Consider the following 72089-nt stretch of genomic DNA (forward strand, 5'->3'; position numbering starts at 1 on the left):
TCGCTGTCACTGATTATTTTTCCCTTGCTTTGTGATTGCAAGCGCTGATCACAGCTCAGATAGTTGTAAAATATAAACCTGCTATCATAGCTTGCATGTAATTAGTTCTAAATGTGTGGCCTATTTACAGTAGCAAGAAGTACATTGCGTACCACAAACACTTAAAATGCTAGCTATTGCCATGCTTTTATGACAGTCATTAACTGAGCCACAGCAGCAAATATTTAATGTGACAGTTGCATTAGCATACCACTCTGCTGATAAGGAAGCACACGCTGCCATTTGCAATGTGCTGTGCCGTGGTGAGCTGTACATCCTGACAGGTGACTCTCTAGAAGCCTTGAGCAAATATGGAGCTCCCACATCTTCTATTGTTCAGGGAAACAAGGAAGCCTTTTCATTCTGTCATAGATGGGCCATCCCCTGCTTCTAGAAGGCACATCTCTGACCTAGGCACACTTGACACATGCCCCTGACTTTCTATAGGAAAGTCATTTTTTTATAGGCTATCTTCAGGGCACTGGAATTTCTAAATAACAGATACCTCCTTTTTTTCCTCTCATGCCTTGCTTCACAAGGAGGCACCACAAGCAGGGTGATGATCTTGTGGGAGTCAAAACAACTGTATATAAGATTAAAATGATTCTCCATTCCTCAGTTGTATAGAAATGCAGCTATATGGATCCTCAGACTCACTTCTCTCTTTTTTCCTTTTTTTTCCTTTTTTTTTTCTTTTTTTCGGAGCTGGGGACGGAACCCAGGGCCTTGCGCTTGCTAGGCAAGTGCTCTACTGCTGAGCTAAATCCCCAACCCCAGACTCACTTCTCCTAATCCAAATGTGGAAAGTTAATGCCTGTATGAGATTCTTTTGCTTAACTATAAAAACGTATATGACAGAAACGAATTATGAGAGAAAATACTTATTTTGGCTCATGGCTTCCCCCATGGTGGTGAGGGAGGCAAGACAGCGCTAATGGCATAGCAGCAGAAGCATGTGCCACAGGCCTGTCATGATGTGGAAGACCAGCAAACAGAGAACAGGACAAGAACCAGGGACTAAATACGACTTTCTAAAACGCCCCCTCAGTAGTATACTTCTGACAACCATTTCTAAATATTCTATTTAAAAGTCTTCACATCTCTCGAAATAACAGTACCTTCTGGGAAACAAGCATTCAAACACGAGTGTGTGAGAGACATTTCAGATTCAAACCAGCATCTTCCCCTAGACCCTAAAGGCTCATGGCCATCTTATAATGCAAAATGCATCTAGTCCAATTTCAAGAGTCCCCAGAGTGTTAACTGTTTCAACATTATTCAAAGGTTCAAAGTCAAAAGTCTCTTCTGACACTCAAGACAAACTCTTACTTGTGAGCTCCTGAAAAATAAAAACCAAGTAGCACACTTCCAAATTACAGAGACACCAGTAAACAGTTCCACTTCAAAAGAGAGGAGTGGGAGGGCATCAGGGAAGACTGGAGCCAAACAGGGCTAAGGCCCATCAGGGTAAACATTAAATATTATAGCTCCTTGTCTGGCATCTAAGGTACTTCTCTCATTATTTAAGTACCACTGTGTTTGGGCAACCTATCACCCTACTGGGTGGCTTCTCACTTGGGGCAAGTTGGCACAAAGCCTACAATATTTCTCATGTTGCTGTCATCTCCAACCTCCTGAGGGCCTCACTTGCAACTTGGGATTCATTATCACAACTCATGCATAGCCCATTTGAGGGCTTTCTGCAGAGGCTATGATCCTGCTATACTTTATCTGGCCTCTCAGACTTTCCTTTAAAAAATATAAATGTAAGCACGCCTCTATGACCTCCAGATCTCTTGCATTCTTTATCCTTGCAAAACCAGTACAGCATAGATGGTTCCAAGTTCTCCCACAGGCTTGAGTAGTAGAAAGGCACCCTTGGACAGGGCAGAGTTCCAAGTATCTGGGGTGGAGATGAGTTTAGGGAAACACCGGGTGGCTTTATTCCCCAGTGATATGCCCTAGAGACTCAATTAAGGCTCTCTCTTTTTTTAAAGGAAAGTCTTTCAAATGAGTAAAACCCTAGAGCCTTTGACCACTGGGATTTCACCCTTGGGCACCTTTGATATTGCCCCATTTACTAAGTGTATGGCTTCTTTTTAAAACTGTGCTAATATCTTGAACAATTATGGTAACTCTGTCTGTACATTGCCTTGTCTGCAACTTAACACACTCTCTTTCTCGCCAAACTGCAACTTCTTCACATGTCTCTTCTTTACTCTTTCTCTTCTAGTTCTCACTGTAAACCTGCCTAAGAGGAGCTAGCATTAGCCTTGCCACAGTCTACTTTAAATTTCTTCTGCTCAATTATCTGGTCCGTTATATTTTTTTATTCAGCCTCACTCAAATTTTAAAAACACAAGCAAAATATAGCCAGAGTCTTAACCAGACTGGAACAGGATGAGTCACTACTCTGCTTCCCATGGAGTCCCACTTGAAACTGGATACAGACCTCCTTAATACTTGCCCTTCTATTGGCTTTCTGGTCTTCTGAATCCCCACCACAGTCACCCAGTAAAATTCTCGTATAGCATCCTAATGCTCTTCTAGCCAATATTCCATATTCTTCCAAATTTTTCTGCCAACCCATTCCATAGGTTTCAGGTTTATTAAGAAGTAATCACACTTCTCTGCTATCAATTTCTATATTAATTATTTTTTGCATCACTCTGACACCTGTAAAACAACTTTTGAAAAGATATATTTATTTTGGCTCAGAGATCTAGAAGATTTCCATCCATCATGGTAAGGAAGGCACAGTGGTATTTATGGCGATAGAAGTTTGTGACAGAGGCTCCTCACATCACGGCAAACCGGGAAGCAAAGCATGGGACTGATACCAAAGAACCCCCCTCCCCACTGAACTACATCAGCCAACTAGGACCCACCTCTTAAAAGCTTCATGGTCCCAAAGTAGTGTCACCTAATAGAGACCAAGTATTCAAAACACGAGTCTATGGGGAACATTTTAGATTCAAATCCTAACTATGCCCGGTTTTTCAAATGTTTATTTTGAAAGATAAATCTATGTTGGTTTCCAATATCTTTGTTTTGTTCTGACTTATTCAAGAAAGCTATTTTTCCTAGATTTACTATATTACAATGACTCTATTTAAATGTTTCTGTGTGACTGTGGTAGCCTAGATTACTATTGTTGGTGCCACTTCTTCATGATTCCCAGACAATGATGAACAATGTTTAGTAGTCGTTGCCAGTACCAGGCATCAAGGTGGCATGCATTAGATATAGGCATTTATTGTATTTAGAATCACCAATGATAGCCCAAGGCACACAACTTATCCCTAAACTGAATCAAGTCTAGACTAACAGCAACAGTTTCCAGATTGTTTATCCTTCTTGTCCTGTATCACAATACTTTCTTTAAGTATTTTACATCCTTGACAGTATACAATAGGAATTGAAATTCAAAGACCTACATGGATTGAGCACCAATACTATTGAGTAAAGCAGGACAAATACCATGTAATAGGGAGTGGTGGGGTCTGTGGAAAATGAAAAGCAAACTGTTGATCTGATATAAGCAGTCCTGTGCAGTCGTCATATCAACCAAGCTCAGAGCAGTAAGTCCTCCAGTTGAGACTCAGAAAGGCTAGAATCCCTGAGAAATAGCCCCCATTTTAAACATCAGAGACCAATGCACTTAGTGCTATTTGCATTCTGACTAAACAAAGTGTCTGTGGACAAACTGTGTCCTTGGGCCAGCAGTTTCTAAAGTGGAAGTCATAGCATTTAAGAAACAGAAACCTGACTGGTGTTCATGAAAGAGTATGTCAACGCCTCTGAGTACTGTGAATTAGTCATCACCTTCTGCAGATTCTTGCTGCCTGTATAGTCGCTGCTGATAATTCCTAGTTCCAGTCCACTAAGATTTGAGTCTGGGATTAAATTCTAAAAATTGGAATCTGGTTTTATAAGTTTTTGTTTAAAGATTCATTTAGTTTTTCATGTGACTGATTGTCTGCATGACGTATCTGTTTGATCATCACTTGTGTGCTTAGTTCCTGCTGAGGCCAGAGCCCATGTCTGATCCTATAGAAATGAGGTTATAATGGTCACTAGCTGCCTTTTGGTGCTAGGAATCAAACCTTGATCCTCTACGAGAGAGAAAGCACTCTTTAGAAGAGCCACTTGGCTCTATTTGACAGAACACATAATGGTGGACACTATAGCTAAAATTATTGAACATTGCTTTAAATGTGTTATGTGTGACTGACTGGGAATGGTAACAGTAGTCATGGTCAAAGCCTTTATATGATACCAGACATTGACTACATGGTTTATACATGTCACTTACATGATCCTCAGAACAAAGATACCCATCCTCCCCACACCAAAGTGAGGAAGTCAAGGCACAAAAGAATGAAGAGTCTCACCAGGACTCGGCACTCAAAAAGCCAATGGAGCCTGGATTCAAACCTAGTCAGGTAGGCTCTCAGGAGCAGTTCTCACTACTGTGCCATGCTGTCCCTCACCAAGAGGACCTAATGATCAACCCCCAACAGAATACTAACAGCTAAGACCCTGGTGCCTACATTCTGGTCTAAAATTTCTAATATGTATATAGATGGATTAAAACCTAAATATGCATTAGACAACTAGTTCACTGTCAAGTGATGATACGATGAGGAAGTGAACTGACAGTTACTTTGCTGTATAAATGGCTCACTGTATTATACATCATTATACCATGACCAAAACATGTCCCAGTGGACTGTCTTCCCATTCTGTGCCTGAGGAACAAAGGCTTCCCAGTGGAGATGTGTCTGAACACTAAACAAAACCACAAAGGAAACCCTGAATTACTTGACTGGGAGCACACCAGTTGTATTTGGAATGACCATGTCAGTCTGTGGCATTAAACTCACTGGTGTTCGTCGGGGAAGGATTGGGATGAGAGCTCAGAAGAATATATCAGAATCACCAGGGACGTAGCTGAAGTATACTTGATCCCACTTTTCTTGGGAGGCAGTCATCACAGAAGGAAGAATGATAAGATTCTTCTCTCCTCTCCCTACATGGGCAACATTCACAGACAGCACACGTTGAGTAAAGATACCTGTGTTTCTGTACGGCTGACCTTTGAGAGTTCGAATCCAAGAGTGTCTCCATTTTTATCATCTGTAAGAGTGCAGATGAGCACAGCAATTTGGCCTCCTAGAACCTCTCATCTATCTCAGTGACATCCTAACCCTAACCCCGATGTAGTTCCACCCTCTCCCCAACACACATACTCAAAATGCTCATCCTTCCAAGGTATTTACACATTTCAAATATTTGTAGTCCATTAAAAAGATATCAAGCACATGGAGGAATACATGTCCACATTTGGAAAGCATAAATTTGAGGCACTGGGGACTGCAGGCTCTCTTTATACATTTTTTTTTAAAGATGAGAAATGTTTCCTTTGATAGTGAACAGAACTCTAACCCTAGCAAGCTGCACATTCCTTTTAGGGTATCCCTCCCTGAGAGGTTTCCCAGTTCTCGGGGAAGTTTTGGATCGAGTCCTGTGTCTTCTCATCTCCCTACACTGACTTTCAGAAGGCGGCACCGGTTCTCTCTGTTGTATGAAATGGCCAGAACATCTTCTAATCCCGGGAGGAACATGCACTCCTGTAGCTCTCCTGTGTTTTCTCATCTTTTCCCCTAAAGAGGCTCATAGAAACACATACTTCAAGGTGTAAGTACACTAAAAATAAAAAGAAATACCATCTAGTCCGCTGTAACCCAGACTCAGGCATTCTCTTTAGGAACCCCATGTGCGTGGGGAAGCTGAGAAACCATTTACCCCACAAAGTTCCAGCAATACACTATTCTGTCCTCCAGATGGCGATGTCTCCCACCCATCTACTGTGCCCCTCCTCTCCTCATTCCTGCCCTGCAATGCCCTGTCCCACCTGCAGGGAAGGAGCTAAACTCTCTTTCACAGGGGAGGGGAAGGACACATCACTGAACGATCGGGGAGGTTTTGTAGGGTCTATGTGCCTGTTAACTCGTGAAGTTAGTTTTTGATCAAATGAGATGCTCCTTCTCTGTGCCCTATGTGAACACCATCAACCCCCAAAGGAGGAGTAGAGATATCTCATTCCCACCCATCTCCTTTGCCACACTTAGTTTCTGTGCACCACCTTGACCTGAATATGGGAGAGGGGGGAACCACAACTGTTTCTGTCATTTCTACCAACACCACAACCACTATCACCAGAATCCTTCCCCCGGTGTCGCTAGAAGCAATGGCACCTTTTGATCCTACCATCAACGTTTCCCCATTCATCCTTCAGAACAACATTCTCTCCTTCTAACGGTCCGCACTTATTCCAAAGTGTGAAGTCCTCCACTCTAGTTCCTTTTCTTCACCTCTAAAACATTTGTTCCAAGAGTACTTTTAAAAGCAAGCAGCAAGCCCACGTCTTCTAGCTGAGAGAAGACTCTGACCTTGCCCATGTGCCTTTGTAGTGATATCCCTGTCTTCAGAGTTTTCCTTTCAGCTTTGCTTGTAAGTCCGTAAGCTCTGCCTGACAACACAGGAAAGGTCATGAAAACAGTAAATCTCGTCATACCAAAAATCTCAAACAATCTTTGACTTGCATCAGCTTACTATTGTTGATATAGATTTTGTGCCATAAAACATACAGACTTCTTATCTTACAGGTGCACAGATCTGCCATGAGTATCTCTGGGTTAAGGTCAAGATGCCAATGAGTAGGTGGTTTTGAGTCCTCTATCAGCTGAAATGCATTTCTCTACCTTGAATTTGTGGTAGAGTCCCAGGTGTCCTGAAAACTCCGATTCAGTCATCAGCTCCTCTGTGACCTTGGCTTGGAGTCTCCTGGTCAGGGCTAAAGCCCTGTCCTCTGGGCTCTCAACCCCAAACACAGAAGGTAAGGGCCTGACAGGAAAGGTAGGGGAAAGACTCAGTCTGTCACAACTAAATCCCTAACACCTCGCAGGATATTCAACCCACAGAAGCTTTTATTAACTGTCTTTTGAGTAAATGAGTAAAGGCTCCAAACTTTAAAGGATGAGGTACTACCTAACAAATGCAGTTTCACGGTCTGTCAGACCTTTGATAGAAAGGTACAATTAGTAGAGCTCCTGGCAGCTCACAGACCCTATATGCTATAGTCAGTGAAGAACATAGACTCTGTGGCCACACAGATACGCTATTTCCTATGTCTTAGTTCACTTCCTGTTGTTCAAACTAAATTACCCAGACTGGATAATTTGCAAGGAAATAGATGTTTGGCTCCTGGGCAGATGCTCACAGCCAACTATTGGACTGAGAACGGGGTCCTCAATGGAAGAGTTAGAGAAAGGACTGAAGGAGCTGAAAAGGTTTGCAACCCTATATCAAGAACATCAATATCAACCAACCGGACCCCCCCCACCCCCAGAGCTCCCATGAAACCACCATCCCAAGAGTACACAGGGATGGATCTATGGCTCCAGCTGCGTATGTAGCAGAGAAAGGCCTTGTCAGGCATCAATGGGAGGAGAGGCCCTTGGTCCTGTCAAGGCTCAATGCCCTATTGTAGGGTAATTTCAGGGCAGGGAGGTGGGAGGGAGTAGGTAGGTGGAGGAGCACCCTCATAGAAGCAGAGGGAGGGGTGATGATATAGCAGGTTTCTGGAGGGGAAACCAGGAAAGGGGATACTATTGGAGATGTAAATTTAAAAAATATCCATTGATGTTGAGAGATATTAGGGACCAATGATTGTTGTTTTCTGTTATTTTTGTTGTTAGAGGTGGAATTATATTTGTGTGGCTCAGCTATACCACTCCTGGGTATATACCTAAAAGATGCTCCAGCATAAAACAAGGACACATGCTCCACTATGTTTATAGCAGCCTTATTTATAATAGCCAGAAGCTGGAAAGAACTCAGATGTCCTTCAACAGAGGAATGGATACAGAAAATGTGTATATTTACACAATGGAGTACTACTCAGCTATTAAGAACAATGACTTCATGAAATTCATATGCAAATGGATAGAACTAGAAAATATCATCCTGAGGGAGGTAACCCAATCACAAAAAAGACCCACACATGGTATGCACTCACTGATAAGTGGATATTAGCCTAAAAGCCCAGATTACCCAAGATATAATCCACAGACCACATGAAACTCAAGAAGAAGGGTGACCAAAGTGCGGATGCTTCAGTTCTTCTTAGAAGGGGGAACAAAAATATTCACAGGAGGAAACAGAGAGACAAAGTTTGGAGCAGAGACTAAAGGAAAGGCCATCCAGAGACTGCCCCACCTGGGGATCCAGCCCATGTACATACAGCCATCAAACCCAGACAATATTGCTGATGCCAAGAAGTGCATGCTGACAGAAGCCTGATATAGCTGTCTCCTGAGAGGCTCAGGCAGAGCCTGACAAATACAGAGGTGAATGCTCAGCCAACCATTGAACTGAGAAAGGAATCCCCATTGGAGGAGTTAGAGAAAGGATTCAAGAAGCTGAAGGGGTTTGCAATCCCATAAGAATAACAATAGCAATCAACCAGAGCTCCCAGGGGCTAAACCACTACCCAAAGATTATACATGGTCTGACCCATGGCTCCAGCTGCATTTGTAGCAGAGGATGGCCTTGTTGGGCACCAATGGGAGAAGCCCTTGGTCCTGCTAGGACTTGACCCCACCCCCCTGGTGTAGGGGAATATTGGGGGTAGGCCAGAAGGGGTGGGTGTATTAGTAGGGGAACACCCTCATACAAAAAGGGGGAGGGGAAATAGGATATGGGGTCTATAAATGGGAAACTGGGAAAGGGGATAACATTTGAAATGTGAATAAAAATATCCAATTAAAAAAAAGGAAAAGAAAAAAATAGTCAAAAAGAAATTTAGACATTAAAAGCCCATGTGTTTGTCCCAGCATCTGTCTAGCCTCCAAGGAAGGCCTTGTGCTACATTCTGACACAAGAGAGAGAGAAAAGCCTGCTGACTCAGGTCTCTTTCTCTTTTCTATAAAAGTTAATTTTATAATTAACTTTTTTATGGAGAACTTAAAAAACAAAACAAAACAAACAAACAAACAAAAAACTCAAGACCATCCCACAGTGAAATTAGCCAGACCCAGAGTCTATATGCCTCAATGAGCTTTACCATGGATTTTATACATTCATTGCCTCTTCCTATAAAGTCAATTCTATGTTGGGGGGTTCCACTCTCATGACTTCATCTAATCCCAATTACAATTTACAAAAACCCCATCTCCAAAAACCATTTCTGTATGAATTTGTGCATTTATTTCCCAACACGTAACTTTCTGGAAGACAACACAAACTGTCCTGAGCTATTAGCTTGACTTTTGGCAAGATACTGTACCCCACCAGCTTTGGCTTCATCGGGAGGGCAATAATATGAAGACCAACTCCATCGGATGCTTTCAAGAAGTACATGCAAAGTGGACGGCCCAACGATAAGTGAAGGTAAGAGTTTGTAATCGAGAGGAAACCAGGAGAGGATCAACACTCTTGCAAACCACAAACGGGACTCTGGAGACAGCCCAATCAGTGAAGTGCTTGTTCCAAAGGCATCAGGACCTGATCTGACCCTAGCGTTCATGCAAAAACCTAGGTATGAAGATCATATGCAATTCCAACACTGGAGAGAGGAGACAAATGGATCTCCAGGGCTCCCTGGTTAGCCAGCCTCGCCTACCCAGTGAGCTCCAAGCTCTTCTTTCCAATACCATCTAACTATAATTAATAGGAACTCAGGCTATGAAACCAATTCTATCAGATTCGGGATTTTATTTGCAAAGCACTTGAAGTAACCGGGTTATAAAAGTTATATGGATGCATTTTTATGCTACTATTACTCTCTGGAATTAGTTTCCAACCATATAGAAAAACATGTGAACGTGAATGTGCTTTTCCCTGCCTGTTGATTGCTTTAGCTGAACCTGGAGCTGGGCAGCTCGCTTCACAGCCTCCATAAGTCCCATTTTGTGGTTTCAGCTTGTCAAGAGGTCACTCACTGATGACTTAGACACGCTGGCCTGAAGGTATTTATGTGATCTTCCGAGTCGGCAGAAAACCTGCCCTTAGAATGAAGCAAATATATCCCTGCTCTTGATGGCTTCAAGCTCGGCAATGGGGGGCTGACCTGACAGCTGCTTCTCCTGAGGGAAAAATAAAGGAAGCTGGAGAAACGCGTGCTATTTCCATGCATTCCCAGTCATCTGCCTTTAGAAAATTCAGCGGAGACCCCGACAATAAAGGTTAGACTTGTAGTGTCACAGCAGAAAGGCAAGCAACTTGAACTTGCCTTCAGCATACCAAACAGACTGCACTTCACAAGAGCTGTAGCTCGCCGAGCCATCTGAAGACGCACAGCAGAAGAGCTCTGAGGGGTGACGGTCTGGACTTGTACTTACAGTGTCTCCGAGTGTCTGTTTTCATTTAGATAGCAATCCAGATACCACTTTGCGTAACATTCCGGCTCTGGTTTTTCTTTTTCTTTCTTTTTTTTATTTTCTTTTTTTAAAGCTGTTTTTACCAATTGTCTTTACCAAATATCGAATTTTCAGATGTTTACTGATGCTCTAGAATAGTTCAAATCATCTGAAAGAATAGAATCCAAATGGGGGGAAAATCCCAATGGGATGCTTATGAAAATTCTTGTGTTTTATGCAGAGAAATGCTCTAAAATGGAAAAAAATTGTTCTGCCCGCATTTACTATGAAAGGAGAAGTTATCTGTCGTTTGGAATGAATTATGTCATTGTCCTTCTCTTGTTCCTCATTTAGGCCAGAGGCCTATATCAAATGCATTAGATCAGAGTGTAATCATCTTTATAACTAGGTATAGTCTTTTTTTTTTTTTAAGCTCTAAAAATTTTCCTAGCACAATGACACCAGCCCCTCTGTGAGTCAACTGTCATTCCAGGGATTTATGGTAATTCCTCTTCTTGAGCAAAAAGGAAGCTAATTGAAACAAACTCCGCACTCTGTACTAATGCCATTGGAATACAGTGTGCGCTGCCAGTCACAAAGTGACGTGGAAAATGAGGCTGTTCTCAACAACACCACGGCCTCTCAGTTTTATGTATTTTTTAATTTCCTCTATGGAAAATCTGGTCTTCATAAAAGAACTGCTAGAGAAAAATGTGGAAAAAGTTGATTCATTCCATATTTACATTCTTTCTAGTACCTGGAAGTGAACCAAAGACTAAAGTATGCCAAAAAAGAAGTTAGTTAAGTCATTTAGAAAACTCATCTTCCCCCAGGCCAAAGGACAAAGTGCCCTGGTAAAGGTCTGCCTTGAGAATGCAAAGCACCCTCTCCCTAAGGAGACCTGGCTCCCTCACCTCTCCTCCAGCTTCGACGAGGCGAGGCGAGGAGGCGAGGAGGCGAGGAGGCGAGGAGGCGAGGAGGCGAGGAGGCGAGGAGGCGAGGAGGCGAGGAGGCGAGGAGGCGAGGAGGCGAGGAGGCGAGGAGGCGAGGAGGCGAGGAGGCGGGCCTTAAGAAACGGCTGATTCTCCTTCTTGCACAATCTAACCCCACAAACCTCCCCCAGCCTGGGAGTTAGTGTCATCCAAATCCCCAAATTCCTCTTCTGATATATGAACAGATCAAGGCACTTAGCACAAATGAGTCCAACTGCAAGGAAACACCAAGTTTCGGGACAGAGTCTCCGGAAGGCCTCGGGCTTGATCTGCTAATGCTATTGCCAGTTTGCTTTGAAGAGCGGAACAAAATGAAAGCAAGGTGTCTCGCTCACGAGCGGAGGGCGGCCAGTACCTTGCAAAGCTGCCAGATGCCTTTCCCATCCCGCTTGTCGTTAATAGCTTCATTTCATTTCATCTGCAGAGAGAGAGAGAGAGAGAGAGAGAGACAGAGAGAGAGACAGAGAGAGAGACAGAGAGAGAGACAGAGAGAGAGACAGAGAGAGAGACAGAGAGAGAGACAGAGAGAGACAGAGAGAGACAGAGAGAGAGCGCGCTGGAAATGGCATTACTGGTTTTCAGTTATCCAAAAACTTTGGAGCATTGAGAAAGCTGTTACACAAATGTGGCTTTCTCTTGAGGAAGCCAGGGTCACGGGGGTCACAGTGCAATACAGGTCGTGGCTTGTGACTTGCACAGGTAGCAAAGCTGCATCCAAAACAAGACAGTCTTTCCTAATATGCATATGGAGACAAAAATGACCTCTCATCTCAGGAAAGGGAAAGAAATATTGACTCCAAGGTGATGGCCAAGACAGCTCTCAGAAATGTGAGGGTGAAGATTGGTAAGGTGGCTCAATGGGCAGAGCCACTTATAGCACAAAACCCCAGAGACTGGAGCTCTATCCTTAGAGCCCACATAAAGGTAGAAGAACAGAACAAACATCACAAGTTCACCTGACCTCAGCATGGGCACTGGCGATCCCTACATATGCTATACTTTCCTAGTTCTGAGAGTTCAAATTTAATGCTTTCTCGGTGGCAAGCACCTCCCGTCCTCTCATCCATTCCCAGCCCTTCACTGAACTTCTTGGTGGAGTTCAAAACTTGTCGCAGAAACCATATCTATCACCAGACGTGCCCCCAGTTGCCAGTTCAGTGTGTGCTCTTTCAGCTCTGTGTACGGGCCCATGAGCTCGCCCATCTCATTAAAGAAATTCCTTTATCTTAATTACTGCACCATCCTGTAAGATCTCTAAAGATGGAGGTTACATTTTATTCTTTCTATACGTCATAGGCCGTGTCGCGCATATAGATGTTGCTCGATAAGTAGACCTCATAGCCCAAGTAAATTCCACCCAAGTGTTTACTCTTTGTACTCATTCACACTCTGAGTTTTCTAAAGTCTGTCTGGCTCACTGTGATCTTCAAAGGCTTGGACAATCCATGTACAAATGTTCGGGTGAAGCTATTAAAAGCTAATAATGAAAACATCACTTTTTAAAAGAATAGCAAAAGCTAATACTATTTAATATAATCTATTTCACTGATATTCACAAACTTTCATGTATTAATTATTTATACCCATGTCCCAATAGCCTTCCTATTTTTTAATACATTAAGCAACAGCATTATAATTTAAGAAGCCTATCATAACTATGTTTTTTAAAAAATTGCAGTCATAATACTGCAAGTTCTTTTTGAAAAGAAATAAGATATGAATAATTAAAATTAAAAAGTGTCTGCCATCTCAACAAATCTGTCCCTCTTTATGTTTCCCTTTTCCACTTTTATTTCTTCAGAAACATAATTTTTACAGTAATAATCGAAAGCTAGGTTCTGCCAGCAATCTTGTTATCTTCTCCCATTTCTACTTACTCTTAGTAATTAAAATGGTAAGGTCTCAAAAACCTTCTACCCCTCTCCTGATGCTGACCTACTCATCTGCCTTGTCCTCTTTCCTCAGCAGCCTCCTGGACTGCACACCTGAGAACATCATGGGAACCCCAAATTCGAGACATAGTACAGAGGACTAAAGGCTACTCAACCTGATCACCCTTCTAGCGCCCCGATTGCAAGAAATCTCACCCCGTCTCCTTTGAAGTCTCCTCAGCTCCCCATCTTTCCCATTGCCCCACCGTTAAATCCAAGTCAATACTGCATTTGACATGTTCTTGAGTTTCTTTCCTTTCCCTCCCCTCTTTGCTGTTATCTCTGTTTCCAGGTCCTCAGTTGAAGATTGGCACAATGTCCTGACTGTCCCCTCCACCTCATTCATTTCCTTCAGACCTCCAAGGTCATCTTTCAAAAATGGATATTGATTTTTGCCACACCACTACTTAACGTTATCCAGTTGCTCTCCATGGCTGTGGGCAGACTCTAATGCCTACACTGAATAAGCAAGGGTTTCAGCAAACCAGCCCTTTGCTACTAGTCCAGAAGTTAAGGTCTGGGTCAGGAGCCTGGGCTTGCCTGTAAACTATTCCAAAAGAAAGCCCAGTGTGTTGGAGGCTGATTTTTTGAAAGACATGGGATTAAATCCTACAAACATCTACATCCTACAAAAATCCTACAAACATCTGTGGTCTTCAAGACAAGACAGAGGGAAGGAGCTTGTCTGAAGGAAAAGGAACCAAATTCAGGGACCACACAAAGAAAAGAAGGCAAGATAAAATTAAAGCAGAAGCTAAAAAGGGAGAAAAAAATCTCTGGACTGAAAAGCAATTGCCTGTCACACTGTTATGTGTGGAACTAAAGATTCAAAGTGAGATTTTTCCATCTTGGGGCTCTGATGGGCTCTAAGGCAACACTTAGGGTGCCCCACCTCTGTATAAATAGTGTACGGTTCCTTCTGCCAGAGTGTCCTCTGACCACTTATCTGTCTGACTAAGCCACTCTTCAAGTGTCACCTCCTCTATGAAATCATCCCTGAATCCTAAAGCAGCATTGAGTCTAAGTGGCCCTGCAGGGCCAGCAGAATGTAAAGACACTCTGGCAGACAGCACTCAGCCTCAGACAACAGAAAACCACCAGAAATACATGTGAGAGGACAAAGCCCTTTCTCATCAGATCCACAGATGGAATTCGCATTTCCTTCTGTGATTTAAATACGGGATGTTCACAAATGTTACAGAGAAACTTGAAAGGGCCGGAGCAAGGTGTGATGCCCCCACCCCAAGTGACAGCTTTTTCATATGAACCAAAGGCCACTCATGAGTCAGTGAATGCTACAGAATACCTACAGTTGTTCTAAATTATTTCACTTGTTTGAACTAAATAGAGTCTTTAGTAGTAGAATTAGTAGGCCTGATCATTTTACAGTTTATCTGATCATCTTACAGAAGGAAGGATTGAAAGTTTCAGATCTGTTCTTTATCCAAAAGGAAGCCTATTTAGAGCTTTGATAGTGGTGGTGGTGGGGAGAAGGACACTCAGGAAACCAGCTCAGTTGTCATAAACTATTGCTCTTTGTAAAGCAAATTGAGTTTACCTTAACTATGTCTAAGTACTTCAATTAGTTACGTGACTCCTTACTAATACCCTTACAGCTAAGGGACTCCCTGACATGGGCTTTCTTCCATCTATCGGAAATGTGAGGGTGCTGCAGTGAGCCGTCTACACTGCCCGCATTAGCAAACCACTTTAGGAAAGACATTGTGCTTATGTGATTCCTCTCTCATAAGGCATGCAAAGCCAGCCCTGGGACCTGCCCAGGTGTTCATGTTTACCTGTTATTATTAAAGAGACTTGATCAGTTTTGTAGTAACCACATTTTTCTTCTCATAGAAACAAGCAGTAAGTCATGAATTGATGAATACTAGAGAGTTGAACACCAGTATTGAAGTCTCAGAATATCCCATGGGTTACTATGTAACAATTCTAAAATATAGTTATAGATTAATTTGATTTATTATGTTCATCTCTATATCCAGAGACTAGTTCAGACATCCTACATATGAATCTTCAATGAATTCTGCTAATCAATGTTTCAAATATTTTTGTCCCTCAGAGTATGGTCTAAATTTTAGAACTGGATACAACCAGCCTATGACTCCTCCTAGCAGTGTCATTTGTGACTACATAAAAGTTACAGTGGATGGTCAAATGAAATTAGGGACAAAGATCTTGGTCATGAAGGACCTACTATTTGGGTATCCAGCTTTCTAATAAATGAGTCATTTTGAATGTCTACAAGATGATTATTAGGTTAGAGTGCTGCATTTCAGTCCCCCACTAGTCATGTTTCAGGAGAGAACACTGAGCTTGTCTCCGAATATCAGAACATCAGAAGAAAGGGCAATATATTGGCTACATAAGTACTACTCTTGTGTGCTTCCTGTGCCTGCTAATTCTGCTAACCCTCTTGAAGTTGCATTGGCTCAACATGCTAAGCCAAGATATGATGCTGCCAACTGCACAAGCCCTCTGGTCCCTTTACTCTGGAAAGGAAAAATGTGAGCAAAAGCCAGCCATAACACTGACAGTCTGTACCACAGGAAAATGGTTTGCAGGCACATCAGCAACCCTGGAAATATCCACCACCACCACTACCACCAATACCACCACAGTCACCACCACCATGCCATCACAACACCACCATCACTACCAACAGCACCAGACCAACAACACCAACATAACCACCACCACACCAACATCAACACTACTACCAACACCATCACCAACAACACAACACCAACAACACCAACATAACCACCACTATACCAACTTCAACACCACTACCAACACCATCACCAACAACACCATAACACCAACACCACAACCACCACCACCACACCACTACTAACACCATCAACAACAACAACACACCAACACCAATATCACCACCAACACTACACCATACCAACACCGCATCACTAGCACTGAAAACATCAACACTCCACCAACACTACTCAATGAAGGTAAAGTACAGGAGAAGATGAAGAAGAGGAAGAGGAAGAGGAAGAGGAAAAAAGTGAAGGGAATGGCAAAGGACTTTTCTTATTGTTCTCTCTATTTTTATTTTATTGTAATGGTCAGTGTAATAAAAGAAAGTTTAATAGAGCCATTGTCTCATTCAAGTCAACTACTTAGCTAAAATATGAGCATCAGTGTCAACAGGTCACTCAGGTACAATGGAAATTTTGTCTCTTACATTAATAATGCTCACAAAAATAACTGCTAAACTATTTCAAGAGAATTAAGCAGATGGCTAAATTATAGAACATCTGACCACCATGCACAAGTTCTGGGTTCAATCCTCAGCATTGCCTAAACTGGGTGTAGTAACACACTCCTTTTAATCCTAGCACTGGAGAGGAAAAGCAGGAAGATAGGAGGTCCAATGTCATCCTCTGCTACATTGCAAATTCAAAGCCAGTCTGGGCTATATGAGACATAGTCTAATACAAAAATGAACCAAAGAGTTCAGTAATATGACCATATCCTTGTCAGTCAACTCTGAGTCTACCTGGGATTTATAATTGATTTGGGAAAGAAGTCACATTTGAAGTATTAGGGAACTGCTTAGTGCTTAGCTGTTCCAATAGAGTATGTGCTCACTGAGTATTCATTTCCTGTGGTTGATGGAACAAAATACCACAAAGTCATTGGCTTAATGCAACATAAATGGGTTTTCTCTCAATTCTGGAGGCCATAAGTCCAAAATTAAGGCATCAGCAGGGTTGTATGCTCTGGGAAGAATTGATTCCTTCTCTCTTTCAGCTTCTGGAGGTTTCAGGATTCTTTGATTTGTGACTGCACCACTTCGCTGCCTGCTTACAAGGTCACTTTACGACTTTTTAAAAAAAATATATCAGTTGTTTCTTTCCCCTTTTCTCAGAAGGACATATGGTGATACCTCCAGACTTTCTTTTTTTTTGTACAGGATTATTTCATCTAGCCTGTTTTTTTTTCATATGAAATTGAGTATTGTTTTTCCAAGGTCTACAAAGAATTATGTAGGAGTTTTGATGGAAATTGTGTTGAATCTGTAGATTCACCCCACATTATCCAGGATATTATCTCAAAAGTATAAATTTAATCCCACCTATAAAGATCTTTATCCAAATAAGAGAAAAGAAAATTCCAATGTAATACTCACAAACTGAATACAAGGGCACATCAAAAATATCATCCAACATGATCAAGTAGGCTTCATCCAGAGATGGTCCAACCTATGAGAATATGTCAGTGCAATCCATCATATAAACAAACTGAAAGAAAAAGAAACACATAGTCATCTCATTAAATGTTGAAAAGCCTTTTACAAAATCTAATACCCTTTCATGATAAAAAGTCTTGGAGAGATCAGAGATACAAGGTGCATACTAAACACAATAAAGGCAATATACAGCAAGCCAATAGACAATATCAAATAAAATGGAGAGAAACACAAAGCAATTCTACTAAAATAAGGAACAAGAAGAGGAAGGTGTCCTCTCTTTCCATATCTATTCAGTATACCACTTGAAGTTCTAGCTACAGTAATAAGAAAACTAAAGGAGATCTAAGGGATACAACTTAGAAAGGAAGAAAGTATCTCTATTCACAGATGATATGATATGTGGACACATAACCGACCCCCCAAGTTCTACCAGGGAACTCCTACAGCTGATAAACACATTCAGTGAAGTGACTGGATACAAGATTAACTCAAAAAAATCACTATCCCTTCTATACGCAAATAATACATTGGCTGAGAAAGAAATTAAGGGAATAGCACTGTATAACATAGCCACAAATAATGAAAATATCTTGTTGTAATTAGTCAAGCAAGTGAAAGACCTATATGGAAAGAACTTCAAGTATTTAAAGAAAGAAATTGGAGAAGATATAAGATGATGGAGAGATTTCCCATGCTCATGGATAGATAGAACTAACATAATAAAAATGGCCACCTTACCAAAAGCAATCTACAGATTCCACACAATTCTCATCAAAACTCTAACACAATTCTTTACAGATCTTAAAAGAAAAGTATTCAACTTCATAGGAAAAAACAACAACAAGAAAGCCACAAAATAGCTAAAACAATCCTGTACAATACAAGAACTTTTGGAGGTATCATCATCCCTGATTTCAAGGCATAATACAAAGCAATAGTAATCAAAACTACATGATATGGGTATAAAAACAGACAGGTTGACCAGTGAAATCAAATTGACGACTCAGACATAAATCCATTCATTGATGGACACCTGAATTTTTATAATGAAGCCAGAATCATACAATGGGAAAAAAAAGCATATTCAACAAATGGTGCTGGTCTAACTGGATGTCTGCATGTAGAATAATGCAAATAGATTCATATCTATCACCCTGCACAAAATTCAAGTCCAAGTGGATCAAATACCTCAACATAAGAACAGATGCATTAAATCTAGTAGAAGAGAAATTGGGGGATAACCTTGAACTTATTGGTACAGGAGACAACTTCCTAAACAGAACATCAAACATGCAGACAAAAAGTAATCAAAAATAAATCAACAATTAATAAATGGAACCTTGTGAAACTAAAAAGTTTCTGTAAGGCAAAGGACACCTTCACTAGGGCAAAGAGGCTTACAGAATGGGAAAAGATGTTCACCAACTCCACATCTGACAGAGGGCTAATATCCAAAATAAGTAAAGAACTCAAGAAACTAAACATCAACAAACCAAATAATCCAATTAAAAATGGGATACAGAAATAAGCAGAGTATTCTCAAAAGAAGAATCTGTAGTGGACAAGAAGCACTTAAAGAAAGTTCAAAATCCCTAGCCATCAGAGAAATGCAAATCAAAAGGACTGTGAGATTCTATCATACACCTGTCAGAATGACTAAGATCTAAAACACAGGAGACAGTTCATGCTGGTGAGGATGTGGAGCAAGGGGAACACTCCTCCATTGCTGGTAGGAGTGCAAACATACAACACTATGGAAGTCAATATGGCAGTTTCTCAGAATATTGAGAATTGATCTACCTCAAGACCCAGCTATACCACTCCTAGGTATATACCCAAAAGATGCTCCACCATACCACAAGAACAGTTGCCCAGTTATATTCATGGCAGCTTTATTAGTAATAGCCAGGAACTTGAAACAAGTTAGGTGTCCCTCAAATGAAGAGTGGATAAAGAAAATGTGATACATTTACACAACATATTACTCAGCCATTAGAAACAATGACATCATGACATTTTCAGGCAAATGGCTGGAACTGGAAAAGATCGTTCTGAGTAAAGTAACCCAGACCCAGAAAGACAAACATGATATGTACTCACTTATAAGTGGACATTAGCCATAAAGTAAAGGATAACCATGCTACAATCCACAGACCCAGAGAAGCCAAGTAACAAGGAGGCTTCACATGAATCTCACTGTGAAGGAGAAATAGAATAGACATTGTCGGTAAATGGGGTTTGGGTTGGGATGGGAACAAAACAAATCTGTAATGGGAAGTTGGAAGGAGAGACCACTGGGAGAGACAACTGGAAATGGGGAGTGGCATATCTGGGATGAGCTGGACACCTAGGACAATGAAACTCCCATGAATCTATGAGGATGACCCTAGGTAAGACCCTTAGCAACAGGGGATATGGAGCCTGAATTAGCCATCTCTTTAAACCAGGCAAGACTCCCAGTGTAGAAACTGTGACACCAACCCAGCCACAAAACCTTCAACATACAATTTGTCCTGCCTACAAGATATGCTGGTATAAATGTGGCACAGAAATTGTGGAAATGGCCAACCAATGACTGGTTTAGCTTGAGACCAATGCCAGTGGAGGGAGTCCATGACACTTCCTGAAAGACCAGGACTCAGACACTAGATAGCTCAGAGACCTAGGATAGAACCTAACACAACTAGCAGGGGCAGGGAAGGAAAGAAAAAGTCAGTGAAATGATTCCTGATCATGTTCTGCTACACTTATCTGGCCTAATCCCAATTGTTGGCACAGAAGCTTCACCCAGCAACTGATGGAAACAGATGTAGAGACTCACAGGAAAACGTTAGGCAGAGCTTGAGGAAGCTTGCCGAAGAGAGAGAAGGAGTCTAGGAACCAGAGAAGTCAAGGACAGCACAAAAAACCTCACAGAATCAACCTGGGCTCAAACGGACTCACAGAGACTGAACTGCCAACTAGGGAGCCTGTATGGGACTGATCTATGCCCGGTACATATATAACAGATGTATAGTTTGTTTTCTTATGGGACTCCTAACAGTGGGAACAGGGTCCCTCTCTGACTCTGTTGCCTCCCATTAGAACCCTTTCCCCTTACTGGGTTGTCTAGCCTTACTAGAAGAGGAGATATCCAGCCTCACTGCAACTGGATCTGGCATGGCTGGTTGATACCTATTGATATCAGCCCTTGTTTGAAGAGAAAAGGGGTGTGTGGGGGGGTTAAGGGGAGAGGGATTATTAGGAAATTAGGGAGGGGAAACTGAGGTCAGGAAGAGAGAGAGAGAGAGAGAGAGAGAGAGAGAGAGAGAGAGAGAGAGAGAGAGGAGCATGGTAACATACACCTTACTTTCAGCCTGATCTACATAGTGAGTTCCTGGATAGTCAGAGCTACATAGTGAGACCCTGTCTTGAAACAACAACAATTATAATGTTAAAAATCACAAACAATACAAAAATACATGCCTTTAAAGGAAAAAAGGGGGAGGGGAGAAAATTCATTCTGAAGATCAGGACATAGATACATCTGTGGGGAGAGGGGCTTGTCAACCCACCACACATTGAAGGATCAAACAATGACAGTTTGCTTCTTGGGGGTTGATGTATATCTTCCACAGTACCTTTTAAAACAGCCGAAATTTAAACTGGCAGGCACAAAATATTGGGTATTCAATATAGAGAAAACAGCAGGTGCAAAGACCATCACGCTCCCAGCAAATGAGGTGTGAGGCCATATGCGGAGCCCACGGGGAGTGATTATCACTGCTCATTGGTCCTGACTAGAGGACATGTAGTAATGAGCAGGGTTAATCAGGCTGGGCAGCCAGGATGGAGCCAGACTCCGCCATCTCTAGAAAGGGACGCAAAGAAGCCCAAGCTTAATATGGACAGGCAACAGGGAATCCTGGTGCTTTTAAATGGTGAAGCACCACAGTGGCTAATGTTCCAGGACCCTAAAATAGCGGCTGCAGCTTTTCAACATAGGCTTTTCTACTTAACCCATCTCCTTAACAGACTCCAAACCACTGCATTATTTTCTCTTCTTGGGAACATTAACAAGATTTCAGTGTAATTGCCACAATGAAATTATTTTTCTATTGGACTTAGCCATTTCTGTTAGGAAACAAAAAAGGTAAGCGAAATGAAGTACACATATGCACACACATATATCTGCTGCCTCGAAGAAAAGGTTGCTTCCACTAGTAAGTATACATATGGCTTATCATAAAATCCTGTCATGGAAATGTACTGGCCTGACTCAAAGATAAAATTCTGATTATAACAATATGGAGTCTTTCCCATATTCCCTAAAGAAGAAAGGAAATGCTAGACTGCAGCCCAAGCAAGAAAACACTATTTTGATTCATAAACTATGCAACTTTGTGTTTATTCAATTAAGTTAATGCTAAATGAATCCTTCTGTAAGAATGTTATGTAAACATTGCACCATTCACCAGGCAGGCAGCACTGAGGGATGCCCGCGAGGCTGGCTGATTGAATATGCCCACCACAGAGGGGCTCAGGTATTTCCACTCGACTCCTCAGGTATTTCCAAAGTGTGAGATCAGATTTAATAAAAAACTCCATCTGGCTCCAGGGCTGTGCAAATCCAGGTGAGGCCTCACAAGTCCTTAAAGCTTGATTGTTTGGGACCGCAACGGTACCATGATCTGATGGAGGTTTTATTAAATCTGTGAAAGCCTAAGATGATATATTTAACAACCAATATGAAGTATGGAGAGGTTTGTCCTTGTGGTCACATGTTGAAATTGCCATAGACGTGTGGGGATTTGCTGGGCTATTGTCTCCGGCCTATCCCACATAACATGCATTGAACAGTCTTTGCGAGTGTTCAGTTTTTGCATGGATAATAATGGAGTGGCTTAGCTTAGCTAATCAACAACGCAAGGAACTTCCAAGAGGACTTTCACTTCTTTGCAGTTTGCTGGTGGCTAGTATTCTTCTCCAGGCCTTGATAGCACTCACTTTGGAGCAGACTTTGGTCTCTAATTGGTATGGGGACACTGTGACATAAACTAAGTGTATTCTAGCAACACAGTCAGCGCGGACTTGACTGTTCAGTTATGTTGCAAAGCAAGTGGTGGCTCATCCAAGAGAAATGAGGAGGTAGCAACAGGGCAGCTGGAACATATTAGCTCGCCAGACAACAACGCTGGTGGTCAGCTAACATTGCAGGGCTTCAAGATAACAATACATGAAAACCCTTTGTGATGTCCCTCCCAACCCCAAAGTGTGGGTTATGTTGAAATTCCACGAAACTAACATTTTTAAATTCGATGCCTTTGGGAACCAGAAAGGAACATTTTCAAATGGCATTTATTGTAGTAATTTAACCCCCGTAAGCCATCTGGAAGACACAACAATTTGCAAATCACCAATGGTTAACATGGTATCTTGTTTTCCTTTCTGCCACCATCGTTTAATCTGGGAAGGCTCTCCTGGCCTCGCTGAGCTGCTGTATTTCTATTGGAAACATTTCTTAGGAAAGGGGGAGATGGATAAACCCATGCCGATCTTACAGAGTGATCGGTGCAGAATTTGGGGGCGACTTACCAGAATCCCAAACTCAATCAAGCTGTGGTCAGTCTGAAAGTGTTCATCCAGAAACTTACTGAGTTGATGAAACCAAAGTACTCGGTAGCTACTTTGAACGTGATGGTGTGCAATCGTAGACCTTAACTATTTTGTGGATCTCATAAATAAATAAAAAAAACATGTATTCCATATTTCAGGACTACAATCAATCCATTATTTTGCTACTCTGGGACTGTTTAACTGTACAGCACAGACCAAGTGAATCAGGTATCGGGATTTGTGATGTGAGTTTTCACATGTACAGAGGGATCAGATCTTTAGGAACAATTTTGCTTTCCTTTACAGTAGCATGAAAGGAATGTGTCGCAGCAGCTCCAAGCAGCATGCCTCATGCTCGATCTGTCAGCTGCAGTTATTTTAAGGCAGTACCACTTGAAAAATTAGGTATCCGATTTCTGAGACATTCAGAAAATAAATCTTTCAAAACTATTATTACCTCAGCCACACATGGACACTAAAACCCTTTAGACACAAGAATATTTCTAAAACATGTCAATGATTTCCTACTTTAAAAACAAAACAAAACAAAACAAAAAACAAAAAAAACTTTCTTTACATGCTTTGTTTGATCTTAGTATATTGGTGTGTGTGTGTGTGTGTGTGTGTGTGTGTGTGTGTGTGTGTGTGTGTGTCTAAGCAAATATGGTGAGCTAGCCTATGTGTCTTTCTCTGATCTGAGTTTGCCCAATCAGGAGATGAAAAGAGGCAGGTACTGGAAACCTAAGAGGATCAGTTCTCTGTTTAAAAGCCATGGCCACGGAAGTCACACATCTTCACTCAGGGCCTATATGTGATTCAGGGTCCAGTAAGCCAGAATCTTTTCAGCTATGAAACAAATGGGCACTCTATCCCAGGAATGCTTATGATATGAAACAGCAGAAGGCCACAGAGACCATTTAGTAATATTCTTAGTACTACCCCATGCCTGCGAGAGCCACAATGCACATCTACCTGACTGAGGCCTCTGTACTTCTTCTCTAAGCTATGGTTACAGTCAGCTTTCCTGTGCAGTATTTTTAGAGATCCAGTTCATCCACAAAAATCTGTCTTGGTCTTATAAACGTTCTTGATACCAACCTGTACATGAACAGGGAAAATGGACAATTGCACTCTTTACCTTTTTTTAAAAGATTACTGCATGTGTATGAGGGTTTGTGCATGCATGTGCACTGTTTGGATACCTGGTGCCTGCAGAGACCAGCAGACAATCCTGAACCACCCTGTGAGTGCTAGGAACTGAATCTAGGTCCTCTGCAAGGGCAACAAGTGCGGAACCATCTCACCAGCGCAAGCATGCCATGCCTTTACTAGACAAATACTGGTTTCCCGTTTCCCATTTCCTGTGTTTTAAAGAAGATGGAAAAAAAAGCAATGTCATTTTGTATGCTATTCATCAATAAACAAATCATTTAAGTGGCCCCTTACACACACACACACACACACGGAACATTTACAAACAACATAAACACAAATATAATAAATGATAAACAACTCCATTTACAAAACACCCAGCAGGATGAGTGTCAGTCTGGCACTGGTCGGTCATTTCAATCGTGGTCATTCCCATAATCAATTTTGATCATTTCCGTTGTTTGTTTGTTGTTTGAGGCAGGATCTTGCTATGTTCCAGAGGGTAGTTTCAAACTCTAGGCTTTGGGTATTAGGATCTAAGGTTTCTCCAGTGATCAGACTGCCATTCTATTTAGTGAGCATTGTGCTCTGGGCGTGGTTTCCATATCCTGTGTACTGATAGGAATGATTAGTTCCTCTGTAACATATATGCTCTGAATGGCAGTGACCTTTTTGACTCATGTATCACTTTGCTATGCTATCAGGTTCAGTGACATTAGCACTATTCCTGAAGAACTCCTTTTAACTCTGCTGCTCTCTAGTTTCTCTGGCCTTCTGGGGCTGCTTATCTGCATATAATAAAATTCAATTCATTTTCACACTATGTTCTGTGGGATCATTTTTCCATATCATTTTGTCCGCTATTCCATTTCCATTTTTTGTCCTCCAGCAGTTTAAATAATTGCATGTAGCGTCCATGAGAGCATTTATTTCTGTATTTAATTTGCAACATCAACTCATTCTAAGGGTTGATACGGTAGCCTTTGAAAGATGTCACTCACCCGTTTTACAATGATTTACATGATTGGCTTTAGTTGCTTTTTTTTACTTCAGAGTTAGAGTTTGTATTAAAAATTAAATATGCTTGAACTCTTCTCATTACACCATTTTGCATACGTCCAATTAAATTTTACTAATTAGCCTTCTACCATCATTAATGTTTAAGTGTTTCGTGTTCAGGCGAAGCCATTGTTAACTTCCAACTATTTATATTGCCAATTATCTTATAATCAGGTTTTAAAATTTTTACTATGGAGCTCTTTGAAATGTGTGTGTGTGTGTGTGTGTGTGTGTGTGTGTGTATCCCCATCCTTAAATACATTTATGTTTTAGCTGCTTTTTTTCTAATTAAAGTACAGCTCAAGATTAAGTGTATATTTATAATGTTTATTACCCAATTAGCAATGCTAGAAGCACAACAACAATGCATCTTAACCTTTAAATGATGAAAATCGGTCAATATTTACTATTTAACAAAATCATAAATGCTAATTCAAATGCTTTCCCACGTCCACAAATAGCACTTTAATAGCACTTAATCCCACTTCCTTTTTCTGTGTAGAAACTTTACAAAATCCACATAAAATTTAGTTTGTTCTATGTGCAAAAAAGCACCCAGAGAGCAGAATTTTCTCCTCACCATGCTATGCTATGCCTTGCCATGGCTTTCCCTACATTCCAGTTAACTCTTTCACTGAAGCAATGGCATTGAGATATGCCAAGAACTCCTCAGCAATAATCAAAATGATGAAAAATGAATGGCTTGTACGTTTTTAAATGGGATATAAGAGAATATTTAGTTGGTATTGATATGTCTTTTACGATAGGAAAGCGCAAAGACAGTTTTAGTCGATAACAGCGTTAATGATAACTATACCCTGCTCCTTGAGCGACTGATTGATGTACAGCTAGTTCCTCTGAACTGAAACATTTCCTCCAGGAGCCTCGAGGGACTGAGAGAGTAAACAAACTCCACTTGCCTGAGAAAGCTAACACTTACAAGACCCACAAGGGCCACTCTGCAAAGTTATAGCAGCAGTAAAGAACTGTTCCTGGAGAAGACTGACCTGGGGCTGCAGAGCCGAGATTCCGCAGACCATGAGCTTCCGGCCAGAGAGCTCAGAGACGCAGCGTTAGAGTGAGCTTTTCCATAATGGATCTGCACTTGGGTTGCCCCTGTTCTTATATATAACCTTGCACCGATACTCCTGTAAATAATTCCAAGAGAATCTCATTGGTTCACCAAATTGGAGTTTGATAAAATCATTACTTTGGTCTGTTGTGGAAACGAAATAGTCTGATAGAGGCTGAAGAGACGGCTTAGCAGTTATGAGCATTGGCTGCCCTTCTGGAGAGCCAGGTCTGATTCTCAGCGTACAGAGGCTCACACTCATCAGTAACTCCAGTGCCAAGGAGTCTGACGCCCCCTTCTGGCCTCAGCAGCACTGCAGGCAAGCCATACATGTAAAAGTAGTTAATACAATTTGTAAAAATTAAAGAAGTAGTAAAGCATTTTGAATGCATACACATTACAAAGTTTTGCCCATTGGAGACTCTGGCTCTAAAATTGCCTGAAAAGCATACTGCCTTCCTCCTGGCAAAAGCTTAAAGCAGAATTAGGTAAGGAATCTTATTTACTGTGCTCCATGTACATTCAGCTTGTCAGCATTTCATGGGGCATCCAGCACCGTCTCCTCCACCACCACCATCTTCCCTCACAGCATTTTTCTTTCTTTCATGAAACTTTTGTCCAGATTATATTATGTCCCGTTTGTGCCTTCTATTAATTTCAGCTTATCAAGAAAGCATTTACTGATTTTCAACCCTGAACCATTGCTGGCATTTCATGTGCTGAGTTTGGTTTTTTTTCCCTCTCAGGCTCAAATTGATAAGATTAGAGCGATGCTATTTTGGACCCAGAACTCAAGCAAATGGTTACCGTTTAGGGATACTTTGAAGCGTTGCCTTTGCTGTGAAGATTATCAGACCAGTCCGCCCATTTAGAATTTGTGGTTTTTTTCCATTTTTCTCCCTCTCTCATCACTAAGTGTGTTGATATATGGGCCTACATTCCCAGCTTCATCATCGCCTCCACACTGTCTACTAACAGGCTGTGGAGAACTGTATCCATCTGGGCGGAAGTGACAGTATCCATTTGGTGGGTAAGCTGGGTGGCTCAGTGTCACAGTGGAGCAACTGGTTGCTGTCACATGGAGAGAGAGAAAAAAGCTGTCCTTTAGGTATTAACCAATTTTTCCATATTAAGCCTCATAGAGTCCTAGGCACATTTTATGCATCGGTTCACACGACTTTTAAAGTGACATTAATTTATGATCATTTACACGCGACTTTTAACAGGATCTCTATTCGCCTCGTATCTTTTCCATGGTTGCAGTCAGGCGTACTATAAAGTTCACTCAGCTCTTGTAATCACCGCTGTTATTTATCGTGCAGAAGTTAAGACTTCCTGGGAAGTTTTATGGACACACACAGGAAGTCAGTAACCTGATACAAGATTATTAAAATATTTTTAAACTAATTACCCTAATAGCCACATGGTTTCATGATGTAGTCAGAAGCTAATGTGGAAACGTGTTTAAGTGCTCTTGGAAATGAGTTTGAAGACATTTGCTGTAGGACAATTAGTTCTAGAGACAGAAGCATGTGTCAGCTGAAGTACACGTGTGATTCAACCTCCCCTTCTACAGAACAGAAGGTTATCTCTGAGCTGTTTTAGCTGAACATGAAATGGGCTGTCCATGGCAATTCGAGGCCAACGGTCCATGTGATTCTCTAATTACTTTGACCACTTTGCCTTTGTGGAGTCATTCATTATGTGACTAGTCTTATCTTGTCATACCTCTTTGTCATTAGCAATGCTTTACTGCATTAGTGATCAAATGCAGGTTTAACGGTCAGTGATTAGAACCGGCAGCTGCCCTCAGACTGAGGAGGGTCTGCTTTGCACTCTTCGGTGCGTTTCTGTTACATTATCTACTGGAATCCCGTAGAACGGACTTTTCTCTGATGAGGAAGAGGCAGTAAATAAAGATGTTTGTACAGAAAAAAATAAAAGCTACTGGGTGCTTTTAAAAGTATGAATTATTGATATTTTCCAAGTTAAATTGAGAACTTAATTTTAGCTTACTTAAAAATAAAACATACTCCTAATGAATCTTGTTTATATAAAGAATCAAAAAACTGAAATAAACCTCCAGGGTGTGGTGATTTCATGTTGAACTCCCTCTATTCCGAGCTGGACCACTTCAGACTTTTGATTTATTTTATCCAGCGAACTCTGTGGCTTTGCTTCCTTCCAGCACAGTGCCAGGCGCTCTTCCCTTTGCAGTTTTCTCCATTCCTCTAATTTTTCTGGTAAAGAACAAAGGAGAAGTGGTCTGCTGGGTTGGACTTAAGTGGTTCTCTCTCTTCCTAAAATAGGAAATAGTTTGTTTTCTTTGAAATATAATGCTTTTCAATAACATGCAGAGTAATCAATTTATTTGGTACTTGTTGACTTTAAGTTAATTCAACTTCAATTCAGCATTTTCAAACTCATGTCTTTTTAGTGCTATACATTTATTCTCCATCATGGACTAGCACAAGAAGCGCACAATTGAGTGGTTTCATGATAGCACATAAGACTTTTTAGACGACTTGATGAAAGTGAGACTTTTAAATTACAAAAGAAATTGTAGGAAAAAACAACTGAAATCCCAAACTTATAATATGCTAAAAAAAATAAACAGAATTATTCTATTGTGACATTAATAAGATGTCGAAATTGCAGAAGCATAAAATTCTGCGTGTTAAAGTATGGGCATGTGTCAACCAGCTTAACAGCTGAGAAGTTACCCGTAGCGATGCATACGCACTCTTTGGTACTTTGAGATTTTTGTCCACATTGACATCTATGAAATCAAATGTTTTCAGGTCAGTGGTAAAAAATGGAAGCATTAAATTGGGGGTAAAGAATTGGGTTAGCTCAAATTGAGTCCTGATTAAGATATGTTAACCCTTATAATCTATCCCCAGCTGAGGACTGCATGTCTCGAGACATGACAGGGTAAGTTAGGAAACATTTGCAATGGATGAAGGCATTCCATTCCATTTAGAAGTATGTATCTGACCTCCCAAAAGTTGGATTAGAATTAGACTTTATAATTTTTTTTCTTGGAAGGAGAAATAAAAACACTTACCTCTTATACAAAAGAAACTAATCAAATAAGAAAAATGTATCTAAGCCCTTTGCCTACAAACAAGTGATTCGATTGGTTCTTTTTCTCATGTCTCACAAATGCCCACGAGGCTTACATAAGAATTTTGACCTGAATATAATCTAAAAGGGGAAAAAATGGATCCAAATTAGTCTCTTGTTGAAAACAAATTGCCTTAAAAAGAGGCCAAAATCTTGGAGAATTTTATGTATGTAAAATCTCTAAAAACGTAAATTCATGTGTTGTAGTAAATTAAACATTCCGTTTTGATCATTTGTTATATTGGTTACTTTATTGAAAAGTTTGTCATTAAGTGTAATAAGTGTAATAATCATTACATCATTTTTTTCATAGAAGACATGATCAGGGAAAATTGACCCCAAATAATCTGATAACAAATCAAAATGGACAAAAACACCAAATAAATCATATATGTATATGTATGCATTATGTAGATCAAGACAAAATATGTAAGAGAAAAAAATTTTAGAGCATAATTGGATAACATAAATCATTTTGAAAGGATCAAGTTCAGCTGGCTGTCTGGAATTGGTCCACACTTGATTATCTGAGAATGTTCTTTTCTGCTTTCACCAAATTTTGCAAATGGATTACAACATTTCATCTGTCTAGTTTAAGGCTGACAGGTCATCTAAGCCTTGAAATCACCCATATTCTCTTTTCTAGTAGTGTTACTTGAGTGGGTCAAAGCCTCTGCCAAAACCAAAGACCAAATACACCAGGGGAGGACAGCAGTGCTGTCTCCAAGGAAGAGCGGAGACACGAAGGGAGGTGGCTTCAGGTGGGAGGCAAAGCACTATGTAATGTTGTGTTTTGGTGTGACCCGATTTAAGTTTAATCAGTGAATTTTAAACGGTTTGGCGTTATCTTGCTAGGAAGTGCACATACCGTTGAAGACTACACAGGTCCTCCTTTAGACCAGGGACAACTGTGACTTCATCAGATACTTCTGTTCTTTCCCTTAGGCCACTTGAAACCAGGATGAACTTATCTTTATAGATGTGGCTATCACAATAGGTTGGGCCTAATCCAAAAAAGTATAAACACATAACTACATGAACCAATTAAACTAGCCAAATTACACAAACACCCATGTGTGTACACACACACACACACACACACACACACACACACACACACACACACCAGTAACATCGAATGTCAATGACAAACTGTGAAGACAAAAATTGATAGATTAAATAAGTGAAAAAATAATAAAATAATAATAAAATTTAAATAAAGTAACTAAAAATAATCTTAATTGCAATTTTGATAAAGGTGAGAACTTTTTGTTTCTTCATTCAAAATACAACCACAAAATAACCATACATATATTCCAAAATGATAGAGTAGAGAACAAACAGAAACTTTATATTTTTCATACCAAATTGCACTGAAAGTTGTGAACTGTGGAACAAATTCAATCAAACATGTGTCTTGAAGGGTTGGAAGGAAACTTCAATGACAGTTTGTACTTGATACATACAAAATCCTGGGCTCAATCCCCAGCATCACCCAAATTGTGAGTGGCAACAATCTTGAGTTTATAATATATTCTCAATATTGAACAGTTAAAACAAATCAATTCCAATTTGAACAAGCATGGTCATTCCTATATTCTAACATTAAATGTGCACAGGGGGAGAAAGGGTTTTGCATCATAAGGAAGTTATATAACTCTAGTTCATACTGCCAAAAAATAAAAAATAAAAAATCAAACACCATTTTGCTATGGAAAATAGGGCAATCTGCTAGCAATTCTCAAATTTTAACATGTTATAGAATCACTTGGGGGAGCTCATTGGTACACAGGAATTCATTCTGTAATGTCTAGTTCAAAAGGCCTAGGATGGGGCTCAAATTTGCATTTTTAACAGGCTTTAACAAGCTATTAGCAAGGTGCTCCTGCTAATCTGGAGACCAACCACTGATTCAATCCAGCCACCACCAATCATAACAGCAAACTGTGGTTTGTAGCAGTAGTTCATTTTAGAAAATGGATCATACATATGAAATGGTTGGCTCCTCACACACAAGACCTGCGCAAGCTCAAACCAAGCAAAATCCTGCAAGGACAGGAGAGGTGGGCATAAGACCTCACCCTTAGGTGTGTTTCTTTTGGGAATTGTTAGCTACCTGGAAAGGGAGGTTCAGTTTCCTCTAAGAGTGTGGTCCTTGATATGTCCATCACACTGCAACGGAAGGCCACATGTCCAAGAATATTTGAGTGGCACAAAATTGTCTTAATGGGTGAAATAAAAAAAAAAAGAATACAGGGTTGTTAGAGAAAGCAGAAGTAAATCTGAAAACAGGAATGGGGTGGTGGTGAGTATGGTTAAAATGCATTGTATGAAATTCTCAAAGACCTAATAAAAACTAAAAATAAATGAATAAATCAGACCAAAATGAAAAAATAAAATGTACCATATTGTATAAATTTGCCTTTTATTAATGTTTAAAAAGCTGACATATTGGGGCTCAGACTTAAGTCTTTCAATTGATATGATTGTTCGTTATACTCAGGTTTTGCCTGTGGAAATTCGGTGTTTCCTAACACATGAGCTAACAATTTTCTATGGGAGATTGTCCACTAAATATTTTAAAATATCAAACATTTCGTAATAACTCAAGTGGTACTTGTGCTTCCCGCATGTCTCTTATGATTCATGCCTGTCCAGTGTTACTCAGCTCATTCAATGGCCACTAAAATCTTGAGGTGAGAATGATGAGGTCGTGGTAAGAGGCACAGTCTAGGATTCTTTATTTTTCATTTTTCTTTTCTTTTATTGGATATTTTCTTTATTCACATTTCAAATGTTATCCCCTTTACCAGTTTCCCCTCCGGAAACTGCCCATCCCAACCCCCACCCTCCCCACCCCCCACCCTTGACCCCCTGCCTCCATGAGGGTGCTCCCCCAGCTACTCACTCACCCACTCCCTCCCGCCTCCCCGCCCTGGCATTCCCCTAGATGAAGTTCCCTCCTACCTCTGTGTTGAGAAGCTAGAAAACTGAGTCTTGAAAGGTTTGTTAAAAATCAGTTAAGAAGACACCGTGTTGAAGATAATGTTTGTGCTCTGTGCTGAACACAAGACTTCTTTCCTGGAGCAGAGGCTTCGGCGGCGGGGCATGAGCCAGGGGGGGCAGGCCCAGGGATGTTCATTTTAAAACAATATTGAAGTCAGACTTCACTATGTATGCTACCAGTAGGCATATTTGTTCTCACTGGAGCTTCCAAGACAGACTTAGTCACATGACAGATGTGGGCGTTACCTTGTAGAAGACATGGATGGCCTTGGGGAGACTCTAGCCCCCACATTGGTCTTAAGATGTGTTTCTTTCTAATGTGTCAAATATATTTGTGGACTTTATCTTGTTTATAATAACGTACCTTAGAAACCTGCCTGCGGGACAGAAAAATGGTTGACAAAATTCTTATACCGGAATTGGCCTGAAGCTATTACTAACAGAAGGAGCCACTCACCAGAGGATGGCAGAGCTGACCCCTGCCTTCCTGCCAGCTGGACTCTCCTTCAGTGGTTTCATAAGGTCGAGTCAATGTTTGATCCAATCATGCTTTGACAAGTTCAGCCCCCAGTTCTCAGAATTATCAGGAAGGCTATTTGTCATGTGGATTTACATCCAGTATTTAAAGTCATGACCCTTGCCCTTAGTTGATATTAGGTCTTGGCAACACACATCCTCTGCCTTGTACAATGTCTAAGTGAGTATATATGTCTTGTGCTTGCCGACCTGCTTCTTTTCTTCTTCGGAAGCAGTATGTAACTAAAATTTTCTAGAGGCCATTTATCACACTAATGAGGAAAGATTTTCAAATATTGCAAGTTTGTGGCTCTCTGCTGATCTTGCCGTCTAATGGGCAAATCTAGAGATTTGGGCCCAACTAAAAGAACTCTCAGGCTGCCTCTCTAGGTGTACACCTCCCCTCCTGTGAAATGGAAATATGTCTGGGCCTCTGTGAAGACTGAATATGTTAACAGCTTGGAAAGTGGTTAGCATGGTACATCTGCATGATAAAAGTATAAAAAAAAACCCGTTTAGCTCCTCTGTCCTTTTGTTGTATTACTAGCAGAAGAGCAGGTTCTATGATTCAAGCAAGGATTTGGGACACACATTACTAATTTCCATAAGCCAGTATTCTCGGGATCACAGAGCCTCTGGAAATGAACCTTGCCATGAATAACAGTGCTCTGAGTTATTTTAACCATATAATTTGTTGTTACTCTTTAATTCACTTGTTTTTATTTATAAAGCAAACTTGCAAGATATCCAACATACCCTAAGAGAAGCACACAAGGGAAAGATAGAATATGGAGAATTCATTTAAAATTACACTGCACCTTTTAAAAGAAATTGTTTCTAGGGGCTTAGGAAGATCTGAAGGATTATGATTAAATTTCAAAATGGCGAGTACATTCCTATTATGGGAAGGCCTTTTGACACAAATCTAATAGCTGCCCTTCTTTCAATCAATTTTAAATTCACATAATCTGAAAAAGATCAGGCTCTTGCAAGGTAGAGGAGTTCAACACGTTACCGTCCCATTTGCAGTAAAGCCGTGCGTGCGGAGGCCTTGCCACCATGAGCACCACAAATGGACGTGTTCTCTCGCTGCCCCCACCTCGTGTGTACTTTCATGGGGGTGTCAGCTCCTCCCCCAGCACTGAGCCAAATTCTGCCACAGTATTTGGACTATGCTCCAAGGTTTGAATATTTTTATTGATTATTTGATCTGGTTTTGTAACCCCGGAAACCTATGCTTGGCTTATTTAATCTAAATATGCAACATTGCTTCCCACACAGGTCATATATGTCATCATGTAAGCCCTTTGTCATACCTCCTTAAATATCAACAAACATAAAAGCCATTGAGGAAATCATTTTGGTGTGAGACAGTCTTTGGGGTAAAGAAGACTTTCAAAACATTCTGCGATGGCTTAGATGCAGCATTTGCAACTCTTCTACAGCACTGCTTTCTAAGTTTCCCAAATACCCATAATTTCCTATATACCCAGGCATCAAACTTCCGTTTCAAAGGCTTGTGTGGTTTGTTTTTGTTTGTGTTTTTCTGGCTTTTTTTTTTTGGAGGGGGGATGGGAAAGAGTGTTAGGGCCAGGAGATCATTGTGAATAAGAAGATAAATAACCCTAACCCATGAGGTAAACTCTGTGTGAGTGTGCATACTTTAAGTAGGGTTTTAAAAAAGCCTCCTTACTGTTGATATTTCTTTAGCTTGGCAGTAAAACAAAATCAATGCTAATTTAATAGGAACTCACAAACCAAGTTTTGCTTTCATTGCCCTTTTCAAAAGAGTAAATGCTGTGGTTATAAACAGAATTCATAATTGTCCGTTTGACATGCCTGTTGAATACCAGACAATTTTTATTTGGTCTCTTCCTTTTAAATCCACTACCTTAATTTTTGCCATATTGCTTGATAACAAGAGTGTTGATCAAAATGGTTGCGTTAAATCTGTTTATAATTTTCTAAAGTGATTTTTAATTCCCTTTAAACACCCTTCCTCTAGGCGGAGAAAAAAAATCGCTCATGGGTTGTTCAAAATTGGCCTTGTTTTTCTTAGATGATCTTTAATTACACTTTAAAGCAAGATTTCTTAATAGGGACTTGGAATTCTGCTCGTTAGAAAATTACAGAGGGTATTGGAAATCTGCTGTTAGCTGCAGGAACAAATAGAGAGATTAGGGAGACAAATGATCAGTGCCTAAAAAATTACCTATGGGAGATAATTATTAGCCCAGGGAAGACCTGGCTGTGCTCAGAAAGGCGGCCTAAATTATGAGCTTATCAAACCCATTTTAGGAGCTGCTTAGGAGTAAAAAAAAAAAAGGTTTATATTAGTCACCAGGAATCAGTGGAGGGGTCATGTTGGAGATTAATGAATTTCCCATGGCTTCTTTTTGTGCCTCAGCAATAGCAGCAGGACCTCTGCAGATATGGGCATGCGGTTACAGATATGGGCATGCGGTTACAGATATGGGTATGCGGTTACAGATATGAGTATGAAGAACCAAGGGAGTCCAACCACCGATGAGTTTCTGTAGTCATATGATTCAGTGAGCAGACAAGCAGAAAGCATGCAGAAGACTTGCGGGGAAGCAAAAGTATTGTTGTCTCTTTGGTCAAGAGTGTTTCCAACGGGGGTCTCCTCATGTGGTGGCAACATCTGTGACTCTTCTGAGAGGATAAGAGCTACAGAGCTGATGTAGCACACACGTGTCACAGATGCTTCATGACAAGAGGATTATTTAAGCTGCTCTGGTTTGGAGCCATCTTGGACCACTATACATCTTGCTCTTAATTGGTTTAACTGATTGCCAGGTGTGTAATTTTTTCTTGAAAGTAAGAGGAACCTTTTGGTCTTGACTGACAATACTCACATTAGAAATATGGTATGATTGGGGGGGTCACAGACACCATATGCTTTTCTCATACAAAGAATCTATATCTAACAATATATATCATTATATATGCATATATATACACATATATGCATATAGCATTATATAACATGTATGTAAATATTTGTTATAGTTATAGTATGAAAACAGATAAATGCTATTTTGTGGGGAAGAAGGAGACCAGTGGAAGGAAGAAAAAGTACGCAGGAAACAGTATTAGGAAATCGACATGAACAAAATTACATGTCTGAAAATGTCATAATATATCTCATTTTGTACGCTAACTAAAACATTAGTGATGAAAATATAGAGTGCAAGTAATATTTTTGGCACGCAGTATTATGAAACAGCATTAAACTTTGGGTAAGCGGGGGACGTCAGCTATCCTAAGAACTTCGGTCAGGGTTGCAGTTACCTACGACTCCTGCTTTGAGAAACAGCCATACCAGCAGCTCCCGCTGACTCCCCGCTGACTCCTCACTTGGGCATAGAAGGAGACTAAAGGCAGGGTGGGAGCCTAGCATCTCTTCAAGGTCTATCTGTCTATTTTTGTTTGGCTGAAGGCACAAAGGTGGCATTGCCCTTAACCTTTCCTCTTGAGTCACCTTGAATTACAGGACAGCAAAATGACACAGGTTGGACCATCTCCCAGTTGAGGTCAATGATGAGGAGAAAGCTGCAGAGGTAGTCATCTCATGACTCAGCTTGCCTCCTCAGACAAGGACCTTCTCAGACCATCTTGCAGAACCAGAGTTGAAATAGTAACCAAGCTAGCCACTAACTGTTTAATTACACCTTGCCCCTGCCCCTTGTCCAAATCTGCCTCTATTTAAACCCACAGCTCATGGCTGTCCACCAAAGATAAACTTGGAGGCCCCTGAACCCCTTTATTTTTGCTCTTCCCCATGTTGCCACTTTGAATGGATCTCTTTGCCAGTTACCCTTGCTTTAATTGGGGACAGATGACCAAGTCTAGCTTGTTGAAGCTCTGGGAATCCAAGCTTTTGTTCTTATAAACACTGTTCCCAGAGCTGTGATACTGCTGAGTAATGAAGCTTGACTGCATGGCTTCTCAGGAGCTTCCCCCTCACTAGGAGGCCACAGTTTACAAGAGCATAAACACACCTGGAAATGAAACCAAGACTTAATTGAGTGTGAACTGCATCACAGGGTAGATTTAGTTACAGCAGAAACAAGTAATTTAGGCAGAAAAGGGATTGCAAAAGGCTATTCTGAAAAGACAGCAGCCAAAGTGTGAATCACAGACTAGGAAAACTGTCCGCAGACACAGTTCAGAAGTGCCCTGACTGTGTAGGACACAGCCACATGCGCTGTTGAATGCTCTCAATGCTGGTCCCTGTGGCTGAATCCCTTACCCTTGCCATCACCTATACCAGAATCCAGTCTCTGCATCCCTGCCTCTCCATGGTGTTCACTACCAGTGAGCCTAAACTTGCCAGACCATTCACTTGCCCCTGGCTCTCTGGGAGCCACATCTGGCACTATCCACTTTCACAACATCCACAATAGAACATATCCTCTCTTTCCCACTGAAACTTACATAGTGGGGAATTATTCTAGTAAAGAGAAACATCGCTGACGGATCAAAGACACAATAAAAGACGTAATATGTGACCTCTTCAAGAGGTTTTCACTTTTTCTGGAATTAAGTGACACAGCAGGGAATCTATTCCTTCTCTTTCTTTGTTTCTTTCATTCTGTCTCTCTGTCTTTGTTTTTTGTTTGTTTTGTTTTGGAGGGTTTTGTTTTATGTTTCTTTTTTTTTTCTTTTTGTCTGTCGTTTGGGTTATCAAAGACAAGACCAAATTCAAGCACCCAGGTTCATTTCAATCTGTCCTGCTTTTATCCACCTCTCAGGTACGCAAATATTTTATTAAATACTAAAGCAAAGTTGCTCACTTTATACAGGTGTGTTGACGATTGTTGGTTCCCCATACAACGCTTAGGGCATTTTCTTCTATCTAAAGTCTGCCGAGTTTGAGTAGGCATTACGTGTTTCAAAATATTATGTATTCTTAGCTGCATTTGCAGTATGCATACCCATTGCTGCTTTCTAGACATTTATTCTAAAATTTCTGCCTTCTGTCATAATAGAACTAGGCTTTAGGGGGCATGTGTACATGCCAGGAGACCATGAAGTTTAACATATGTCTGTGACACTGAAATCTTGATTTGCCCATGAAAGAAAAGTTTGCATTGGTGAGCTCAAAGACATTTCTTATATTTCTTTCCCCACCTGTGGCATTTTCATTATTTCTACATTTTCTGGTCCTATAAATTATAGCTACTCCTCCATCTGTTGGCAGGCATTTTGAAAGGAATAGGTAGTATATACTTTTTCAGGAACAAATAAATGGCATTATTTCAGACCTATGTAGTCACTAGTTAGTACCCTGGCCTTGTTTTGACAGTCAAACACAAATCTTCTCTAGTAGTGTATTATATTATCTTTCAAAATTATTTCTTTGAGGACTTAAGAGAAGACTGAGCAGGTAAGAACATGTACTACGGTGGGGAAGAGAGTGGACCACCCAGGAATGCAGACATCCCGAGACCGGAGGACAGACTGCCACCTCTGCACACCTTGGCCCACATCCCTGGTCTAAGGGGAAACTTCACAGTGCCTCTGGACAGAGAGATATAGGAACAGACAGCCATCGGTACCCACAATTCTGGTCTGCACCTAGGACTGAACTGATCCAGCAAAACAGCTCCCTGCACCCAAATTCTGTGGGGGAGAGAGGTGGAACCTCAGAAGTGTGGATACTCCTGAGAAGTCAGAGGAGAATATCCTCTGCCCACAGACCAGACCCAAAAGGGAATTGCATAGTGCCAGCTGTGCCCGCTGGGTGCAAGGACCTACATGAGCAATCAGGGGCAGGACCCTTTGATTCCTGCTCACGCCTAGAGCTGGAAGACAGTCTCCAGGAGTGCCACCACAGCTGAGAGCACAGCACCTGTTCTCAGGAAAGGCTGAAAGAAAACAGGAAAACAGTTTTACAGGAGTCCTGACACAGAGGCCTAGAGCAGGGCCAAGTCACTCCCAGAAGCAGCAAAACAAGCAAACACCAGAGACAACCCAATGGCTAAAGGCAAGCACAGGAACCTAATCAATAGAAACCAAAACTACATGGCATCATCAGAGCCCAGTACTCCCACCAAAGAAAATACTGGCTATCCAAACAGACCTGAAAAACAAGATTTAGATTTGAAATCACATTTTTTGATAATGATGGAGAACTTTAAGAAAGACATAAAGAGCTCCCTTAGAGAAATGCAGGAAAGCACAAGTAAACAAGTAGAAGCCCTTAGAGAGGAAACACAAAAATCACTGAACGAATTACAGGGAAACACAACCAAATAGGTGGAGGAATTGAAAATGGAAATAGAAACAATAAAGAAAGCACAAAGGTAGACAAGCCTGGAAATAGAAACAATAAAGAAAGCACAAAGGGAGACAATCCAAAGGAAGAGACAAGGAGCTGTAGACAGAAGCATCACCAACAGAATACAAGAGATAGAAGAGAGAATCTCAGAGACAGAAGATACCATAGAAAACATCGACACAACTGTCAAAGATAACGTAAAACCAAAAAGGACCTAGCCCAAAACATACAGGAAATCCAGGACACAATGAGAAAAATCAATCCTAAGGATAATAGGTATAGAAGAAAGTGAAGACTCCCAACTTAAGGGACCAGTAAATATATTCAACAAAATTATAGAAAAAAACTTCCCTAACCTAAAGAAAGAGATGCCCGTAAACACACAAGAAGCCTACAGAACTCCAAATAGATTGGACCAGAAGAGAAATTCCTCCCATCACATAATTATTAAAACACCAAATGCACAAAAGAAAGAAAGAATATTAAAAGCAGTAAGGGAAAAAGGTCAAGTGACATATAAAGGCAGACCAATAAGATTTACACCAGACTTCTCAGCAGAGACTGTGAAAGCCAGAAGATCCTGGACAGATGTCATACAGACCCTAAGAGAACACAAATGCCAGCCCAGGTTACTGTATCCAGCAAAACTTTCAATTAACATAGATGGAAAAACCAAGATATTCCATGACAAAACCAAGTTTACGCAATATCTTTCTACAAATCCAGCCCTACAAAGGATAATAGATGGAAAACCTCAACACAAGGAGAGAAACTACACCCCGTACAGAAAGCAAGAATATAATTTTCTTGCAATGAAACCAAAAGAGACAAACAAACATAATTCCACCTCTAAAAACAAAAATAACAGGGAGTGACAATCACTATTCCTTTATATCTCTCAACATCAACGGACTCAATTCCCCAATAAAAAGACACAGAGTAACAGACTGGATATGTAAAGAGGACCCAGCATTTAGCTGCATGCAGGAAACATACCTCAGAGACAAAGACAGACACTACCTCAGAGTAAATGGCTGGAAAACAAATTTACAAGTGAATGGCCTGAAGAAACAAGCTGGAGTTGCCATTCTAATATCAAATAAAATTGACTGTCAAACAAGAGTCATTAAAAAAGATAAGGAAGGACACTTCGTATTCATCAAAGGAAAAATCCACCAAGATGAACTCTCAATCCTAAATATCTATGGTCCAAATACAAGGGCACCCACATTCATAAAAGAAACCTTACTAAAGCTCAAAACACACATTGCACCTCATACAATAATAGTAGGAGATTTCAACACCCCACATTCATCAATGGACAGATCATGGAAACAGAAATTAAACAGAGACATAGAGAGACTAACAGAAGTTATGAATGAATTGGATTGAACAGATATTTACAGAACATTCCATCCTAAAACAAAAGGATATACCTTCTTCTCAGCACCTCATGGAACCTTCTCCAAAATTGACCATATAATCGGTCACAAAACAGGCCTCAACAGATACAGGAAGATAGAAATAATCCCATGCATCCTATCAGATCACCACACACTAAGACTGGTCTTCAATAACAACATTAATGACAGAAAGCCCACATATTCATGGAATTTGAGCAATGCTCTACTCAATGACAACTTGGCCAAGGAAGAAATAAGAAAGAAATTAAAGACTTCTTAGAATTTAAGGAAAATGAAGATACAACATTCCCAAACTTACGGGATACAATGAAAGCAGTACTAAGAGGAAAACTCAAAGCTCTGAGTGCCTGCAAAAATAAACAGGAGAGAGCATATGTTATCAGCTTGACAGCACACCTTAAAGCTCTAGAACAAAAAGAAATAAATAAACACAAGAGGAGTAGAAGGCAGGAAATAATCAAACTCAGAGCTGAAATCAACCAAGAAGAAACGAAAAGGACTATACAAAGAATCAACAAAAGCAGGAGCTGGTTCTTTGAGAAAATCAACAAGATGGATAATCCCTTAGTGAGACTAACCAGAGGTCACAGAGAGTGTATCCAAATTAAAAAAAATCAGAAATGAAAAGGGAGACATAACAACAGAATATGAAGAAATTTAAAAAAAAAAAATCAGATCTTACTACAAAAGCCTATATTCAACAAAACTGGAAAATCTAGAGGAAATGGACAATTTTCTAGACAGATACCAGGTACGGAAGTTAAATCAGGAACAGATAAGCCATTTAAACAACTCCATAACTCCTAATGAAATAGAAGCAGTTATTAAAAGTCTCCCAACCAAAAAAGCCCTGGTCCAGATGGGTTCAGTGCAGAATTCCATCAGACCTTCATAGAAGACCTAACACCAATACTGTCCAAACTATTCCACAAAACTGAAACAGATGGAGCACTACCGAATACCTTCTATGAAGCCACAATTACTCTTATACCAAAATCACATAAAGATCCAACTAAGAAAGAGAACTTCAGACCAATTTCCCTTATGAATATTGACGCAAAAATACTCAATAAAATTCTTGCAAACTGAATCCAAGAACACATCAAAACTATCATCCACCATGATCAAGTAGGCTTCATCCCAGGGATGCAGGGATGGTTTAATATACGGAAATGCATCAATGTAAACTACTATATAAACAAACTGAAAGAAAAGAACCACATGGTCATTTCATTAGATGCTGAGAAAGCATTTGACAAAATTCAACATCCCTTCATGATAAAAGTCCTAGAAAGATCAGGAATTCAAGGCCCATATCTAAACATAGTAAAAGCAACATACAGCAAACAAGTAGTTAACATCAACTAAATGGAGAGAAACTTGAAGCAATCCCACTAAAATCAGGGACTAGACAAGGCTGCCCACTCTCTCCCTACTTATTTAATACAGTTCTCTAAGTCCTAGCCAGAGCAATCAGACTGTGAAAGGAGATCAAAGGGATACAAATTGGAAGGGAAGAAATCAAAATATCACTATTTGCAGATGATACAATAGTGTACTTAAGCGACCCCAAAAGTTCCACCAGAGAACTACTTAACATGATAAACAACTTCAGCAAAGTGTCGGGGTATAAAATTAACTCAAACAAATCAGTAGCCTTCCGCTACTCAAAAAGTAAACAGGCCGAGAAAGAAATTGAGGAAATGACACCCTTCACAACAGTCCCAAATAACATAAAATATCTTGGTGTGACTTTAACCAAGCAAGTGAAAGATCTGTCTGACAAGAACTTGAAATCTTTGAAGAAAGAAATTGAGGAAGATCTCAGAAGATGGAAAGATCTTCCATGCTCATGGATTGGCAGAATTAATATAGTAAAGATGGCCATTTTGCCAAAAGCAATCTACATATTCAATGCAATCCCCATCAAAATTCCTACTAAATTCTTTATGGAGATAGAAAGAGCAATTTGCAAATACATTTGGAATAACAAAAACCCAGGATAGCGAAAACTATACTCAACAATAAAAGAACTTCTGGGGGAATCACCATCCCTGACTTCAAGCAGTATTACAGAGCAATAGTCATAAAAACTGTATGGTATTGGTACAGAGACAGGCAGGTAGATCAGTGGAACAGAATTCAAGACCCAGAAATGAACCCACACATCTATAGACACTTGATCTTTGACAAAGAAGCTAAAACTATCCGGTGGGAGAAAGATAGCATTTTCAACAAATGGTACTGGTTCAACTGGAGGTCAGCATGTAGAAGAATGCAAATTGATCCATTCTTATCACCATGTACAAAGCTAAGTCCAAGTGGATCAAGGACCTCCACATCAAACCAGATACACTCAAACTAATAGGAGAAAAAGTGGGGAAGAGTCTCAAACACATGGGCACTAGGAAAAATGTCCTGAACAAAACACATGCTCATGCTCTAATATCAAGAATCAACAAATGAGACCTCATGAAACTGCAAAGCTTTTGTAAAGCCAAAAACACTGTCATTAGGACAAAACAGCAACCAACAGATTGAGAAAAGATCTTTACCAATCCTACATCTGAAAGAGGGCCAATATCCAAAATATACAAAGAACTTAAGAAGTTAGACTCCAGAGAGCCAAATAACCCTATTAAGAAATGGGATACAGAGCTAAACAAAACATTCTCAGCTGAGGATTATCGAATGGCCAAAAAGCACCTAAAGAAATGTTCAACATCCTTAGTCATCAGGGAAATGCAAATCAAAAGAACCCTGAGATTCTACCTCACATCAGTCAGAATGGCTAAGATAAAAAACTCAGGTGACAGCAGATGCTGGCAAGTATGAGGAGAAAGAGGAACACTCCTCCATTGTTGGTGGGATTGCAAACTGGTACAACCACTCTGGGTATCAGTCTGGAGGTTCCTCAGAAAATTGAACATTGCACTACCTGAGGACTCAGCTATACCTCTCTTGAGTATATACCCAAAAGATGCTCTAACATACAACAAAGACACATGCTCCACTATGTTCATAGCAGTCTTATTTATAATAGCCAGAATCTGGAAAGAACCCAGATGCCCTTCAACAGAGGAATGGATTAAAAAAATGTGGTACATCTACACAATGGAGTACTACTCAGCTATCAAAAACAACGGCTTTATGAAATTCGTAGGCAAATGGTTGGAACTGGAAAATATCATCCTGAGTGAGCTAACCCAATCACAGAAAGACATACATGGTATGCACTCATTGATAAGTGGCTATTAGCCCAAATGCTTGAATTACCCTAGATGCACAGAACACATGAAACTCAAGGATGACCAAAGTGTGGATGCTTCACTCCTTCTTTAAAAGGGGAATAAGAATACCCTTGGGAAGGACTAGGGAGGTAAAGTTTAGAACAGAGGCAGAAGGAACACCCATTCAGAGCCTGCCCCACATGTGGCCCATACATATACAGCCACCAAACTAGATAAGATCGATGAAGCAAAGAAGTGCAGACCGACAGGAGCCGGATGTAGATTTCTCCTGAGAGACACAGCCGGAATACAGCAAATACATAGGCGAATGCCAGCAGCAAACCACTGAATTGAGAATAGGACCCCCGTTGAAGGATTCAGAGAAAGAACTGGAAGAGCTTGAAAGGGCTTGAAACCCCATATGAACAACAATGCCAAGCAACTACTCTTACAGAAGACTACAGCTCAGTTCTCAGCACCCATGTTGGGCTGCTCACACCACCTTTAACTCCAGCTCCAGGGACATCCAGGATCCCTTTAGCCTCTGTAGACACCTCCATTCATGTGTGTGTGCACACAATTTAAAACAATAAATTTTTAAAATATATTTATTTTTTAATGAATAAACTTGTTGTCTATGAAGGGGAAAAGGATCATCTTTTCCCAACAGTAGGATTTGGTCCAAAACCAGAAAAAAGTACAGGCTGGTCCCTTCCAATGTGCACCTAACAGAATTCACTCCAAGAGAAACAATTTTTCAAATATAAAGCTCAAATTAGTTGAGGAAAATAAGACAATAGTGGGTTATTTTTAAAACACAAATATTTTTAAGTTCTGGCTTTGAGCAAATTTTAATTTCAGCATGGTTCTTTTTGATGACTTAGCAGATTCTATGAATTCTGTGCATCTTTTTATGGAAAAGATCAAAGTTTTCAAAAGAATTAATAAGGGAGGGAAGAGAGAGGAAGATTAAAAATAATAATGCTCTAGAAAATGAAATGAGGTGCTCCAAGGTGAATTCTTTGCCTTCCAGTACACAATAGCTCAGTTCAAATAAAACAGAAAAGTAAAATTTCCAAAGCCAACATTTCCTGTAGTTCTAACACCCATATTTTTTAGATGTGAGAATGGAAGCCAGCAATATCCTTACCGTAAGGACTTCTTCCAATGGACTAAATATTTCGTCCTTCTGTTCCTTGTCCCATTTCTCGTTTTTATTCTATTGGAGATACGAAGCTGTCCTCTGAGATTTTGAGCATATGTATACTCGTCCTTTTAAACTCTTTGCATGATTTTTTTATTACTATGAGATTAACAATTCAGGAGAAGTTGGATATTGTGTTTTTTGTGTTACCTTTGATTGCAAACTGGGACTTTACCTGCAAAGTAGTTTGTTAGCTGAGCCATTCTTTTTTCTCCAATGACCATTCTTCTTTCAGTGTAGGGGAGCATAATTGTTCATGAGAGATTGAGTTGTAAAAGGGTTGAGACCTCGTTTGCTTTTATGGAACCGATACCGAGCGTTACAAATTCTATTCCTAATCTTCTTTTGAGAGTCTGCTAGTGTCTTTAGGCACAGATAGTATCCACATATGAGCACAGCCCTCATTCTTCCTCCACTCCCCTGCTTTCTGCTATGAATCTTGCCTCACTTCAGATAGACGGTGGTTAACCAGAGGTCAGAGGCAGGACATCTAAAGAAATTGGGTGTGTAATCAAAAGATCTATCAAGTAAGGAGGAACAAACTCAATCCCTGAGGATCCAGCTGGGTAGCCAGACAAAACATGTACCAAGATCCAGAATAGGAGGCCAATGGGCTGAGCTAGAGTGATGGGATAAGCTAGAGTGATGCCTACCTAGTGCTAGTTACTGAGAGAAGTGAAATCACAGAGGACACCCATAGCCTACAGCAGAACAAAGGGCAGAGCCTCCTGCCTGAATGGCTGGAGAACAGAGGTCCCGGAGGAACCCAGCAAACCTGTGTTCACCCATGAAGGATCTGAGCCAAAGTCACCCACTCTTGATCCAGAAGAGGAGTGTTTGCTTGAAGGATATGTTTACCTTTGACATTCTACAACTTTTGTGGGTGTAAACCTGGGAAGAAAACACAGCAAATACCAACAGTTCCATGTGCATGGAGGGAAGAACTATAGACAGAGTGGCCAATTGTGTGCTCAGGTTTCACAACGGATGTGTGTGCTAAATCCAGAACACAAAACAGAGCTTTTCTTATTGCTCCCTGCTTTGGAGCTCCCAAATAGAGAAGCTGGGACAGTCATATACCACCCACTGTCCAGATGTAGGAACACATCTGGCTTTAAGGAGAGATTTATAGGGAAAACACCTAGGTGACAGGATTTCCCTCAGATCCCTCGTATTTCCAAGCCCGAGGACCCAGCAGAAGCAGTGAATTTCTGACGCCATTTTTCACCAACTCATACCTTAAATCATGTGTCAGCCTTTCTCAGTTCACACCAATTAGTGACGACAAACCTCCAAACCTAGAGAAATTTAATGAGTTGGGACAAAAAAACATCTGTGCAAACCTTGTATTTATGGTTCTCAAGATATTTTTTAACGCCCCTCTACAAATGTAAAATTACTCATTATCTTATGGAACAGGAAACATATCAATTGTAATTTGATTTGCTCGCGAAATCATTAGGTTTCATTAAAGTTCAAATAAACCACTCAGAGTATTAATTGAATTTACATGTAAATGTATTATATTTTCATATAAATGAAATATTATACTGCCAAACTAAATGGTTTAACTGGTTTTAATATTTGAATTTTTGAGAAGCAGGCAAACTCTTGGGAATAAATGAAACAATGTATATTAGTAAAACAGAGGTTATTATATTTGGAGGCAGAGTCCTCCAGCATAGGACAGAAGAGACCATGGTTTCCTCAAAAACATCTTGGAAGATAAACAACCAGAAGGAACGAGATTCTTTTTAAGAACAGATGAGTATAGCTTCTATGACACACATTAGTAGGGACTGTTAGCATCCACCATCCAGAAACTTCTTCACAAAGGCATCTTTTTGGTATGAGTAGTTTCCTATAAATCCTTTATCAACTTCTCAACATTAGAATTTTCCTTGATGTGGCAAGTTTCTCCTGCCTAGATTCCAACACCGAAAATTGTCCTCCCTCAGGACAGAACTACATGGATGTACATGGTTCAACTTCAGGGAATGTCCACTCCTCAGACATCTAGCCTGGGTGACTCCATGTTGTCCCCTCAGCCTCCCTCATCAGCTCCAGCTGATTCTCTGTCCTAAAACCCTAGTTCCTCAATTGAAGTTGCCTTTTGTCTCTCAACATAGGTGTCTAAAAGCAGTTAAATAACTGTGGCTTGGAATGCCGTGATCATGGAGATTCCCCTCCCCCTGCCATTTTCTTCATCCATCTAACAGTCTTTTGCTGAGGGCTGCTCTGGTTGAAGGCAAAGAACGTTTTTAAACATGATCCCTGACCTGCAGGAGCTCTCAGTCTAAGCCATAGGACTGTGTCCAAATTAAATGAGGTTACTATGCCATACCCAGCCCCACATACTGAACACAGACATTGGGACTAACTCTACTAGAGGAATTACTGATACTTCCTACAAGGAGGAGCCCAACTATCAGCTTCTGAAAGGTCAGAAATAGGCTTTCCATTTGAGAATCAGCACAGGTGCCCATAGACATATTTTAAATGCATGACAGTGATGGCTGTTTTAACATTAGGTGTCAATAAAGCTTTGGAAATACAAGCACAGTTAATCTCAAAATCTCTAAGAGATGCAAAGAAAGGCCACAGATCAATTTTTGACATCCCTTCCAGAGTTCTGAACTGTCCTGTCAGGATCTCTGTACCTCTACAGACTACCGCCCTATTAGGTTGTCTCTTCTGCAAAGCTTTTAGGCCTACATGTTAACATCCCTGCTTCATGCCTGACAAATGAGCCAGCTTTCACACTCCTGGAAATATAGTTACCAAAAGTTCCTGCATGTTAAATTGACGCCTGCAGTCACCATGTAAGTCAAAATAACCTTAACCATTGGTAGGCCACTCTGAGTTTTTGAAGGGACATTGTTCTACCACAGTCAACTTTGGTTTTTGCCTGAGGAGAACTTTCCATGTAACCTTGGACATACAGTGACAAAAGTTTCTGGTGTCTGCTATTCTGTAGTCTTCAGAGATAGTTATGGTTAAACCATGAATCTTGGTTTCCCCTTTGAAACGATGAAACACAGACAAATCCTATGATTCTAACCTCCTCCATCTCTTCCTCATGGTCCCTGAAAAATAGCAGCCGGTGATCCCTCAGTCTTCCTTTGATAACTGCACACTCCATTCTCCCGCCACCAACCTACTCTACATCCAACAAAATGTTATCTCCTTTGGCTGCTCCAGTCGTAGGTCACTGATCCTGCCTCCTAAAGACCCCGGTGACACTTAGTTTTTCCAGTGCTATGACAAGATGTCTGGGAAGAAAAACAATGCAAGGAAGAATTTGTTTTGTTTTGGTTTTGGGTGGTTGTTGTTGTTGTTGTTGTTGTTGTTGTTGTTAGTGGTGGTGGTGGTGATGGTGGTGGTGGTGATGGTGGTGGTGGTGGTTTGAGTTATAGTTTCAGAGTTATGGTTTCCTCTATGGATTCTGATCTTGTGGTAAGGCAGAGAATCATGATAAAGAGGGCAGAGGGGAACAACATTTATCTAACCTGATTGAGGCCAGTGAAAGAGAAGGGGTGTGGAGGGTGGGGTTATAAAGATGAATCAGTAACAGGATATTCCCAAGGACCCAAACACAGCAGTATACTTCCTCTGTGTAGGCCTTAGATTCTCCATTTTTTCAACTCTAACACATGGCAGCACCCCTCCCTCCAGGACCTTCCAGACTTGCAGCTGGGGCTGAGTCATTAGCTGTCTTTACTCTGGCTTTGGACTTCTTGACTGAGTACTTGTGGATTCTCTCTGTTCAATATACAGCCAGCCATTATACAGCTAGCCCAGCCGTCAACTGTGAAAGTCACTTGAATAAACCTTTTAATAACTGTCTATTTGTTCTCTTTGTCCTGTTTCTTCTAAAGCAGGACTTCTTAAACTTTATCCCCTATGGCTCCATTTTTACAGAGAAATTTTTATATGACCCTTAGTATGTAGGTGTGTACAATAGATACACAAAACATTTACTTCTTAATAAACAAATTACATATAAAATTACTGTGTATTAAAGATGAAAGCAAATTTATATATTTATGATATGTATGTCTTTGGTTTTTTTACATAAAGAATTATATCTTATATTCAATTATATTACAGAACACATAATATCTCCAATGTTCTCCAGAGTTGATCAATGTCTTAGATAGGGTTTCACTGCTGTGCACAGACACCATGATCAAGGCAACTCTTATAAAGATAACATTTAATTGGGACTGGCTTACATGTTGAGAAGTTCAGTCCATTATCATCAAATCAGGAGCATGGAAGCATCCAGGCAGGCATGGTGCAGGAGTTGCTGAGAGGTCTACATCTTTATCTGAAGGCTGCTACCAAAGACTGACTTCCAGGCAGCTAGGACTAGGGTCTTACAGCCCATGCCCACAGCGACACACATACTCCAACAAGGCCACACCTACTCCAACAAGGCCACACCTACTCCAACAAGGCCACACCTCCTAATAGAGCCGCTCCCTGGGTCAAGCATAAACAAACCATCACAATCAATATGTTGTTTTTATCATTAGCCATAATAAACAACATCTTTTCACTGACATACAAAGTAAAAATGGCAGAAACCTATTTATACTTAAATGCTGAGAACTAATTGTAGGAAAATATTAAGTCTCAGTTAAATATCTAAGTGTCTTAAACCATTTGTTAAGAGCAAAAATGTTTGACTTCCCAGTAAAAACATCATAGTTCATATTACATTAGAGCTGTTCTAAGATGTTTTAGACTGTTCGTTGGTCTTGCATGGTTTGTCAAGGCCTTCAGTGAAGTCACATCATGAAACACAGAAAAAAAAATGTTTCCAGAAGCTCCTCAGAGTCATTGCATGTTTAATTGTGAAATTGTTTTCATTTTATTTTAAATTTTATTAATTTTTTATAAATGTTTTAATTATGTTTTCCTTCCACCAGTTCCTCCCAGAACCTATCCACCCCCCTAACTATCCAGCCAACTTTATGTTCTCTCTATCTCCCTCTTTCCTTCTGTCCCTCTCTTCCTCTCTCTGTCTCTCTGTCTCTCTGTATCTCTCTCTCTCAAGACCAACATAAAAAACAAATAAAAAAGGAAAGAAACACAAAATGAAAATTAAAATAAATAGGCAAAAGACCAATAGAGCAATAATATTTTTTCATGTAGGTTTAGAAACCTTTCAATATTACCAAATTTTCATGATTCCCACATTAAGTAATATGACTCCCATGTGGCCCATATTGTAAGAAGCTGCATTCTGGAGAAGGTTGACTAATGGCTAAAATATGATGCCTAAAAATGAAGAAAATGTTCCATAAAAGTTTAGCGTTTTATATGACTTTGCGTGCTGACACAGTCTATCCCTCTTAGCCAAGCTGTTTTTCCTAGTTCTATATGCTCCATCAAACAAGTCTTGAAGATAACTCTGTGCTCTTGTCTTTGGTAGGCACATGGACTAGCACAACCCCACACACCTGGAAGCCAAAAAATGACTTTACAGTATAAACAGAAAGTTCATAAAAAGGAAGAAGCAGGCAAGATATTAAGAGCAAATGTGCTGGGAACAATGGTGAATGTCTGTAATCAAAGCACTTGGCAGGATGATGTAGTTTGTGATATCAAGGCTAATCTAGGCTATATACTGAGACCATACATAATTTTTTAAAACTGATATGAAGGGTCAAGAAGAAAGGGGGAGAGAGGAGAAAGAAATGGCGGAGGGGAAAGAAAAAGAAGTAGAAAATGGAAGACTGGAAACTGTTACTCCTTTTCCTTGCCCATCACTCCATGGACTTCGTTATGCTATCTGGATATATATAGATCAGTCTTCATTTCTCAACAACTGAGTACATTCTCATCAACAGAGGCTAATAGTACAATATGAGATGATGGTCAGATCTGACAGTACATACATCCTGGAACCAAAGCCCCCAAACTGGCCTTCCTACCTCACATAAACAGTCTACTGTCTTCAACCCTCTTGTGTTCTCAGAACCTAGTTCTGTACCTATCTGGGGAAATCAGTTCCTCCAGTGCTTCTTGATGAGATGATGGACTAAAAGCAGCCTCTATGTGAAGGGATAAAAAATGAGAGTTAGGATTAAAGAAGTAGATCCTATTGCAAAGAGAATAACAAACAAAGTGCTTCAGAAATTCACAAGTTAGTTAATAAGGCACCTGAAACAAATAGAGAAAAAGAAGGGTAACAAGGAAGCAAGGAGGCAAACCCAAACCAGCTTAAGTAACGCTACTCTGCAGTGAGAGGAGGGAAAGTAGACACCTCACTTACAAAGTTAGCCAGCTGATCACGGTAAAGACTGGCAGTTCTAACTGTAGAACAAGACCATCATGCTCAAAATCCTCAAATCCAGTTGCAGACTTTGGTGAGATTCTCCCAGCAGGCAGGGCAGCAGCAGACACAAATCCTGTTCATCATTCTGCATAACTTGCATGTCTGTAACAAACAAAGAGTTTGATAAACTAATAAAAGCATCCCAACAAGAAATGCTCAGGACCAGATTCACTGCCAAATTCTACTAAATTTAAGAAGACCCAACACCAATAATGCTCCTTGAACTGTTTTGTAAATTAGAGAGTAAATACTGACAAACTTTAAGGAAGTCAGCATTACCCTTATACCAAACCAGAAAAGGATGTGGCAAGTTAAAAACAAAGACAGACAAAAAACATTTTCAATAAAAATCTTCAATGCTGGAGCCAAGTGAAGATTATACACAATAACCAAGTTGGTTTCTGTCCAAGGATGCAAGGTTGGTTCAACAAAACCAGATCAATGAGTATAATTTAGCACATAAATAAAATTAAATATAAAAACTACACAGTCATTTCAATCGATGCAGAAAGGCCTTCAACAACTGTTCCTGATAAAAGCCCTGAGGAAAGCATGGCTAGAAAAAACACAGGTCAGCACAATGAAGTTTCTCTAGGACAAACCTATAGACAGCATTCCATCAAATAGAAAAAAAAAGTATTCCCTCTTTAAAAAATTCTAGAACAAGACAATTCTGTCCACTTTCATTTGATACGGTGTTCTATGCTTTTGTTGAGGCAATAAGACAAGAGGTGTAAATGAAAATGAGAAAATAGGAAAGGGAACAGTCAAGTAATCCTGGTTGGCAGAAACTATCCTATGCTTTCAAGATCCTAAAGATGCCTCCAGAAAACTCCCAAACACAATAAGCACTTTCAGTAAAATTGCAGGATACAAAATCAACATACAAAAATTCAGTAGATTTTTCTAAATGCTAAAAGTTAGCCTTCCAAGAAAGAGAACTGAAGGTAGGGGTATTCCATTCACAATTGCTTTAAAAATACCTAGGAAAATACCTAACCATGGAGGTAAAATATTCCAGTAATGAAAACTTCAAGACATCAAAGAAAGGAACTGAAGAAGACTCTAGAAAATCAAGAGGTCCTATGCACTTGGGTCTGCAGAAGTGATAATGTAGAAAAGGTTAGACTACCCAAGTGAAGTATAATAGATCTGGAGAATGTCCATCAAAATTCCAATGACATTCTCTTCATAGAATTATAAAAACTCTAAAATTCACCATCCCTGTTGAGTCTGTCTGCGACACAGCCTGCAGAGTAGAATCTACCCAGGACATAGTGTGCAGAGTGGGGTCTACCTGAGGCACATGCACCAGAGTCACATAACTTGACTGCCATTGTGTGATCCATGACCTCCCCCTACCCTCTTTCTAAGAAGTCCTGCTGCCATCAGGATGATCCAGCCAATACCAGGGAAAACCAGATACCTAAAGGACAGGAACAATATGGCACCTCCAGAGCCCAGCTATCCTGCTACAATAAACCCTGGATATCCTAAAGGAACTAAGCACATAAGATGATAGATGCCTTTAAAGAGGACATGAATAAATCCCTTAAGGAAACAAAGGAAAATACATTCAAACAGGTAAATGCATTAAAAGAGGAAGCAAATAAATATAAAGAAGTACAAGAAAATAAAATCAAATGGGTGAAGGATATAAATAAATCTGTCCAAGATCCAAAAAGAGAAATAGAAGCAGTAAAGGAAACACAAACTGAGGAAATCCTGGAGATGGAAAACCCACAGGAAAGAGAACAGGAACTACAGATGTAAGCATCACCAACAGAATACAGGAGATGGAAGAGGAAATTGGAAAGGGAGAGGTCAAAGTATCTCTATTTTCAGATGATATGATAGTATACATAAGTGACCCCAAACATTCTACCAGAGAACTCCTACAGCTGATAAACACCTTAAGCAAAGTGACAGGGTATAACATTAAATCAAAGAAATCAGTAACCATCTGCACAAGTGATAAATGGGCTGAGAAGAAAGTTAGGGAGACAGTACTCTTCACAGTAGTCACAAATAATATAAAATGTCTTGATGTAAATCTAAGTGAATGAAAGAACTGTATAACAAGAACTTCAAGTTTCTGAAGAGATTGAGGAAGATATCAAAAGATGGAAAGATCCCCCATGCTAATGGATGGGTAGGATTGCCATAGTGAAAACAGCCTTCCTACCAAAAGCAATCTACACATTCAATGCAATCTCTATCAAACTCCAACACATTTATTTACAAATCTTGGAATAACAATTCACAACTTCATAAGGAAAAACACAACAAAACAAAACAACAACAACAAACCCCAGGATAGCTAAAATGATCCTGAACAATAAAAGAACCTCTGAAGGTCTCACTGTTCTTAACTTCAAACTGTACAACAGAGAAATAGTAATTAAAAACTGCATGATACTGGTATAGAAACAAATAGGTGGATCAATGGAATTGAATCAAAGACCCAGAAATAAACCAATACACCCACAGACACTTGTTCTTTGGCAAAGAAGCCAAAACTATACAATGAAAAAGAGAGAGTATCTTCAATGAATCATGTTAGTCTAACTGGATATCTGCATGTAGAAGAATACAAATAGATCCATATTTATCACCCTGCACAAAACTCAAGTCCAAATGGATCAAGGACCTCAAAATAAAACCAGATATACTAAATCTAATAGAAGAGAAAATGGGGAATGGCCTTGAATTCTTCAGTACAGAAGACAACTTCCTTAAGGGAATGCCAACGGCTCAGGCACTAAGGTCAAGAATTAATGAATGATACTTCTTATAACTGAGAAGATTCTGTAAGGCAGAGGACACTGTAAATAGGACAAAACAACAGCCTACTTATTAGTAAAAGATCTTCACTAACCCTACATCTCACAGAGGGCTAATATCCAAACTATATACAGAACTCAAGAAGTTGGACTCCAAGAAATGAAATAATCCAATTAAAAAATGTGTGCTGTGCTAAACAGAGCACTCTCAACAGAGAAATCTCAAATGGCCAAGAAGCACCTAAAGAAATGTTCAACATCCGCAGTCATCAGGGAAATGCAAATGAAAACATCTCTGAGAGTCCTTCTTACATCCATCAGAATGACTAAGATCAAAAACTCAAAGGTCAGCTCATGTTGGTGAGGTTGTGTAAGAGGATCACTCCTCCACTGCTGTGGGATTGCAAACTTGTACAACCACTCTGGAAATCAATTTTGTGGTTTCTCAAAAGATTGGAAATAGTTCTACTTCAAGAGATAACCAAAAGATGCTCCACCATCGCAAAAGGATACTTGTTCAAGTATGTAACGTCACAGCTTTATTCAGAATACCCAGAAACTGGAAATGACCTAGATGTTCCTCACCTGAAGAATGGATAAAGAAAATGTAATTCATGTACACAATAGAATACTATTGAGCAATTAAAAACAAGAAATCATCAGTTTTCCAGGCAAATGGTAGAACTAGAAAATATCATCCTGAGTGAGGCAACTCAGACCCCCAAAGACATGCATGGTATGTATCACTTATCAGTGGATATTAACCATAAAATGGAAGATAATCATGTTACAGTTCACAGACCTAAAGAAGCCAAATAACAAGGAGGACTCAAGGGAGGATGGTTGAATTTTTCTCAGAAGGGGAAACAAAATAGTTATTGGAGGTCAATGGATGGAGGAAACTGGGTTAAAGAGGAGTTGTGGAGGGGAACAGGAGAGTGGGTGGGGATCATATGTAGGGAGATCAGGGAAGAGAGATGAGAGATGGGGTCAATCTCTAGGACATGTCAGAGACCTGGGTTATAGGGAGAGCCCAGAGGGTCTCTGAAGGTGCATTTAGCTGAGACTCCTAATAGTACGGTATATGGATCTTAAAGTGGCTGCTTCCTGTAGCCAGGCAGGACTTTCAGTGGAGGGATAAGGACAGCAAGGCACCCACAAAAACTTCAACCCAAAATGTGTCCTGCCTGCAAGATATGCAGCGACAAAGATAGAGCAGAGACTGAAGGAGTGGCCAGCCAATGACTGCCCCAAATTGAGACCCATTCCCTGGGTAAAAATTAACCCCTGACACTATTAATGATACTCCGTTAATGCTTGCAGACCTAGCATAACTATCCTCTGAGAGACTCCATCCAGCAACCAATGGAAAGACATACAGAGATTCACACCCAACCATCAGATGGAGCTAGTGGAGTCTTAGGGAAGAGTTGTGAGGAGGTTTGAGGGACTTGAAGAGGACAGGGACTCTACAGGACAAGACAGGGACTCTACAGGAAGACCGACAGAGTCAACTAACCTGCACCCTTGGAGATTCCCAGAAACTGAATCACCAAAGAAAGAGCAATGGGCTGGGCCCACTGTACATATGTAACAGATGAGCACCTTGGTCTTCATGCAACTTCCCCAACAACTGGAGTAGGGGCTGTCCCAGAGCCTATTGCCTGCCTGCCTGTGGATCCCATACCCATAAATGGACCACCCTGTTTGGCCTCAGTGAGAGAGGATGTGCAGCTACTTGATGTGTGTGTGTAGGTGTTTAGTAGGGGAGGGGTGACATCCATGGGGGGGTGCAACACTTCTCAAAAAAAGGGGGAAGGTAGAATAGAGGAGGATTTGAGTGAGAGGGTAATAGGAGGAGAGGAAGGGCTGATATTGGGTTATAAAGTGAATCAATAAATAATCTTTAAAACTCTAAAATTCATGAAAAAGCACAAAAAAAAAATCCCAAAAAGCAAAAGCAATTCTAAGCAGTTCAGGCAATCCCAAATACACCAATCTTAAAGTACATTCTAGAGCAATCTTCATTAACAGCATGGTACTGCATAAAAACAGACATGCAAAGCAATAGAATTGAAAAGATGATACAAAATAAAACCAATATGAGACATTTGACCAAGGTCTTCTTCAAAGCAGACACCTCCTTAAAACCTATGCAACAAATGGAACTAGGGAAAATACATACACATGTGTACAAAGATGAAATTAAAACCATATCTCGGCCCCAAAAATGAATCAAAGAACCTACTGTGAAACCCAAACTCTGAACCAACTAGAGGAAAACACAGACAAAACACTTCCAGACAAAGACTTTCTAAAGTGCATTCCAGTCAACAGGAAGTAATCCCAAGAATAGACAAACGGTGTTAAATGAAACTAAAAAGCTTCTGCCTCTCAAAGGAAACAATCACCAGAGAGAAGATACAGCTTACAGAAAAGGAGAAAATCGTTGCCAACTATATTTCAGACTAAGGATTATTATCTAGACTCCATAAAAACTAAGGAAATAAAACACCATGAAAAGTCATCCAATCAATAAAATGGGCAAATGAATTAAACCAAGAGTTCTCAAAGGAAAAAATGACTAATAAATATTTGAAAAGGTATTCAACATCCTAAGTTACTGGGGAAATGTAAATCAAAACTAAATTGAGTGGCCAGAGAGTGGGCTCAAAGATTAAGAGTTCTTGTTACTCTTCTAGGAGACTCCATTGGGAGCCTAAGCTCCAGGGGATTTGGAGTCCTATTCTTGATTCTACACACACACACACACACACACACACACACACACACACACACACACACACACACACACACACTTAAGAAATACAGTGAGACTATGCTTCAACTAAGTCATAACAGCTATCAAAAAGAGAACAAACAACAAATGTAGGCCAGGATATGGAGAAAGGGAGCACTGCTGGTGGGATGTACACTGGCATAGCTCTATAGAAGTCAATATGGAGGTTCCTCAGAAACATAACAACAAATCCATTGAATGAGCCAAATATAACATGTCACATCACAGATATACTTGCATATCTGTGTTCATTTCTGAAGTGTTCAAAAAAGCCAAGATGTTAAACTAGCCTGATGGTCCATCAATGGATAAGCAGATTTAAAAAAAAATAGTAGTTTGTATGCATAATGGAGTCCTATTCAAAAGAAAAGTGAAATTGTAATATCATCATGAATGAATGAATGAATGAATGAATGAATGAACGAACGAATGAGAAATCTGCTAATTATGATTATGGTTTTCCCCTTTTAACCCTCTTGTGAACTTGTAAAACAATGAAAAACGTTTCTTCTTTTATACAATACACCTCAAGCACAGTCCTCCATGCCTTCCAGCCACACTCTCTGTTCCCTGCCCTGCCCCAGATCTGCACTCCCCCTGCATCTCCTGTCAGAAAAGATCAGGCTTCCAAAAGACAACAACCAAACGTGGCAAAACTAGATTCAATAAGACAAAGCAAAGGTCCTCCCAACAAAGCTGGACACAGCAATCCAGCAGAAGGAAAAGAGTCTCAAGAGCAAACAAGAGTCGAGACCCACAGTGAGGAGTCCCACATAAGCACCAAGCTAACAGCTATAATACTCACAAAGGACATGGTGCAGATTCACGTAAGGCCTGTACTTATCTCTTTAGACTCTGTGAGCCCATATTTACTCTGCTTAGTTGATTTAGTCGGCCATTTTCTCCTGGCATTCAACCATCCCCTCTGACTCCTACAGTCTCTCCCTGAGCTCCAGGGGGTGGAGGGAGACCTACTTGGTGGAGACATCCAGTTTAGACGCTCTGTAAAATGTCTGGCTGTGGATCTTTGCATCTCTCCCATCTACTGCCAGAGGAAACTTTACTGATGATGACTGGACAAGACACACTCTATGCACACAGAAGAATATCATTAGGAATCATCTCATTGTTGTTTGTAAAGACCTGTCGTGTTTCATTTTACTCTAGGTCTCTAGGCTATCTAGTCTCCAGTTTTTGGCCATCAAAGTAGTGTTGGGCATGGGCTCCCTCTTATGGACTAGGCATTAAATCAGACATTAGTTTCTCTCTTTCACGAGTTCTATGCCATCATTGCCCTAGCACATGGTGGAGACAGGATAGACCGTAGGTCAGAGGTTTTATGGCTGCGTTGGTGTTTGCGTTTGCTTTCAGTGGTCTGTGGAGTACCTTCTAGGGCCAAAGAGACTAGAATGAAGGGGTGAAGGCAGCATGCAGGCAGCAGTTCTACCTGTCCACATTCAGTGAGCTGTGTGGAGATTGTCCTTGGATACGGGGCCCTGCTGTCAGTTTGCTCAGAGCAACCCTCTGTCCTAGCATCACACTGGATTGTTTGGGAATCTCTAGTGGCCTCCTTGGCCAACAACTCATCTGAATACAACTCACTCTCAGCACTGGGAGCCTTGTCTGGCTGTAAGAGATGGCCAACTCTATGTCTTGCATTCCTAGGGGTCCTCATTAGGGTCACCCTCATAGATTTCAGGAAGTTTCCACTGCACCACATTTTCACACTGTTTCCCAAAGGATCCCTAATTCCAACCATCTCTTCCCACACTCTCTCCCTGCTTGCCATCTCAACCCCAGTCCATTCCCTCCTGCTCCTGTCCTCACTTCCTCCAAGTCCACAAACTAAATATATTCAATCCTCCCTTCCCAGGGAAATATAAGCTCTCCCCAGTCAGAGCCGTCCTCCTTACCTAGCCCCGCTGAACCTATGATTGTGGCTTTGTTATTATTTACTTAACAGCTAGTACCTACTTACAAGTGAATACATACCATAGTTGTCTTATGGGTCTGAGTTACCTCACTCAAGATGCCTTTTTTTTTCCAAGTTCCATCCATTTGCCTGCAAACTTCATGTCATTTTTTTTTAACAGTTGAGTAATACTCCATTGTGTAAATGTACATCTTTTCATCCATTCTTTAGTGAAGGGATATCTAGATTGTTTCTACTTTCTGGATATTATGAATAAAAGCCACAATGAACATAGTTAAGCAAGTGTTCTTTGAGTATATGACCAAGAATGGTATATATGGATCTTGAGGTATATTGATTTCCAATTTTGTGAAGAGCTGCCATATTGATTTCCATAGTGTCTATACAAGCTTGCACTCCCACCAACAATGGAGGAGTGTCCCCTTCATCCACACCCTCATCAGCATGAGCTGTCTCTTGTGATTTTGACCTTAGTCATTCTGATAGGTTAAGGTGGAATCTCAGAGTCATTTTGATTTGCACTTCACTAGAGGCTAAGGATTTTGATTATTCTTTAAATGTATCTCAGTCATTTGAGATTCCTCTGTTTAGAATTTTGTTTAGATCTGTATCCCATTTTGTAATTGGGTCTTTTGGTTTGTCGATGTCTAGCTTCTTGGGTTCTTTATATATCTTGGATATCAGCCTTCCCTCAGATGAGGAGTTTGTGAAATGCTTCTGCAGATGTGGAATCGATAGGCTGCCACTTTGTGGTATTAAAAGTGTCCTTTGCCTTACAGAAGCATTTTAGTTTTATGAAGTCCCATTTAGTAACTGTCAATCTTAGTGCCTAAGCCATTGGTATTCTGTTCAGGAAGTTGTCTACTATGTCAATGCATTCAAGGCTCTTCCCCACTTTCTCTTCTATCAGGTTCAGTATATCTGGTTTTATATTGAAGTCTTTGATCCAACTGGACTTGAGTTTTGTGCATGGTGATGGATAGGGATCTATTTGAATTCTTCTACATGCTGGCAACATTCAGTTAGATCAGTACCATTTGTTAAAGATGCTTTATTTTTTCCATTGTATGATTCTAGTTTATTTGTTAAAAAAAAAACAGGTATCCTCAGTTTGTAGATTTCATTTGGGTCTTCAATTCCCTTGATCAACTTATCTATTTTTATGACCAGGTGAATTTTATTATTATAGCTCTGTAGAAGAGCTTGAAATCAGGGAAGGTGGTGCCTCCAGATGTTCTGTTATTATACAGGATTATTTTAGTTATCTTGTGTTTTCTGTTTTTCCATATGATTTTGAGTTCTGTTCTTTCAAAGTCTGTAAAGAATGGTTTTGGAATTTAGATTGGGATTGTGTTGAATCTATAGATTGCTTTTGGTAAAAGAGCCATGTTTGCTATGTTAATCTTTCTGATCCAGGAACATGGGAGATCTTTCCATCTTCTGTTATTTTTTTCCAATTTCTTTCTTCAAAGACTTGAAGTTATTTTCTTTCTTTTTTTTTTAAATTTATTTAATACTTAATAATAATTCTTTGGTTTTCGGGCAAACATCCCCCTCCCCCCTCCCCTTCCTTATGGGTGTTCCCCTCCCAACCCTCCCCCCATTGCCGCCCTCCCCCCCAACAGTCTAGTTCACTGGGGGTTCAGTCTTAGCAGGACCCAGGGCTTCCCCTTCCACTGGTGCTCTTACTAGGATATTCATTGCTACCTATGGGGTCAGAGTCCAGGGTCAGTCCATGTATAGTCTTTAGGTAGTGGCTTAGTCCCTGGAAGCTCTGGTTGCTTGGCATTGTTGTACATATAGGGTCTCGAGCCCCTTCAAGCTCTTCCAGTTCTTTCTCTGATTCCTTCAACGGGGGTCCTATTCTCACTTCAATGGTTTGCTGCTGGCATTCGCCTCTGTATTTGCTGTATTCTGGCTGTGTCTCTCAGGAGCGATCTACATCCGGCTCCTGTCAGTCTGCACTTCTTTGCTTCATCCATCTTGTCTAATTGGGTGGCTGTATACGTATGGGCCACATGTGGGGCAGGCTCTGAATGGGTGTTCCTTCAGTCTCTGTTTTAATCTTTGCCTCTCTCTTCCCTGCCAAGGGTATTCTTGTTCCCCTTTTAGAGAAGGAGTGAAGCATTCACATTTTGATCATCCGTCTTGAGTTTCATTTGTTCTAGGCATCTAGGGTAATTCAAGCATTTGGGCTAATAGCCACTTATCAGTGAGTGCATACCATGTATGTCTTTCTGTGATTGGGTTAGCTCACTCAGGATGATATTTTCCAGTTCCAACCATTTGCCTACGAATTTCATAAAGCCGTTGTTTTTGATAGCTGAGTAATATTCCATTGTGTAGATGTACCACATTTTCTGTATCCATTCCTCTGTTGAAGGGCATCTGGGTTCTTTCCAGCTTCTGGCTATTATAAATAAGACTGCGATGAACATAGTGGAGCACGTGTCTTTTTTATATGTTGGGGCATCTTTTGGGTATATGCCCAAGAGAGGTATAGCTGGATCCTCAGGCAGTTCAATGTCCAATTTTCTGAGGAACCTCCAGACTGATTTCCAGAATGGTTGTACCAGTCTGCAATCCCACCAACAATGGAGGAGTGTTCCTCTTTCTCCGCATCCTCGCCAGCATCTGCTGTCACCTGAGTTTTTGATCTTAGCCATTCTCACTGGTGTGAGGTGAAATCTCAGGGTTGTTTTGATTTGCATTTCCCTTATGAATAAAGATGTTGAACATTTCTTTAGGTGTTTCTCAGCCATTCGGCATTCCTCAGCTGTGAATTCTTTGTTTAGCTCTGAACCCCATTTTTAATAGGGTTATTTGTCTCCCTGCGGTCTAACTTCTTGAGTTCTTTGTATATTTTGGATATAAGGCCTCTATCTGTTGTAGGATTGGTAAAGATCTTTTCCCAATCTGTTGGTTGCCGATTTGTCCTAACCACAGTGTCCTTTGCCTTACAGAAGCTTTGCAGTTTTATGAGATCCCATTTGTCGATTCTTGATCTTAGAGCATAAGCCATTGGTGTTTTGTTCAGGAAATTTTTTCCAGTGCCCATGTGTTCCAGATGCTTCCCTAGTTTTTCTTCTATTAGTTTGAGTGTGTCTGGTTTGATGTGGAGGTCCTTGATCCACTTGGACTTAAGCTTTGTACAGGGTGATAAGCATGGATCAATCTGCATTCTTCTACATGTTAACCTCCAGTTGAACCAGCACCATTTGCTGAAAAGGCTATCTTTTTTCCATTGGATGTTTTGGCTCCTTTGTCAAAAATCAAGTGACCATAGGTGTGTGGGTTCATTTCTGGGTCTTCAATTCTATTCCATTGGTCTGTCTGTCTGTCTCTGTACCAATTCCATGCAGTTTTTATCACTATTGCTCTGTAATACTGCTTGAGTTCAGGGATAGTGATTCCCCCTGAAGTCCTTTTATTGTTGAGGATAGTTTTAGCTATCCTGGGTTTTTTTTTTTTTTTCATATAGGTCTTTCGTTTATTTGGTTAGAGTTACCCTGTGGTATTTTACATTTTTTGAGACTATTTTGAAGGGTGTTTTTTCCCTGATTTTTTTCCCAATTCATTTGTCATCTCAATATAGGAGGGATACTGAATTTTTGAGTTAAACTTATATCTAGCCACTGTGCTGAAGATGTTTATTGGCTTTAGGAGATCCCTGGTAGACTTTCTGGGATTGCTTATGTATATTGTCATATCAACTGCAAATTAGTGATACTTTGACTTCTTCTTTTCCAATTTGTATCTTCTTTAGTTGTCTTATTACTCTAGCTGAAACTTAAGTACGATACAGAATAGATATGGAGAGAGTGGACAGCCTTTTCCTGTTCCTGATTTTAGTAGAATTGCTTTGAATTTCTCTCCATTTCATTTGATGTTGCCTATTAGCTTGCTATTACTTTTATTGTATTTAGGTATATCCCTTGTATCCCTGATCTCTCCAAGGTCTGTATCATGAAGGGGTGTTGAATATTTTCCATTGATTTGTCAGTATCTAATGAAAAGATCACATGGGATTTTTCTTTCAGTTTGTTTATCTGGTGTATTACATTTACTGATTTTTGTTTGTGGAACTATCCCTGTATCTCTGGGTGAATTTTACGTGATCATGGTGATGGCATTTTTGATGTGTTCTTGGATTAGGTTCATAAGTATTCTGTTGAGCAGTTTTGCATCAATGTTCAAGAAGGAAATTGGTATGTATGAAATTCTTTTTCTTTGTTGAATCTTTGTCTGGTTTAAGTATCAGGGTGACTGTGACCTCATAAAATGAGTTTGGCAAACTTTCTTATGTTTCTACTTTATAGAATAATTAGAGAAATGTTGGTATTAGCTATTGTTTAAAAGTCTGGTAGAATTCTGCCCTGAAATCACCTGGCTCTGGGCTTTATTTATTTACTTATTCATTTATTTACTTATTTATTTATAATAGTATAACTCTTACTTTTTAGGGATTATAAATCTATTTAAGTTATTTATTTTATCTTGATTTAACTTGGTTAAGTGGTATCTAACAAGTAAATTGTCCATTTCAATTAGTTTTTCCAATTGTGAGTACCAGGTTTTTTTTGTTTGTTCGTTTGTTTTAATTTTTTTTTGAGTACCAGTGTTTTAAATAAAAATAATTCTTTGAATATCATTGGTGTCTGCTTTTATGTCCCCCTTTCTGTTTCTGATTTTGTTAATTTGGATATTATCTCTCAGCCTTTTAATTAGTTTGAATAAGGGTTTGTCTCTCTTGCTGATTTTCTCAAAGAAGTAACATTTTGTTTCATTGATTCTTTGTGTTGCTCTCTTTGCTTCTATTTTATTGATTTTAGGCCTGAGTTTGATTATTTCCTGATGTCTACTCCTCTTGAGTGTGTTTACTTCTTTTTCTTCTAGGGCTTTCAGGTGTGATATTATGTGGCTAATATGAGTTTCTGGGATTTCTGTTGTTTCTGCTGTTGTTGAAATCCAGTATTAATCCTTGGTGGTCAGATAAGATTGAGAGGGTTATTTTGATTTTCTTGTATTTATTGAGACTTGGTTTGTTTCTGGAGTATTCAGTAAATTTTGGAAAAAAAACAACATGTTTGAGATATATATATATATTTCTGTTGGCTCTGTTATTTCTTCATGGATGACCTGTCCATTGGTGAACATGGGGTATTTGTGTCTCCCACTATTAGTGTATGGGGTTCAATGAATGCTTTAAGTTTTAGTAATGTTTCTTTTTACTAATATGAGTGCTTGCATTTTAAGCATAGATGCTCAAGTCTTGGTGGGTTTTTTCTTTGATGAGTATGAAGTGGTTTTCCCTATCTCTTTTGATTAATTTTGGTTGGAAGTGTATTTTGTTAATATTAAAATGACTACACCAGCTTTCTTCTTCAGTCCATTTGCTAAGAAAATCTTTATCCAACACTCAACTCCGAGGAAAAGTCTATGTTTGTTGTTAAGGTGTGTACTTTGTATACAGCAGAAGGATGGATCCTGTTTTCCTATCCATTCTGTTATCCTGTGTCTTTTTTTGGGAAATTGAATTTGTTGGTGTTGAGAGATACTAATGATCAGAGATTATTAATTCCTGTTATTTTGTTGCTGGTTTTTTGGTGGTGGTGGTAGTGTATGTGTGTATTTCCATTCTTTTGGTTTTGCTGGTGTTAGAGTATTCATTTTCTGTGTTTTCATGGGTGTAGTTGTAGTTAGCCTTCTTGGGATGGAGTTTTTCTTTTAGTACCTTCTGTAGGACTGGATTTGTGAATAGATATTGTTTAAATTTGAATTTATCATGGAATATCTTGTTTTCTACATCTATGGTTATTGAAAATTTTGTGGGATAAAGAAATCTTGGCTGGCATCTGTGGTCTCTTAGGGTGTTTTGTTTCGTTTTGGTGAATTAATGTGTTTTATGGAGATAACATAAGTATGGATGAGATGTTACATATATATGCAGAAATGACTCAAAGAAAGCTTACTCCAAAGTGGGTGACAGCTCACAAAGCTGAGATGTGGATCATATTGCACAGCCTGAACAGGCTAGAGATTATCTTTTCTACATGATTGGTCTCTTAGTTTTTAAGATAAATGTCCATCCCTTTGTGGCTTTTAGAGTCTCTCTTGCTAAGTCAGATGTAATTCTAGTAGTCCTGCCTTTATGTGTTACTTGGTCTTTAATATTCCCTTAGAGCTTAGAGCTTTTAATATTCTCTAGTTGTTCTGTATGTTTAGTGTTTTAATTACTATTGACAGGGGACTTTCTTTTCTTGTCCAAACTATTTGGTGTCCTGTACTCTTCTTTTACCTTTACTGGTATGTCTTCCTTAAAATTAGAAAATTTTTCTTCTATGATTTTGTTAAAAATATTTTCTGGGTCTTTAAGCTAGATTCTTCTCCTTCTTCTATTCCTATTATTCTTAGTTGTTTTTTCCCATAGTGTTCCAGATTTGCTGGATATTTGTGTTTGGGTTTTTTTGTTTTGTTTTGTTTTTTAAATGTAATGTTTTCTTCAATGGATGTATCATTTCTTCTATAGTATCTTCAATGCCTGGGATTCTCTCTTCCATCTCTTATATTTTATTGGTAAATCTTGCCTCCACTTTCTGTTCAAATTCCTAGACTTTTTTTCATCTCTAGAATTCCTTCAATTTTTTTATTTACTGATTTTATCTAAATTTTCAGGTCCTAACTAGTTTCACTCATTTTCTTCACCTATATTTTTCCTCTTTATTTAATGGATTCATTCATTTCCTCTTTAAGAACCTCTACCATCATTATATAGTTGGTTTTAAGTTCTTTTTCTTGTGTTTCAGCTATGTTGAAGTATTCCAGGTCTACTGTGGTAGGATAGCTGGGCTCTAGTGGAGACATATTGCCCTGGGTGTTACTGATTGTGTTCTTAAGCTGCTATCTAGGTGTCTGGGTTTGGGGTAATTATAGGCCTAGGTGCTGATTTCTGGGTTTGTCTTTGGTGGGAGAGTATTTTGTTCCTTGATTTCTGTTTCCTCTACAGATTTTTAGAGAGTGTGATGAATGTGTGTGTTGACTGTTCTGCTGTGTTCACAGGAAATACCTACTCGTGTTGAAGGCCAGGGTGCAGGGATGAGTTAGGGGAAGGAGGTCAGGAGGGGATGGTCTTTGGTGTCCAGGAGGCATAGAGAATGAGAAAAGTGGAGTGTAGCTAGTGTTCTGTTGCAGCACTGGAAACGAGTATGAGCAATTTGTTCTCCTGGAGAAACAGGAAGAATGGAGTGGGTCTGTAGGCAGGCTACCTGGCCTTCTCTCTACTGAACTTTAGACTCAAAAAGAGGAAAATGCTTAACCTATAGTTAAAATTATTCATTATTTCATTCTCTATTCCATCTCAGTTACTTAATATGACCAGCCTTGCCACACTTACTCAACCCTCAGTAATATCACAATATCATCTCAAAGTTCCTATATCTCATCTCCTTTGGCCTGTTCCAAGACTAATAAGGCAAACATCATCATGTCTCTTTTGGAAGGCAAAACCAAAATTCTGAGTAGCAGGTTGCTTCAGAACTTGTCCTACTCCTTTGTTTTTTCCCATTACATCTCAACATTCTGCAAGTCCCCATTACTCACTGAAGTGCAGCATCCACGGTTTCCTTTGTGAGATTCACACCCTGCTCAAATGTGAGCTTCTAATGATGGGGAAAGGCCTAGTACTGCACCAGGCATTGAAATATCACAGAATTAAAACCTTTGGAATAAAGGTGCATGACACATAGTTGCCCTTAGGTGAGTCAAAACGTTTACCTCTGCCCTTCTGATGAGTTGCCTGTAATCTGAACTTGTGACTACATAGACAAGGTCCTCCTGATACTGGCTTTGACAAACCTCTTCCCCTCCCTTTTACTTCCTATTTCCAGAATTTCTGTTGCTGCAATGAAATATCATGACCAAAATGCAAGTTGTGGAAGGGAAGGATTTATTTGGCTTACCCATCTAGATCACAGTCCATCACTGGAGTCAAGACTGGAACTCAAACAGAACAGGAACCTTGAGACGTGGATAGGAGCCACTCACTAGTTTGTGTCACACCAGTTGTTCAGACTGCCATCTCAAGGACGACACCACCCACAATGGCCTGAGTCCCCCACATTGATCACTAATTGAGAAAATGCCCGACAGCTGCATGTGATGGAAGTGTTTTTAAACTGAGGCACCTTCCTCTCTGATGACCCCAGCTTGTACCATCCATTGACCTTTGTTTGATTCAGGTTTGTTCTGCTTTTTCCTACCTTGAACCTTTGTACCTAATGCTTCCTTTAGCTGGGATATTTGTCTGTTCGTTCACATGGCCACCATTTATATCTTAGTAAAATGTTACCATCTAAAGGAAATCTTCCCTAGCCACATAAAGCTATTCTCCCTTCATCTTCCCAATGTGCTTTCTCCCTGTCATGTAGCATAATGTTACCTTAATTATTGTTTTGTGTGTGTGTATGGACCTCTCTCCCACACTGTAATTTCCCTTAGCGGGATCATAGGCACTGTATAATAGATTAAAGCAATTCAAATGAATGAATGAGTGGAATGATTACTAAGTCTATAAAATCAAGGAATTGGAATACATGGTGTCTAAAGTTCTTCCTAACCTAGGATTCTCAATGAAGCAAAGCTCTTGACTTTTTGTAGTGTTGGCTGAGGTCATTCGCGAGGTTTCCTTCATTAAGTCATATTTTCTTCTATTTTTGGCTTTAGTTCTCGCACCAAGGAGAACCCCAGGAGTAGAGAAATAATATTGAGAAGAGGGGAAGGTCAAGCAATATCTTTCAGGTAAAGAACGGCTTGTATATATTGCAGTACGACTGCCTTTGCCACCAGCACCTCCTGTAGCCTGCATTCTTCCAAGTGGCAATGCTGTCACCCTGGGTTCACAACAGGTCTCCTGGCTTCCCTTCACTTAAATAAAGTCAGTCCAATGATGTTCAGGTTTCTGAGTTTTCCCCAAGTTGTGTAATATATTGACTAAAGAACTACTGTTTGGGTTTTTTTTTTTTACAATTTTTTCTTTTATTGGATATTTTTAATTTACATTTTAAATGTTATCCCCTTTCCCGGTTTTCCCTCCAGAAACCCCCTGCTTCTATGAGAGTGCTCCTCCACCCACCCACCTACTCACTTCCAGCTCCCTGCCCTGAGACTCCCCTGCACTTGGGCATTGAGCTTTAACAGGACCAATGGGCTCTCCTCTCATTGATACCCAACAAGGCCATCCTCTGCTACATGTAGCTGGAGCCATAGGTCCATTCCTGTATGCTCTTGGGATGGTGTTTTAGTCCCTGGAAGCTCTGGGGAGTCTGGTTGATTGATATTGTTGTTCTTCTTATGGGGTTGAAAACCCCTTCAGCTACTTCAATTCTTTCTCTAACTCTTCTATTGGTGACCCCGTTCTCAGTCCAGTGATTGCCTGAGAGCATCCACCTCTGTATTTGTCAGGCTCTTGCAGAGCCTCTCAGGAGACAGCTCTCTCAGGCTCCTGTCAGCACGCACTTCTTGGCATCAGGTTTGGTTGTTGTATATGGAATAGATCTCTATGTGGGGCAGTCTCTGGATGTCCTTTCCTTCAGTCTCTGCTCCACACTTTGTCTCCATATTTCCTCCTGTGATTATTTTTGTTCCCCCTTCTAAGAAGTACTGAAGCATCCACACTTTGGTCTTCCTTCTTCTTGAGCTTCATGAATTATATCTTGAATTATATCTTGGGTAATCTGAGCTTTTGGGTTAATATCCACTTAACAGTGAGTGCATACCGTATGTATTCTTTTATGATCGGGTTACCTCACTCAGGATATTTTCTAGTTCCATCCATTTGCTTAAGAATTTCAGGAAGTCATTATTTTTAATTGTCGAGTAGTACTCCATTGTATAGATGTACTACACTTTCTGTATCCATTCCTCTGTTGAAAGACATCTGGGTTCTTTTCAGCTTTTGGCTATTATAAATGAGGCTGTTATGAACATAGTGGAGCATGTGTCCTTGTTATATGTTGGATCATCATTTAAGTATAGGCCCAAGAGTGGTATAGCTGGGTCCTCAGGTAGTACCTTGTCCAATTTTCTGAGGAATCACCAGATTGATTTCCAGAGTGGTTGTGCCAGCTTGCAATCCTGCCAACAATGGAAGAGTGTTCCTCTTTCTCACCAGCATCTGCTGTCACCTGAGATTTTGATCTTAGCCATCCTCACTGGTGTGAGGTGAAATCTCAGGGTTGTTTTGATTTGCATTTCCCTGCAACACACACAAAATCAAAGAAGCGGGTCTGTTAACTGCTGTGACAACATTTGAAGTAGTGTGTTTTCTTATCATTCCCTTGGTGTTGGGCATCAAATTACTGATGAGGTAAAATTATTCACGGGAAGAATTTGCCATGCGGATACTCTGAAGTGAGCAGATAGAGAGGGCGTTGTAAGGAAGATGAAAACTGCTCACTCTAAGAGTCTTCAGCCAGGACGAGCATGCGGCTGTAACTCATGGCCATGCCAGTGACTGGTGATAGGTGACCTTTACCTGGGTTTGCTGTGAAAAATGTGATGTAGCTTTAGGTCCTTCTTTTGTCAAGAACCTGGGGAGGATGCATTTTCATTTGCTCAGGGGCTGCTGGATATTTACCCATCATTTAGTAATTTCAGACTTTCAATATTTTTTGACATCAATTGTATCTTACATAATGAAGACAAATTGAACGCTTTCCCTCCCCAGAAAAGTAACCTGACTGTGTTCAATGTCTTTATTGTTCCCAATTTGGAAAGGTCATGAGAATGAGAAAATCTACTTAATGGTTTTGTCTCTTTCAGTTCTGAAAGCCCTTGCAAAAGACTGCAGCATCTAGTGCTTCACTTTTAGTTAATTGTATCAACTTCTGGTCTATGTGCTTTGTTTGGTTTGGTTTAGTTTGGCTTGGGGTATTGTTTTGTTGCTACAAAAATGACAACTAGAATTAGTTTTTGCTGCTACATAGCTATATGGATATCACAGGTTGTTATAGTTAATACTTCAAAAGCAACAACAACAACAGAATAAAAACCAAGTTTTGATCAGCATTTAAGACTTATTGCGGCTACTTCAAGCACAGAGTTTAGCTGTCTCTTGCATCAGAGCACCAGAAGAAGCAGAGAGAAGTGTGGCCACAGATAAAGGGATCTAGGCCCATTCATTCTCTTGGAAGCACTGCTTTAGCATCGGCTTAAATCTCAGTCATTTGATTACAAAGATGAGAGAAATGGATCCCATGCCCCGAGAACAGCATCAACTAAACTAATAACCTAGAATTTCAAAGGCAAAATATTCTGAAGTCAAAAGATTCAGGATAATGGAATCTTCACAGAAAAACTGTGAAAATCTGTCTTGCAAGGGTGAACTTTATAACAGAAAGCTACCTCAATTTTGCAGACTGTTCTGATGACCATGGCTGGTATGATAAAGTATGTTGCTGTTAAAGCTTTTCTCTGTTTAAAGGGCTGCACAGAAATAGAAAAGAAATAGCTGTCAAGTCACTTTTAAAGCTAAAATGTAAATATTGTAATTAGTTTGGCTCTGGGCTATTTTATTTTGCATGCAAGCTTCTCTCCTGATAGACAATTTATGAAAATAAGGAGTATTTTTACAGCTTGCCACTTAGATATTATTGATCATTTAATACATAGTGTGAACAGTTCCTGCTCAGTGTTAGAGATATTTTAAGATATATATTTAACATTTCTTACTTTATCTTAGTTCATATTATCTAAATATATAATAAAAAGCTTAGCTTATTTTCACCATTTTAGGGTGAGAGTAATATACTTGTTAATTGCATCTCTATATCTGAGATGGCTACATTCACTTCTTGTTTTTATTCTACTTGTTTAAAAGTACATCTAGGGGATGGAACTATAAGTCAGTCATCCAAATGCTTGCTTGTTAACTTTTAAACATCAATTTGCCACAACTTGGATTCACCTGGGAAGACAGTCTCAACTGAGGGATCGTCTAGGACGGGTTAGCTGTGAGCAAGTCTGAGGGCTGGTCTTGATTGTCACATAAGGTGGAAAGATAAGCCTTGCATGTAGGCAGTACCATTTCGTCGGCTAGACGCTGAGCTGTGTACAAATGAAGAAAGTTCGCTGAACAGGAGCAACCGACCACCAGCAAGGCTGAGTTTATTCTTGCTGCTTAAACCCTTGGTTTGACTCCCCTCCTGTTAGTAATAAGCAGGTATACACTGGATAAACGTCCTTCTTATAAGTTAAGAAGCTAAGATACTGCAAGCAAGAGCACCCACCTTCGGATCCCAGATCCTATAGGAAAAGCCAGGGTGGAATCCCAGCACTGTAGGGCCCTTAGGTTTGCGGAACAGCCAACTGAGCCTACTGGTAAGCTCCAGGCTCAGTGAGAGACTCAGTCTCAAGAAAGCAGTTAACCTTTCCCCTCTTCTCCTCTTCCCCTCTTCTATGTTTGCATCCCTCTTCCTCAGGAGTCTCCATTTCCCACATCCCTGATCAGGTCACTGTGTCCCCCTATTCCACCACTTACTACTCACAGCCAGGTGAAGGGGAGGGAGGTAGAAACAGAAGTAAGAGGATTACAATAGGAATGTCAAAAAACATATCATTTAGGCTCCCCTAAGAGCCAAAGACCCCAGTACCAGATATGAGATGAACTCTTATGAATTGTTGGACAGGACTGTCCAAGAGACTCCCAAAACCCGCAGGCAATTGTTATTGCTCTTGTTTACTCCATAGAAGTGTGGGTGAGTCCCTGTCTGATAAAGGTACCATGCAGTTAGAAATGAAGCCTAGAGACTCAAAAGCTAGAACTGGCTTGAATGCCCCCTCCCTGACAACTAGTTTTCTGGGTACCAAAAGGGTCCGTATAAGCTTCCAAAGGAAGAACCAACAGTTCTACCCAGCTATGATACCT

The sequence above is a fragment of the Rattus norvegicus genome, chromosome 2 (assembly GCF_036323735.1).
Source record: "Rattus norvegicus strain BN/NHsdMcwi chromosome 2, GRCr8, whole genome shotgun sequence".
Taxonomy (NCBI): Eukaryota; Metazoa; Chordata; class Mammalia; order Rodentia; family Muridae; genus Rattus; species Rattus norvegicus.